This window comes from Protomyctophum parallelum (genome assembly GCF_964188405.1).
Source record: "Protomyctophum parallelum genome assembly, chromosome: 21".
Lineage (NCBI taxonomy): Eukaryota > Metazoa > Chordata > Actinopteri > Myctophiformes > Myctophidae > Protomyctophum > Protomyctophum parallelum.
Window position 1 is genome coordinate 26819554 of NC_139713.1, and position 72089 is coordinate 26891642.

Consider the following 72089-nt stretch of genomic DNA (forward strand, 5'->3'; position numbering starts at 1 on the left):
ATATTCCATAGCTTTGTTTGATTGGCACAGCAGAAGATTTGAACAGGAAACGGTCTTCACGTGTTTCCTGTTTTGTGAAATGAATAGCCAAAATAGCCGATCTGCAAGTTCACAGCATAAAGTTTTGTGAGCTGAAGTTCTTTGAGCTTGTTTTTTTAGGCCTGAACTGATAGTACCTCTGATAATAATCAAATTAGACCTCTGTTAATGCTACAGTATAATCTATTATTATTATTATGAATAATATCTAGGCTCAGGAAGAATTTGAAATCGTTCATCATCGTCCACCCATCATGGTTCATCAGGACCATCCTCGCCATCACCAGACCCTTCATCAGGTAACAATGACAATATGCTATAGATTCCGTAACGGGTCTCATGGTCGCAGCCTATGTATTTCCTGTAGGCGGAGACGACACATCTGCGGTTTCCCCCGCACCAAGGCTCTAGTGAATGGAAAAGTGACTGATGTTAGTCTGCCTCAAACGTTACTCTTTTACCTGCTTTTTACTAACACTAACATTACAAAGATGCCCAGAACATTGGGATGAACCTGTGTAGTTAATGGCTGCTCCAACAGTAGTGGCAACATAAAAATAAATAAGAAAAACGGAATGTCAAAATATCTTATCGCAGTGGCTGAGACCAGAGCCATTGAGTAATGGTTGAGACAAAGCAGTGAAAGGTCCTGAGAGATACATAACGTCAGTCTTACCCAATACCCAATCTTTCTGTTTTAGGAACACAAGGCTGCTGTACTTTACCTCATACTAAGCATTAAAGTATATGTGTGTGTGTGTGTGTGTGTGTGTGTGTGTGTGTGTGTGTGTGTGTGTGTGTGTGTGTGTGTGTGTGTGTGTGTGTGTGTGTGTGTGTGTGTGTGTGTCTGTGTGAGTGTGAGTGTGAGTGTGAGTGTGTGTGTGTGTGTGTGTGTGTGTGTGTGTGTGTGTGTGTGTGTGTGTGTGTGTGTGTGTGTGTGTGTGTGTACTTTATGTATCCGGTCACAGCACCAAGTTCAGCAATAAGATAAAATATGTAAACAGCCTGGACGAGCTGCAAGAACTCATCCCCATGGAGTTCATCCATATCCCAGAATGCATCATTAGGTGAGCAGCATCCACCCTACTATCATACCCCCCCCCCCTCCCCCAACTCCCATTGCCTGAGCCCCATATATACTGTCATAAATATGTATAAATGCACCACGTCTCTGTCTGTACGTGTGTACGGCTGTAATGCACGTAACTGGAGAACCGTTCGCCCCACCGACTTCAAATGACACGCGTTCCACACCCCCACAGGGAGTGCAGTGCCCGGTGTCGAGTCGGTCGGACCCACGGTTGTCCAGAACCGCCACAAAAGGCCTCTGCCCGGGCTCTGGACAACACCCCTGCCCATGCTCCATATATGGAGCTGGCCTGTTCTGACATCACAACACTCCATATTTGGGAATGCCTGACACAGAACTCTATATATAGGAATTAAGGAACACGGAGAGACAGATACAGAAATCTCCATATATGGGCATAAAAGGGACACAGACAGATAGGTGGAACGGGTACTCTGAAACGGGTACAATGGGTATTGCATAGCCGGGTGGGGAATGGATCTCCAACTTCCATCGTTACCGACTCTGTGCTCATATGGCATTGTTTTATAGTACAGCAATACTTGTTTTCTATGTACTGTAGTTAGATGTTTTCTATGTAGTACAGCACATAGTTGTTTTCTATGTACTGTAGTACTGTACATAGTTGTTTTCTATGTAGTACAGCACAGACTAGTCCTGTACTGCCCTACAAAGCCAAAGTGCAGTAACTATATTTTTGGAGACATTGAGGTCAAATCATCCTTCATGATCTTGTGGATGAACAATTACTGGTACCTCCTGAACAGATAAACAATTAGTGCGATGTCACTATATACTATACTATACCTGTCACTTGTATACCTATAGTTCACTGGCATTTGTGTCAGTTTGATTCTTTGCGTAGTTACTGCACTTTTGGCTTTATAGGGCAGAGTACATGTTATTTTTGTTTTTTTTTGTTTTTTATTGTACATAATTGTTTTCTCCCTGCACTTTGTAAGTCACGCTGGCCGAGAGCATGATCTGCTAAATGCCTAAGTAGTCAATTATATATTCTTCATGTTGTGTCAACTCTCGCTCCTATAGGCTGGATGAGGAGCTGAAGGAATCAGCGGAGACCTCAAAGTAAGAGTCCACTTTTTCTAGCCCTTCATTACTTCTGTATCTGGACTCCTGGAGACAACCTCCCCCTCCCTGCCCCAGTTTAATTCCTGTCCAGAGCTTCCATTTATCACCTACTGTAGCCCACTTTAAGATCACAGGGTTATTCTGTTGGATGGAGGCCAGCCGGATTTGGCTGCGTTGCCGTTACAGAGACAGGAGAGATAGCGTCTCTATTCTGGGGGGTGAACATTTTATTTGGTGAACATATCTACAAGCTTGCAACACGTCGCAGCCTTGTAGATATTATATATAAGATATTTAGACCTTGTTCAGACTGGTAGCCCAAATTCAGTCATCTGATTTCCTTTACAGATTGGAGTCGGATTGGTTTTATGCAGTCTGATTTATCTGAACAAGAAATGTGATTTAAATCTGATTAGCAAAAATCGGTTTAAAACTTTCCATATGTTTTCTTTTTTTAGGCCAAAAATCTGATTTGGGGTGCCAGTGTAAATGTAACATTTAATAGTGTAGAGAGAAAACAGAAGGGAACCTATTATAGAACCCTGAGGAACTATACGTATATAGAGGGTTTGGGGTGGTTAAAGGTGACCACGCACTGTACAATATCGGCCATCTTAGCGTCGTCTCAGACAACATTTCCACATCATTCAGACTGACGGGGTCAAGGGTACCGTTATAGCCTAGGCTACGATGGATGCGAGAGTGTTAAATAACCAACGCAACGTGTAAAAATAATAATACTTGTTTTTAACATGAAACATTTCATGCTAGAATGTGATAATATATGTTGTTTTAGTGGGCTAACATATTGTTATCTTTTGAAGATTTGACATGTTTCACGGTCAGAATCATGCAGTGTGGAATCATCGTAACATCTTAAATTCTTCTCTCACATTATATTTCATTAAAACCAAGTAACTACTCATTGCTAGGTGATGTTCTGGTGATAATATTACACTAAGATAAATATTTGTACCCTACAATTATTATCTTATATAAATCTTCATTGCTACTAGGGATGAAGATTTATACAGATGACATACTTCATCTTGTGTTGTTCGCTGCATATTTCTCTGCTTGTTTACATGCTCTGTTTGGTCAGATTATTCAGAATTGGTCGATCCCAAACTCTTCAAAAGTGAGTCATAATTTAACTGTCAGAATTCAATTGCAATGTAGTTTCAAGCTTCCAATTGAAAGTTTTGACAGATTTCTGGCTTGAATCTTACATGTGGCATGGCTTAAAATTCCTCTTTAGAAATATAATCACGTCTTTGTAGCTTGCTTCTGTAAATAGCCATTTGAAAGTATGTAGCAAAGTGGCATTACAGTGCTTGCTTAAAGTAAACTAACTTTTGACACTGTACACTAAATGGGCTCTTGAATCAATTGTCACTTGGTCAGTGGCAAAAATAAAGGTGTTTTCTAAGTTGGGTGAACTATGGAACTATTAAAGTTACTGTATCTCAGTCTAACTAATAGATTCTTCACTGACACCAACCCCCATCTTTGTTTTAAAGAATCAATAGTTTCCTGCTGGGACCAGAGCCAACAGCGGGCAAAAAGTACGTATTTTGACACACACACACACACACACACACACACACACACACACACACACACACACACACACACACACACACACACACACACACGGAAGAGAAATGGCTTTATCGTCCTAGCCTGTCATCCATATAATTTATAAACACCCCTTTTAATGTCTGTTTTGTTCTCTCGTCTTCCCTACAGACCAGACCAAGCCAGCGCCAGCAGCTCTTGAAGACCTAAAAGCAGTGGTGGAAGAAGTACTCTGATTTCTTTTACTTAGGTAAAACTAGCAATACCACCATGTAGAAATACTCTGTTACACGTAAACGTCCTGCATTTAAACTTTAACTTGAGTAAAATTTCAAAAGTGTTGGCAATCAAAATATACCAAATTCCAAATTTGTCAGTGTTTCAAAATGGCAGATCTACAAGCTCACAACGCTTAGAGTCGCTTGTAGATCAGCTATTTTTGAAAAGACATAAAATGGTGTATAAAATAGGGCTATATTGGTAAATGTAATAATAAAGTCTACGAAGTAACTTGTAACTACATTTTTCGAATACTTGTAGTGGGGATAAATACTGAAGTAAAGTAAAAGTACCTCAACATTGTACTTAAGAGTAAATGTCTACCACTGCCTAAAATAGTATAAATGTATGGTTCATCTCAATGCTCAACCTTGTTTCAGTACTTCATTGTTTTGTTTTTTGATGGGGATGGAAAGCTACTGTTAATGTTTCTTACTGTTTTTGCTGATGAGACACAGCCTGCGTAATTAGCACTAATAATTAGTTAGTTCTTATACCAGTGGTTCCCGACGCAAATAATTGGTAGAACAATAACATTGTAATGAAAATATACATATAGCATAAAAATAATGTTTAAAATAGTGATACCAATACATATAGGAAGTAGGAAAGTATACGTTCTTAGTTCCATTGCCGGAACACAATCGATTGTTTGATTGATTAAAATAAGCATGCTCTTTAAACGAACGGGTTAAGTGGTCAGATCATGGGTTGGCCGCGAACACTTTCCAGAAAAGGTTGGTTAAACCACTGGCTTAATTAGTATTAAGAATGAACTCTGATACTGTATGAATACTGCAGAGTCTGCTAACTCCAATCTATCAGATCTTATTTAGGTGAAGGTTAGTCTGAACTGAAGCTTGTCCACACATCTACTATGTCTCATCCTTTTTACTATAGAAATACGACACTCATGATTATCAAATTTTACTTAACGATGTCACTCAAATAATATTATTTAATTGTGTTTCTTCTGTCATTGAACACTGGAACATTATGAATACCAATTACAATTCTGTTTGGCTTTTAGGCTTCGTAAATAAAAGGTGCACAGGGCAGAGAATTATGACAAATAACTTACATAATTGAATAACTAACTAAAAATATATATAAATGAATAGTGGAAATGGCAATCTACGCGTTTTGAGCTTGCAGATCTGCTACTTCCACTATTTTTTTAATTGTTTGAGAATATATCAACGTCTTTCAACGTGGAAATGATTATGACGATTATGCAAAAAATAATTGCGATTATGTAACAGCCCTAGCCGTGGAGTACGGTACTGTATGCAAGTACATGCTTTCTACAAGCTCACGGGTTGTGAGCTTGTAGATCCTGTGCGTGACCCCTGTGCACAACCAAACATAACAGGCCCTTTAGAATCCAACGTATAGTATTGTATTTGTATGCATGAGTAGCGGTGCAAGCAGTAATATCACTCTAGTCTAGATACTGTACTGTAGGCAGCATTTGCGGTATTTCAAATGAAGCAGCTGTTGTACTGTATGATAAATCAGCAATGAAGTCAGAGATGATATAGCTCCAGTACTGGCATGGAAAAGCTGACCCTGAGACGATGCACCAGCTGCTGTTTCTTCAATCCCATCTCATCATTTGTAAAACTTGTTTTGAAGCATGAACACAGATCTACATGAACATTTTCCACATTGATTGAGTCAGTCTGAAACCAAGGTGGAATAGGTCATCACATATTATTACTGTTGTGCTCGAACGTTTGTGAACCTTTCAGAATGTTTCTTAATTTCTGTATAAATATGACCCAAAACATCAGAAGTCCTAAAAGTAGATAATAGAGATTTATTGAGTGAAATTATCCAATATTTAATTAATCTTATGTGAGGGGCAAATGTATGCAAACCTCTAGGATTAGCAGTTCATTTGAATTAAAGTGTTTTCAGTCTCATACATAAACAACCCAGGTGGTTAGACCAATAAGAGACTATACAGACAAATGAATGAGCTCAAATTTCAGAACTGATCGACCGTAAATGTTTAGTTGGGTCACACCCAGTGGTGGTAGAAGTGCTCACACAGTGTGAGCTTGTAGATCGGCTAATTTCAAATATAGCTCAAGTATATACAGGGCTACTAAAGTGGTTTATGTATATTTTGTAATAATAATAATCATAATCTACAAAGTAAATAGTAACTAAAGTAGTGAAATAGAAGTAAATATTGAAAATACTCCAGTAAACAAAAGAAATACCTCATAATTTGAAATGAAGTATAATGCTTGGGTAAATGCACTTTAGTTACTTTCTACCACTGGTCACACACAAATGAATGATTTGCACACTTTTGCCCCTCACATATCACATACGTTGCATACTTTATTCAATAAATAAACGACCAAGTATAATATATTTGTCTCATTTGTTCAATTAGTTTTTACTACTATCAACGCAGAACGTTTTAAGGGATTCACACATCTTTACGCACTACTGTACAGTATATGAGGGCTTGTTCTGTCAGATGCCTGTTCTGTACATGAAATACTGTGTGTGTGTGTGTGTGTGTGTGTGTGTGTGTGTGTGTGTGTGTGTGTGTGTGTGTGTGTGTGTGTGTGTGTGTGTGTGTGTACAGTATGTACAGTATGTGCATGCATGTGTGTTGTGTTATGTATGTGGTTTTGTCAGCCAGACTAGACTTCCAACTCCTCAGCTTCCCCTTGTGGGGGCTTCTCTGTAAAGCACAATGTCTACTGTATTATCTGTGCCTGTATTTGTGTATTTGTGTGTGTGTGTGTGTGTGTGTGTGTGTGTGTGTGTGTGTGTGTGTGTGTGCGTGTGTGTGTGTGCGTGTGTGTGTGTGTGTGTGTGTGTGTGTGTGCGTGTGTGCGTGTGTGTGTGTGCGTGTGTGCGTGTGTGCGTGCGTGCGTGCGTTTGTGTGTTTGTGCACATATTTCCCCTCAGAAAATGAATGGTCTTCTACAGAATTATAAGAACTGTCTACTACTGTGTATAGATGTGGAATGGAATTATGGTTCACTATCAAAGAAATAAATAACATTTCAGCTTTGAATATGGCTTTGTTTCAATCTTAACACATTTAATCTACTGGTAAACGAGGAGTGGCTCTGTTGTTTCTTGTAAAGTCATGGACTCACTATTCCAGTAGAACAATGTTATTACAATTTTATTTTGATAGAAGAAGCACATTCTCAAATGACATTACATCTCAAATCCATTTCAAATCTAAGGGGTTTCAAATGCCAACAAAAACTAATTGACATGGTTTTATAGAAAAGCCAGGCAATTTAAAGTGCAACTTCAACACCACAACAATATAAGATGCATAATATAACATAGGGGTTAGGCAAATGACAGGCAGAGAATTTTGGAAATGGTGGAAATGACAATTGTTGACAATTGTTTTTTTGTGTTAAGCCATGATGTTTAAGATTATATCAAAATGGAGACTTTCTCCAACATATCCAGTTTTTGTCAATGAATAATTTTAGTAAAATTCAGCTCATTATAAATAGCTTCTCATGTCACGTTTGATTCACCTCAAATTCAGTGGAGGATAAATAATCATGGAGGCCTCGAGGCAAGGCACAGAGCGAGAGATAAGAAATAGCACAGAGGAGGGATTGTGTGTGTGTGTGTGTGTGTGTGAGAGAGAGAAACAGAAATAGACAAGAGAAAACAGAAAGATAAACCTCACTTAAAAGGATTGTCACGCTTCACCGGAACGTATAGCTCTCGTCGTCGTACTCCAGCTCATCCTCGTTCTCCTCCTGTCCGTAACGAAACTTCCTGTACACAGTGCCGTCCTGGCCCATGTAAACAATGTCCTCATCTTCGTCGTCATCATCATCCTCAACCTTCCCCTTGCCCGCACGCTTTTCGGCGAGGTCAACTAACTGTGACTCCCGGTAGTGGCTGCTGCTGCCGGACGCACGTCCCCCGTGCGAGGACGAAGAGGAGGTGTAGCCACCGTGTCTGTCGCTGCCTCCGAACCTCCCGCCCGAGCCCAGCTTCTCGTAGCCGCGGGGTGTGATGTCTGGGGGCTCTCTCTTGGAGCGCGAGCGCTTGATGAAGACGACTACGGCCCCCAGACCCAGCACCAGCAGGATGGCACTGATGATGAAGATGGCCAGGTTACCCCTCGGTATCTCTTCCTCATTCATGAAAGCAAAGTTGGTGCTGAGGATGCACTCGCCTGGGGGATCAGAGATATAGACGTTTAGGCATTTAGCAAACGCTCTTAATCCAGAGCAATTTACAGTAAGCAACAACAACACATGGTAATACATCAAATACATAACAAAATAGTCATCAAGAATCATAACTAAGCTAAGAACCTAACATCCGTAGAATATCCACACAATGAAACTATAACTAGGCCTATTCATGGGGCGGCTGTGGCTCAGGAGGTAGAGCAGGTCATCCAATGATCTGGTCGGCGGTTCGAATCCCGGCTCCTCCGGTCCACATGTCGGAGGGCAAGACACTAAACCCCACATTAACTCCAATGAGTCGGTCAGTGCCTCACATGGTAGCTTGCCACTATTGGTGTGTGAATGTGGGAAGTGAGGACGCTGGTGTCGACTGTTCGCCGATTCGCCAATGTATGAATGCATTGAGATCTAAGGGTGGCAGCGGGGGCAGTGTCTTGAGTGTACAGGGTTTGATGAGGTCTGGCCATATATGGCCAGATCAACATAATGGAATGTCTGGGTCAACAGGTAAACTCCATATATGAAGATCTAAGGGTGGCAGCGGGAGCAGTGACTTGAGTGTACAGGGATTGATGAGGGCCCAGGTAGGGCCGGGCTTTCATTTTCGGGCCTGTTGAATGGACAGGTATCTGTCAAAAGGGAGACATCAGAGAGGAAGGACGGGTGGGGAAGGATCAACATATGGAATGTCAGAACAGGTCAGCTCCATAGCGAGATCTAAGGGTTTGAGGTCAGATGTAGAGTTGCTGGCTGGCTCCAAATATACAGATCTAGGTGATAATCCAGTCTTCTCCATGTATGGCTATCCAGGGTTTGATGAGGTCAGTGTCGTGATCTTGTATGGAGAAGGCCATATATGGAGACGTGATGTTACGAGGCGTGATGTCACGAGGCGATGAGGTCAGTGTCGTGATCTTCATATATGGAGACGTGATGTCACGAGGCTTGATGGACTGATAGCCATGGATGGACATATTTTGCAAGTATTCATCGTAACCTGCGGCCTACAGTCGCAATAAAATATTTTTTGTTTTAAATCATGGCCCCTAGATTGTAAAAGTCCATTAGACTGACTGTGACTGCAATGCAAATAGGTTGAAAGCGGTTACTTCTCTTCTGCTTCATCAGAAAGGATGATGAAAACAAAGGAAATGCCAGTGATGTAAAACATTGGCAATTGCAGACCATGACTCAAGTGCTTAGTAAAAAAAAAAAGAAAAAAGAAGAAGAAAGACTCAGTGGCTTAGTATTGAGGTGTGTGAGCATACCCCTGGTCTCAGTACAATTACAGCAGTCTTGTTGCTGTGCTGCATCCTCAGCATAAGACACAATCCTCTGCGCGGCTCCCTCCTCCTCCTCCCCCTCTTCCGCCGGGCCCTGGTGGTGGAGGCAGCACTGCAGACAGCGCCCCCCAGCTGCCAGGATGGCCTGGGCAGGACACATGGTGCAGTTAGCGGGGCCAGCTCCTCGACACTCCAGGCAGGAACCGTCACAGTCCTCACAGGCGTGTCCCGCACCCTGGTGAAGGGAAGGAGAACAGGCTGAGTCACTAAGTATGACTAAGTACGTAGTTGGAGTGGCTTATTGTCGGTATCAGGCGGGAACGTGTTTGGCTCCCCTTTTCAATGTGCTAGACCCCTGTGGAGATGGATTGCTGAGGTGGAGCGCAACACCTACCATCAGCTACCAATACTTAGCGGCGTACTGCACACTTACCCATGCTATGCTACTCACACGCTGAGTTGGCGCCGCCCACGGTCGAACCCTGTGAGTAGTGCTCTACCGACTGAGCTACCAGACACAGTCACTAACTGACAGAGCTGGACAGAATAATGCTGCAGTGGGCTGTATGTTTGCAACACTACAAAGAATGTATGTAATTTACACTCAATACCTCTGCATGTAGGCTACAGTATTCTGATGATATTCTGCGATAACGGCTTGAGCTTTTCTTCTGTGATGTTACGATGTCATTGCCGAATATGGCCATGAGCAACAGAATAGCTGTTGTCCCAGTTTTCCCGAAGGTGGCATGCCGTATATGCTTCTGGATCCAGTTCAGTTTCCCATATAGCTCCACATGACTGGCACTGGTTTAAATCTGACACTGTGCCACTGCCAACCAAGGTCAAAGTCTATATGGGGCCTTTTTTGTGGGTGGAAAACTAGCCCCAAGCCCCAGCCAGCAAGATCCAACATCAATAGCTTATTCATTTGAGAGAATTATTATGTCTGCCTAGAACATGCCCAGAAATGCCCCCCAAAAAGCTTATAGATCTGCTATTTTCACTATTTGTCCTATGAAGAAGTAGTCCTTAAGTGGTTAAGAAAATGTCACACATACACATGTGTGTGCGCGCGCGCGCGCGCACACACACACACACACACACACACACACACACACACACACACACACACACACACACACACACACACACACACACACAGTCAGTCACACACACACACTCACACTTTTTTATTTTTATGGAACTAAGAACATCATTACTGTGTTGTAGTTACCTTTGTCACAGGATACTGGCCTACATCGCACATGGACTCACACATGCCGTCTGAGAGTGTGTATCCCATGTGGCAGGAGTCACAACCTGGGGAGGCTGTTCATGCATAGAAACAACACAATTAGTTCATTAGATTGGTTGAACTGTACACACACACACACACACACACACACACACACACGCACGCACACACACACACACACACGTGCATGTGTGAGTGAGTGGGTGTTTTGGGGATAATACATCATTACCTAGTCAATTATATGACGCTATAAGTACCGGTATTACATCAGCTTTATATCTGCAGCCTTTGACTAAGCATGCAAACTCAATATTTGGGCAACTTGGACAGGTGTTTGCCAGCAAATAACACAACACGACTAATGCGAGTGTTTCCATGCTTGTGCATTTGTAACTGACGTAGGCTACATTATGTGAGCAATCGTTCTCAAAGGGTTCCCAGGTGTCCTTAAGGGGGTTCCAGGGGTCCCGAGCCAAATGGATCCTTACAGTTCTGTAACCCTGACAGTGTACCAATGGAACCAATGGATCCCTTTGAACACTCAGAGTTATGGGGGTTTGTGGCCCTGATGCATACCACTTTTGTATGCATCAGGGCATGATATTAAAACGTTTGAGAACCATTCGTCTACTGCTCTACTACATCATATCGGCAGTGCATACTGCATCAAGCTACCGCGGAGAAGACCTCGGCACCTTGGCATGTTTTGCAGCCGGCGTTGCAGGCCTCGCAGGTCCTGTGCCCGGTGTCGCGGTAGTATCCCAGCGGGCAGGTGGGCAGGCAGCGGCCCAGTCTCCTCAAGTAGAAGAGTCCCAGGACACAGTTCAGGCAGCTGTCCTCCGTGCCTCCGTTGCACTCACTGCAGCTGGGGTCACACCGCTCGCACGTCCACGAGGCCGTGTTCCCATAGTGACTGGTGGGGAACCAATGAACAGCCGTCAGGGAAGTGTTTTCGTGAGAAGCAGGTGTAAAGTTCGCTTGACGCGATAGATGTGTATATGGGCCTGATTCATACTGGGTTGCTCGTTTAATCACGAGACAACCTTACTGTTACGTCACAGATTTAGGGGTTTAAAGAAGTGGGTGGAATTCAATAATCTTTTGTTTTCAGAAAGGTTTTATACTTTACAAAAGATTGTAAAGTATAAAATCAGGCTTTTATTCGTAAGTGCTGTTTGAATAAATTGTGTCTTCTAGTAGTGTCTCGAAGTTATGGAGAGTGACACATGTTGACAAATTGGTTTCATTGGCATTCATTATCCGTTACGTAATCTCTCTGGGGTATTTAACGGCAAATTAATTTAACTCTAGCACCACAGCACAAATAAAATCAAGTCTAATTAGCATCTTACAGGCCATATAAAGGACTATTTAAATGTCAAATACGGTGCAGTGTCTTTGCATAATATTGTGTTGAAGTATACCATTCCCACTATTGTTAATTGCTGGAGGAAATTCTGAACAAAAGAACACCAAATTAAATCCAGGGTAGAACAGTATATTTTGGTTATATATTTATTTCAGTCATCATCATCATCCTTGGCTTTGAACCAATTCATCGTTGGACATACAAGGTTTCCACCCGACGGCGACAATATCAAACTGGAGCTCCTTGATTGAGGATCACGGCAATGCTTTATGTAATGGTATGAATGAATGAACAGAACAGTTACCTGGGTTGACAGATGTCCACACACTCTTTGCCCTCCCTGAACAGGTGCTCCTTACAGGTGAGACATTCATGGGTGTGTTTGCCCATGCAGGACAGACAGGATGGGTGGCACGGTTCACACCGCTGCCCTGCCTCGTCCTGGTAATAGCCTGCAGGGCAGTCATCCATGCAAGTTCCATCTGTAGGGAGCAAAAAATACATAGTGGAATTGGAAATGCATACAAATCATTCACAAAAGCAAACAACTCATGAATAATATTGCCCTCGAAGCGGAATGAACAATGGCTTTGTTCAGACGGCATGCAAATCTGAGTCGTTTCCACACGGTTGTTTTGCTAGAGATCTGATTGGATTTATGATGTATTTCAGACATCGTCCACCTGTCTGCATTGGTTGCTGTGGTGTCAACGAAATGACATCGGCAACGAAAGATATATTGAAAGTACTGATAAATGGGTTTATCCCCTGTCAGCGGGGAGTGTTGGCGGGAGGACTGAGGAGAAGGATGAAGGCTCTATGTCCTCCCAGTGGGGACTCCTCACTGGCAGGTGAGTCAGTAGGATGCAACAGCAGTGACAACACAGAAATGTGTGTGTGCGCGTGCGTGTGTGACTGACCAATAGCGACATACTATAGTTAGTATAGTATGTCAAATAGCATGATTTTCTCTTTCTTTTGTCGAAAACCATGAAAAACGAATTATGAAAATCATTCTCATTCTCATTTTTGAAACATGATACTGACATGATACTCACATGATGATACTGACCATGATGCAGGACATTCATTCTACTTAGTCTATGTTGAAGAAACATGACTGAATTATAGGTGTCATTTGGTAAAGGCCAATAAAGAACCAAGAATCAACTTACTGAGCAGTAAATGTTTCTGGTTGCAGCTCAAGCAGTGTATCTTGCCCGGCCCGGAGCATTGGTGGCAGTATTTGTGACACGGCTGGCATTCAGCGTCCAGCTCAGCGTAGTGGTGAGACGGGCACTTGTTGACCAGAGGTCTGCAGTGACCGTGGCCGTCCAGCGCCTGAGTTTCCCTGCAGCTGGTGCATGAAGCTGCCAGTGGCCCCGAGCAGGTGAGGCAGGATGCATCACATTCTGAAAATACATAAACCCCTGCTTTCACAGCAATGTCACGGAAATATACAATGCGTCATGCGTCATTATTCATAGAATAATCACTTTAGCATACAGTACAACAGACTCTATGCCTTTCCACGGCAAGGGAGACGCGTTCAGTACATCTGTTCTAGTACCTCGCAAGGCATAGATGCAGGGTTCAATGCGAGGGCATTTTCTTAACCACCTAAGCCCCTACGGTATTACTGAAAATAACTCACGTGTCACATATTTGTTTATACAAAAAATAGGGACGACAGGGATAATGTAGTTAACGTATATACACAACGCTTCACGGCTGAATGTTCGCCCCAGTATAGGCATACCTTAAAATGTCCAATTGATAAATGGAATTCTCCATCAATCAGTAATGAGGCAATTCTGACAACGGGTACAGGGATCAGACCATAGACTCTAACTGTAAAATAATAAACAATAGATATCAGGCCTCGCTGGCTGAGTACTAGAAGTGATGGTAAAATATAAAGGTTAGATATAAACAACCATAATAACAATATAGTAGAATGTATAATTCTTCTACAATTTCCTCCTCACTACACTTTAAAAACCATTAAACAAATAACAATATACCATCCAATGTAAAACGTAAAACCATTAAACATGCTACATACACTATGTCGTCCAATGTAAAGACCATAAAACAATGCCATATGCCACACTATGCCGTCCAACGTAAGAAGGGCCTGACATCCCTGAGACAGTCCGGTTTGATGAAACACTATACACAATAAAGATGCATTAAAGGTAGTATGTAGAATGAAGCGCACATGTGCTTATCATCAGGTGATTACCTTTACACTCTCCAGTCCTGCCATCCCTATACGTGTGGGAGGGGCAGTCTTGTAAACACGCCCCGTTGTGCAGAGTGGCGTGGGGGTCGGAGCAGGAGTCGCAGTCATCGTAGTCGGGTCCGTCACACAGTGTACAGTCGTTGTGACACGCCAGGCACATGCCCTGGTCCGTGTCCGCGAAGAAGCTCTCGGGACAGTCCAGCACGCAGAGACCCTCGTGGACGAAATGGTACTCTTCACACGCTGGAAGCGTTATTTAGTATTATGGCCAAATACAACGGATACATTGGGAAACATAAAGGGGATGCAAAAGGGAGAAAGAAAGATCCTGGCGTCATAAAAACATTCTTTAATATACTGTATATTGTAGTGTGTATATGTAAATAAATTGATCAAAGTAGCCGCACACTCATAGTTTGCTTGCAGTGCCCAAAAGACAATAAGAGGTTCAAATGACTGAGGTTGCTATACAACGAAAGAAAATATAAAAAGCTTAGTCCATTTTTCAAAGATGTTTGACCGAAGCAACACAAACCAGGTCAAGATGAAACTACTGGACATGATTAGGAACAGAACAAATAGTTCGAGATAGTGAAAGTTTAGAGACCAATACCAAGTCTTGCACGTCATTTCTTAAGTGATAACATGTCGTCTGACCTGTGCACTGTCCGAGGTCGTTGCACTGCTGGCAGGCTGCGGGGCAGTGCTGGCACTCTCTGTCCCTCAGCGTGTGACCTGCAGGACAGTCGTCCACACACTGGTGCTTGTGCAGCAGCAGAGGTTCCTCACAGCTCAGGCAATAGGTGGCGTTATTCTCACAGGACGCACAGCCTGAGGCACAGCTACGACACACCTGACCTACAGGATACCCCCTACACAAGCAACAAAATACACATAATACTGTAGCAGATATCCATGCTATTTTCTCAACGTTTTGAAAAAATCGAGAGCTGTGATTTGCGGGCCGTGAGGGCCCCCAAATACTGTAACTGGAAAAGCATCGGCTATTCAGTGTTGGCTATTAAAAAATAGCAGATAAGCTCACAGCGTGTCACTTCGTGCCACTTCATGCTATTTTGGAAAAGCTGGGGGTCCCTGGCACAAAACATTTTCAGATGGAATGACAAATACCGTACATATAATTTTGGGGGTCCTTGGTTTGTTTGAGAACTACTGATTTAGAAGGCATTTGTAGAATCGGCCTCAGGTCTAAATGGGTTAAAACCTTGATTTTTTTCCCTTTCATATCCAATAAATAAGAAGAACGTAATGTATACGACGTTGGTTCCATTGATCCAAGTCCGAACACAATCGATGTATTGATTGATTGAAACAAGCATGCTCTGAAAATGTAACGCAAAACGCTTTTAAAAGGTTGAGGAAATCAGCTAAAAAAAAGTACCTTATACATTGATGGACACACTGTCCGTCTTGCAGGAATAACGGAGCTCTCCGAATAGACTGACAGCGGGTGCAGCGCTGGGCATCCGCACACTGAGAACAGCCCTGTGGGCAGGACTCACATACGGCCGTCAGACGACTGGCAAATGAGCCTGTTGGACACTTTGTTACACACATCTGCTGCTCAGTCAGGAACCGTCCTGGGGGACACAGACAGGTAGCAATGATCATTATAAAACACCCAGATGTACAGCATAATGGGCAGCCATGGCTGAATGGGTAGAGACTAGGCCCCACCTGGGAAACAGAAGGTCCCAGAAGGTCAGAGATGTGTTGAGGTGTTACATGAGCAAGACACTTAACCCCTAACTACTAACTACTATCCCAAATTATTGTCTTAAGAATGCGACAAAAAGAAAGAAAGAAAAAGGCATTCATTCAAGTCAGGAAAAAAATGCCATTTTGGGGAACTATCCTTTTAAGAGCTCAATATGTATATGACACCTGAGCAGCAATTATCCAATCAATACGGTTATTATTATCATAGGCCTACATTAGAATGTGTTTTCATATTCCATGTGTTTTATTGTGTGAAGCACAATCCGGTGGTTATGAAAGACCTGAATACTACTTTACATCATGTATGTAAAGTAGTAAAGAATGACCCACGGCCACTGTATACTGCATGCAGTAAAGGCCCACCCTACACTGTATGCTGTGCAGATAGATGGTATATTTCTGAGAAATTCTATGAAGTCAAATAAAACAAAGTTATCAGGTGAGGGGTAGACAGACCTCTGACGCAGGCCTTACACTGGTTCTTCTCCTTCCCAGAACACGACTCACAGGATGGGTGGCATTCCTCACACTCCCCATCAACTGCAATGCAAAACGCAACAGCAAAAATGAAGACTATGGTTAGATTTGATGGGGGGTCTGAATGTCTCAAGGTGTCACAGTCACAGACTTTTGTCATTCATTGTACAGTCTAGGTCTTGTATTTCTATGTATTGTTCCCTGGTCTAGTTGTCATGGTTCTATCAATGCTTGTTTGCTCCAGCTGTGTCTCATTTTGTAATCAACCCTCATGTGTATATCAGTCTTGTTCCCCAGTCAGTCCTTGTTGAGTCATTATATCCTGTCACCTGTTTGAGTCTGTTTGAAGTTGTTCTTGTTCACCTGTTTTCTGTATTAAAACACCAATTCATGGTTTTGAACACTACCATGCCTGGCTGTCCTGCGTTTGGGTTCTTACCTCACCTACACGTGACAAAAGGGAAGACTAGGGAGACCACACCCAACCACTGCAGATGTGCAAGGTACAGTATATTTATTGTATTAACAATGTTAACCTACTCTCATATTGGTTAAAGTTTATTGGTTAATGTTTTATTCATTCATTACAATTATTTCCGGATTGCAGCTTGAATCTCTATCCAGCTAATTATTCCATCTCTGACGAGCGAAAGGGAGCAAGCAAAAGGCACAGTGAGCATATCCAATTGATTTTTTCCAGGTCTATATTTGGCTGATGTTACATCGTCTCCCTCTGCTTTGAGGATGCCAGTTGGTACAGTACTGTATGTAGTTCAGGTAACTTGGCAAATCAGACCAATTACCCAGGAGGATTTATTTTTCTGTGCCTGTGACACTCTGACAGTATCCCAAATCCCTGTTTCATTATGTATAGGCAGAGGTGTGGATTAGTGAAATGCTGAAGTGTTATTTGTCAAATTGTCTCTGCATCTGAAGAGTCATTTCAGAACAAGACTAGACAGTGGCATAAAGGTGTCCCTTTAAGCCCTATTTAAAAACCAGCTAAAATAGCTAATCTACAAGCTCACAGCGCACAGTAGCGCGGTGCAGAGCTCATTGATCAACCTTTTTTAGTGCTTAAAAAAAGCTAAATAAAACAATTTCACATTTTTGAAAATGCTCGTCTATTCATGAGTTTCAAATGTAGTCCTACACCTGCCATGTTGGGGACCAACAGGTGGTGCAAACAAATGAATTAGTTCTACGCCAATCAGACAGGTCGGGTGACAATGTCCATCCCCCTTGCCGCTGCTCACCACTGCGAACGGTCTTAATGGGACAGACGTCCTCGTCCTGGACGGGGACACACGCCCCGTCGTCCAGCTGCTTCCCCTCGCCACAGGTGACACAGTCCTCGGCCTCCGGCCCGTCGCACGTCGCACAGTCCGAGTGACACTCCTCACATTCCTGGGAGTCTTCGTCGCCATAGAAAGCCAGCGGACACTCGGTGACACACTTACCCTCTGGAACAAAGAGCATGCATGTTTTGCAGTCTGAGAACGACGTGTCGTTCACTATGAACATACAAATACACAGACTGCAAAAGCATGCCTGTGCTTCCTCAAGCCTCAACATAATATACCAGCAAAGACATGGGCATCGGCTCACATTATTTTAAATTTAAGTACCACAATGTGAAAACACCGTGTTGCAATTAATGGTCATGTGTCCAGAATTTACTTGAGTAAGTATTAAAATAATATTGCCATCACAGTACCATGGTTCCCATGATGCAGAATTACAATCCGAAATGGAGTTGCGAAATGTCGCAACTCCATTTCGGATTGTAATTAGTAATGTTTGTGTTCATCGCTGTAATGTTCCAGGTGGTAATGGTGGGGCTGATTTTAATTACTTTATGGGCTGCTGGGAAGCTTAACCTATAGGAATACATCGTAATAATTCAAGTACATTAACTTGACTATTGTAACCCAGGTTTATAATTGTATGTCTGTATTTGTATCTCTGTTTGTATGTATGGTCACGGTACCATCTGCATCAGTACACATGCATTTGTATGGTCACGGTACCATCTGCATCAGTACACATGCATTTGTATGGTCACGGTACCATCTGCATCAGTTCACAGCTCATCACACCGATCACTCAGTCACACCAGTTTGGAATCAGCAATCATCACCACACCCTAGTTGGCCTAGTATAAAGCACAGCACTTTTGTCTCAGTCAGTGAGGTGCACATCACTGACTGTGGCAGGTCTGTATCCCTTCTTCTAAAACAGTTTTACCATTTTACTCTTCATCATCAAACTTTATATTAACACTGATACTGATGATTGGTTTTAGACCTCCAAATACACACTGGTGAACCGAACTGATGAGCTGGATGAGCTGTAGAACTTGAACAAACTGTTTTGTTTGATTTGTTACTTTCATTTGATGGCAGTTTGAAAGTTAAAGGATTATTTGATTTGACATTTGTAAATGCTTGTTTGATTTGTATGCTTGTAGATCAGCTACTTTATTATTTATTATACTTTTTTATTATATATTATTATTATTATTAATTTGGCCTTTTTGTGTTCAGGCCAGGTTTTTCCTTTTATTCCATGAAACCCCATGAATGATGATGATGATGAACACAATGGCGAGCTAAGTCCCAGAACGAGAACCTGTTTTCTGTCCTACCTGGACGGTAGGACCTGATTCACTCAAACACACACTCTCTCTCCCCCCCCCCCCCCCCCATAACTAATACACTCTCAAACACTGCCTCACATTACCCCTCTGACCTTGAAATGACTGACTTTGGACAAACTATGAACTATGAACAAGTGACTGAGTCTACTTTTGGGTTGAATTACTCTGATTTATATCTGCATTGTTGTTTATTACTTGCGCAAGCAGAGCGTGCAAGTAATAATTTCGCCCAGTCTCTTTCGCCGTGACAGCCAACCCGCCATTTGATGTTTATGCAAAAAAACATCAAATCTGTGCCTGTTTTGCTGGGACCAGATTACACAAATGACCATATTTCTTACATCATCATTGAGAGCTAGTCATACGTATACTAATCAGTAAAAATAAAATAGCAAATTGTGCCTAATCTGCTGGGACCAGAGTACGTGGTGTGTATATGTATGACTAGCTCTCAATGATGACGTAAGAAATATGGTCATTTGTGTAATCTGGTCCCAGCAAAACGGGCACAGATTTGATGTTTTTTTGCATAAACATAAAATGGCGGGTTGGCTGTCACGGTTTTTGGCGCAAAGTAACCACAGTATACCGCTAATCAACTTGCAACTACATACTCTATATAGTATACGTATGTCTTACGGCATCATTTAGAGCTACTCATATGTATACTATATACATAACGAGTCAAAATAAAATAGCAAATTGTGCCTGATCTGCTGGGACCAGAGTACGTGGTGTGTATTTGTATGACTAGCTCTAAATGATGTATGTATAACATATTTTAATTCAGTTTATATACCTTTTTTTTCATCACATATCAATGATTTATTTTTCTTTAAAAAACTAAAAAGGGATCCAGAATATATCTACATCGATAAAACTGTATTTCTTATAGATAGAAACTTGAACCATACTTAATAATACTAGGTGTTTATATGCATAAAGTAGATAGGTAGCAAATAGTTACATCTAATAATTATACATTTCAAACGTTCCTTCACAGAGATACTGAGATTTGACAGTTTAAAGCGGTCGAAAGTACTTGCGCGCTCTGCTTGCGCACTAGTTGGCCATTTATGGCCTACTAGTGTGCAACAAGCAAGTATGCACTCGACAGAGTGCAGTTCTAGTTTTATATTGTTTTCTTCAATAATAATATCTTAAGCATAATTTACAGTGTCTTGGGTTCTTTATGATTTCAATGTGAATTCCTTCCACCATACGCCTACTTCTGACCAGTACTACTACCCTGTAGCAGTACTGGTCCAACCATATCCTACTGCTGACTATGTTAACCCATTTAGGACAGGAAGTTAGGAACGCATCTGTGTCAAGTTTATTATCTTTGCCCATGAAGCTTTCAGAAGGTTCCCCTTCCATGACCATGACCATCACCATTCTATAATCTCAGAATTTTTTGACATCTGAAAGAAATTCTAAATGTGAATTTAAGCACATGCTAATTTAGCTGAATTTACTTCAGACATTCTAGTGTTAATTAACTAATTCAGCAGCAGTAACATTAGCGTTTTCTCTCAGTCAGTTGATTTTTCAGATCCATATTAGTGAAACGGCCTGGATGATTTTATTTTTCAAACACAGTTCTTATAATGAGGCGATCTAAAATCCATTACAATGCAAATAAAAAAAACATTGTGGACTTGTAGCGCCCTCTACTGATATTGACGTCAGACTTCGGTGCTATGGTGCTGACTATATGGTACTGACTATGTTAATGATAGCTGCGGACTATGTTAATGATGCTTACTATCAACTATGGTTAGATACCAACTATGTTAATGACTAAGTACATTTTTATACCAATACTTCTAAGTGAATGTCGGTTTTACTTATATAGCCAACTTGTATTGCTACATTGCAGTATTGAATATTGATATGACGTGACGTGACGTGAGTACTTTTTCCACCACTGTTTGCACTCACCTGATAAGAAGTGGTCAGACTCACACCAGTAGCACTCGTGTCCGTCACAGCTGACACAGTTGTCATCACATGGAACACAGGTCATGTCCTCCTCCACGCTATAAGTCTTAGCCGGGCAGTGCTTGTAGCAGCCATCCTGAAAGCTAATAGCAACAATCGTATGGTGTAACCATGCCGGAAATAGCCGATCTACAAGCACACAGCGAGTCGAGGCTGTGTTCGGACTCGACTCGGTCATTATAATTAACCCTAGTCCCATATTTGTAGTTAGTTTGCCTATACAGATTAAGTGTAAAATCACGGCAGGGTGAGCTTAAAGTGTGATGAAAGCAATACAGTTGCAGCAGAATGAAATTGGGTGCCAATGTGCAAGCATTGACAGTCAACAGTATGCTTGGGATAATAGGGAGTTCAATTCCTGGCCGAGTCATACCAAAGACTATACAAAGGTACCCATTGCCTCCCTGCTTGGCACTCAGCATCAAGGTTTAGATTGGGGTCAAGTCAGTTAAGACATTCTAGTGTCACATCCAGGAGGTGCACTTGTACATCAAGCTGTCTCACGCTACAGAAACAGGAGATGGGCTCCCAAGGCTACTTACTTACTTACTTGCACATTGGCACAGCTAATTCTAACACACGCCCATTATTAATTGTATTAGCCCCGGCTGCGTTACTGACATCGTGGCCCTTCTATAATTCTGTCACGTCCTTCCTAGGACGTACTGTACCACGCCTTGACCGCCGTCCCTACCTTTGCCCCTCTGTTGCCTCCCTTCCCCTGGCTGATTGTGAGACTGTGTCCACCTGCGCTTCTAAACTGAAGAGACTTTGGTTAATGAGCATGGAGGTATATTAGGGACTCTGTGTTATTGGTTAGGTTGCTCGATTATAACACTGTTTCCCAAGAGTGAGAGTTTGTTATATATGCCCTGGGAGGGTTTTCTGAGTTTAAATAAAAGTGCTTGAGTGCAAGTCGTTGTTGCCTGGGTTATTCTGCATACGGGTCCAAATACTGAGGTGTTCCTGACATGTACAAGAAAACAAACTACAAAATCGGCTTATGAGTTTCATGCCCCTGTGCATGAATCCCCTATACACACAAAGCAATCATTTTGTCACTGCAGTAACAACCATTCACCCAAAAATAGCGATAACAGCAGCTGCAGTGAACAGAGAGGGTCAAACAACGCAGGAAGGCAAGAGCACACGCGGGCAAAGTGAGGGCACACAGTCTTACTTGTAAAAGCCCTCCTTGCAGGACAGGCAGTGCCTGGGGTTATCTGTTGAACACAGACAGACAAACTCAGCGCTCCCCTCCAGGCAGAACCACCACTAGCAGCCCTTCAACACCACCCACTTCCCTCCACACACATTTGCAGAGGAGGTTTGGTCTAGAAGAGAGGCCTTGTTTTCAGGTGTGAAATAGTATTAATATTTAACTGTCTGTGACTTACACAGCACACATTTCCTGCAGCCTTCCTCACAGGCCATGCAGTCATCATACTCGGGGTCTTCCACTTCACCTGACAGGAGAGAGAGAGAGAGAATGTAAGAGTAGATAAGCTAGGACAGGAAAGGACAGTGTGCTGCTTTGAGAATATTATATCTAAAATTACACTTACTTAAAGCTCCAATCCATAACTTTGAATTTGTATGGTGACCTAAGTGTATGGTAAAGAAAGCTACTACTATAACTAGCACATACAGTGACTGGAGGTGGTCTCCCCACTCTACACTTCGAGACATTTCGTTTCCGTTTCCCTTTACCTCATGCGAGCGGTAGAGATTTGGTCTCCCAAGCATCAGACCTGGGTATGAATCCCGGGTAGGAGGACATTAAACTAAAAAAGTAAAACCTACATAGCTTCTCTGCACAACTGCATTCCCAGCTTCTCAAAGGGGGCATATTTTACCCATTCCCTGTACCAGTTCATTTTCCCATAGCTTTGTTTGATACTGTATGTGATTACTGTTCAAATATGCTGCCAAGCCAATTAAACAAAGCTATGAGGAAAAAGGAACCGTAACAGGAAATGGTGGGCATGCCACCTTCAGGAAAATGAGACTATAGTTGTGCAATGTGCACAGATCCTATTTATGCTCCGATGTGCGACAGTGTTGCGTGACAATAGCGTAACTATTGCCACAAGCTACTGTTATAGTCACATATAGCTTATACTGTATGTCGTCTATTTTCATTGCACGACGCCATCATGCAATGGAATGTGTAACCCATTAAAACCGTTAAAGCATATGTCATTTTAGATTTTAACGTTGGCTAATCAAAAATAGCCAACGAAAACACATTTTTGAAAAATATTGAATCATTTTAAATTACGAAAAAAAAGTTTGAGAACTACTGGTTTAGAAACCATTTGGCTTAACTGGTGTTATTCCTCACCTTCGCCACACTCCAGCTTGGTGCACGCTCCACTAGAGAGGTAGTAGGATGAGTTACAGCGGAGACAGCGCTCCAGGCCGGTGCACAGCGTGCACTGCTCCGAACACAGCTCGCAGGTCATCTCAGTGGTGTGGTAGAGTGCTTCAGGACAAGCATCTACGCACTGGCCTTTATACAGGTAACGCTCCATCCCAAACTTATCTGAGGCAGAAAGAATAATGTTGATGAAACCATTGTAGAGCTTGAACCATGCCATGGGGTCAGATGCCGATCCCGGTTTTGGAGGATCCCCAAAACACAGATTACTGTTGTTTTCACCGATTTATATTATGTCAGCAAATCTTTAGAATCAATTGCATTTGATTAGTTTAAGTAAGTAAGCCATGCTGAGCCGTGTGGCCCATAGGGCAGGAGCCTATCTCCTGTTTCCGTATGGTAATGCAGCTCGATGTACAAGTAGGCTGGACATGACGCTATTGTCACAACAGGGACTTACCCCCAATCCAATTGAGGCTGAGTGTCAGACAGGGAGGCATTAGGTCCCATTTTGGGACCCACTGCCTTCTTTGGTATGACCTTCTTTGACCGCCCAGTCCCAGGGTGAATAATCTTTAATTGATATGCAAACTAATATTATAATTCTAATATAATAGATAAGAAACACACAAAGTTAAACTTTTGTGTTTGTTGGGCTCCCCTGTGTATTTTCTATCCCCACAAATACGCAATTTTGAACAATCAGGCTTTCTCATCATATAGGGGCTTTTATGGAAATTGCTCTCAGGAACAGCTCATCTGATTTGTTCATACGCATGATGTCATATCATCCTACTTTGTATAATTCCGCCTCCTCTTCAGTCTTCAGTTCCAAATGAGCATTTCCACTTTGTTTACAATGTCCGCCATTATTGATTTTACAAGTTGGCATGGAATGGAAACATGCTGATTTTTGGGGGAGCATGAATAAGACAACCATTAAATGTCCACAGGCTAGGCTGCCACATGACGTAATGTCTGAAAGACAATTGGCAAGATATATCAGGCTGGCTCTAATCCAATGATGGATGCCATCTCTCTACCTCTACCTAAACTGTATAATCCCTATTGCTACTGTAGCCTACATTTCTGCTGTTCTTCCTGTCTCTCTCTCCAACATGCACCTGCACCCATTACTACAAGTCGGTGGTTTTTTTTTTTCAAGCACCCCCAGTTTGATACGCAACAAGAGCTGGCTGAAATAGCAGCCGGACCTAATTAGAACCATGAATAATTGAGTTGGGTTGTAAGCAGGTTCCACATACTGTACCCATGGTGTCTTTGTTAGTTTAGTTGTCATTTACACCAGAAATTATACTGTATATATGGATGCATTTGTTCCTGATTTTATATCACGCATGCATGCACGACTGCAAGCACGCACGCATGACTGCACGCACGCACGCACGCACGTACGTACGTACGCATGCACGCACACAGGACACTCCAAGGACACGGCAATATGTTTTATCCCTTTGACAGATACAATTATGTTTATGTATAGATCTTGTCAATAAAGATGTCAGTCAATCGATCCTTAGGCCACAGACCCCATATTGATATAATTATTTATCTCTGGGAGCCGAATCTACACTGTCATTGATTGATTGATTTAAGTATTTATTAACAGAATTTTCAGAATTACAGTACATTTCAAGCACAACTCAATACAAAAACTGTTAACTGTGAGTGGACGACCCAATAAAGCACTACACTTGTTTACAAGAGGGTCCTTATTCAAGTCATCATAACTCGTAATTAACATCATAATTTGTCAAGCCCTCTATGTTAATAATTGAACTCTGAGAGTGTACAAATGGAACCAAATGGACCCGTAAACACTCACAGAGTTACAGACTCCACAGCAAATTAATCGCATGCGCCTCACCAGTATCACAGCTGGTGCAGCTGGCAGCAGCTGCATCCACGCAGGTGGCACAGGTGTGGTCACACAGGTGGCACTGACCACCTGACGGGTACTTCCCCTTGGCACACTCTGCCACACAGCGACCCTCGTCTAGAGCCCTAGAGAGCACGGAGAAAAACTAATTATTTGTTCGTGTGGGGGTGAGGGGGCATTTTCAAGCCTTTACTTGATAGCGACAGTGGGAGAGAGAGACAGGAAACGGCAGGAGGGAGAGAAATATATATTACAAAATGTATGTTTCGGGTGAATTATAAAAAGATTGCCGGATGATTCGTTAGTCGTTTGCTAACTTCCGGTTCACGATCCTGGGGTCATTTTCGCCTTAAAATAAGCACCCGACCGTGACAAAAGGGAGAACGGGATGCGAAATAATTCTGGCATTAAGTGAGTTTAGTACAGTACTGGATGGTGAATTGAATGTATTTAGTTACTTTCCGCCACTGCCTCTGAGCCAGGCGTCACAAACCCAGGCCCAACTCACCGTGAAAGAGCACAGCTGACGCAGTCCTGGGCGTGTGGCCCTGTGCACTTTGCACACGTCTTATCACACTGATGGCATCTCCCACTGCCGTCCTGATACTCTCCTGATGCACGGGAACAATACAGCAGCATGGTTTGAGCGCTAACTTAAAGCTGCAAGCCATCACTTTTACTAGTGACTAAAAGAGAGTATGTAAACCCATTAAAACGAGGAAAGCATGTGTGTTTTTAGAAAAGCCTTAGGACAGTTGTTTAGAACAGTGATTCTCAAAAATTGAAAAAAATATGAACTATTTCTTTTACACAATTTCTTTTATATTGATGTTATATTAATCAATTCAATCTGTTAGTGTTTTGGCCACAATGGGGCATTGCAATTGCAATTGCAATATCGTTACAGCCCACCAGTGGTTCCTAGACCACCCACAGGTTGAGAATCGCTGTATTTGGGGATTAACTATTAAGCCTACTAGTGGCAGCGTGCACAAGAAATATGGCGCTGAATGGTCCAGAGGTTTGCGAGATTAGCCATGGACAACTGACAAACGTGTATGCACGCGCACGCACACACACGCACGCACACACGCACGCACGCACACACACGCACACGCACACAGGGGTGAAACATAATCTTCCCCCTTGCCTTCAGTCTGGCAGAGATAAATATCAATAATATGGTCGCGCTAATCCCATCACAAACATCATCAATCTTTGTTTGTTTCTTTGTTTCTCCGATATACATTTCAATCCATATTCTAAACAGGAACAGCCGAACGTGTCTCTGTCGGGTTGTAACCTTGTATGTCCAAAACAGTTGCTTTTCAGGATTCAAATTCAAAAGTAGCAAAAGTAGCAAAGCGAGCTTGTGGATCTGCTACTTTTGATGCTTTTGTGTGACGCTGTAGTATGATCTAGTAATAAGTAGGGCATTCATTTATGAAACAAACACAAAAAGTTAAAAAAAAAAATTCTTTCAGGCTTTCTGCCTGACAGAGACAATATACTACTAAGCTACTTTTGTGTGACACTGTCATATAACTTAGTATAAAACAAGACGTCAATATTAGATACAAGGTTTCTACCCAACAGCGATGATGCACTGCACCACGTCGGAAACCGGAGCGTAAGTGTAGTTGTTGTGTTGTTAGGTGTTATCTGACCGTTTCCACACATAGTGGTGACCACACACACTCCCTCCTGGAGGGTGTGACCAGCAGAACAGCTGCTGCAGTTCCCTCTGCCCACTCCTACGCAGGTGACACAGCTGGTATCACATCTGAGGAGGAGAGCGCACACGCACACACACATGCACACACGCACGCCCGCACGAACGCACACACGCACGCGCGGACCACACACACACACACACGCACACGCACATGCACACACACAGACAGACGTGTATGTTTTAAATTGTACTACATACACATTTGTAACCCTATAAACCTAAATAATGTGTTAGAATCAGTTACGCGCCACTTTGACACGCTTTGAACTTGTAGATCGGACATTTTTGGTGTGCAATGCCAGCATACAACTAAGTCTAAATCAAGTATTACTCCATCCCTAAGCTATGCCTAAACCAAACTGCAGCTTTGTAAGCCTATCAATACAAAATGTATTGTAAGTAAGCCTTACCATAAAACAACAATTTCTCTTGTGAGGACGAGGATGAAAGTTGTCCTCACAAAATGTCTCTCAACTTCTACTACACTTGTGGGGGACGCACACGCGCACGCACAGAAGTCAACGATCCCACTATGGCTGTGGCCATCGACAGATAAACAGACCTGTACACAGACACACACCAGTGGGCTCACCTCCTACAAACCCGCTGTCCCTCCACTATCTCTGGGTTTGGCTCCATGGCGTAGAAACTGGCACTGCAGGACGGCACGCACCTCCACTCTTCCATCAAGTAGCCCTCTGCACACTGCTTACACGACTCCACGCCCTCCCCTGATCAGTGGTGGAATAAAGTACACACATGTTTTCCTTAAAGGTATATTCAGTGATTTCACTCAAAAAACCTTAGGTTTCGTTTTTGGCTGTGGGACCCAGCCTTTCGTCCAATCAGGATAGAGAGTCAAAAACGAAACCTAAGGTTTTTTGACCCCCAGGGGTTAACTGGGGACAGGGAGGAACTCCTTATATGGCCAGCACACTCTATAGTAGGGAGGATTATCACAACAAAACAAAAAAATTAGTGATATTTGAATTAAGTGAAATCACTGAATATACCTTTAAGTAAAAGTATCAATACCGCAATGCAGAAATACTTTGTTACAACTGTTACTTAAAATAACAAAAGTAGAAAGTACTCATTATGCAGAATGTCACATTTCACAAGTTTTAAAACGTAGAAAATGTATTAAAAAGTTTTTGAAAATAGATCTACAAGCTCACGTATTGTGAGCTTGTAGATCGGCTATTTTGAAACGGACGGAATTTATATAGGACTGAAGTGGGTAATGTATGTGCTGTAATAATAATAATCTAAATCATAGTACTGTAACTATACCAAAGTAACTATACCAAAGTGTTCATATTGTAGTGGAGTAAAAGTTCAATAGTTGTACCTGAGATGTAGAAGTAAAAGTATTAGAAATTGGAATTACTCAAGTAAAGTACACATTTTAGTACAGTACGTACGTAAGTGTCATGGCAGCTTGAATGTCTGTCTGTTCTAACTTTTTATTTCTATGTCCTTTAGGTTGGAGCTGCATTCTACCTGTGGGGAGGTGTGTCCTGGCGATTACCTGGCTGGTCCCCATCTGGCAATCACCTGGCTGGCTACTTATACCTGGCTGTGACAGCACGCAGTGCTCTCAGTGTTAGTTCCTCTTCGGCCAGTGCACACCTCTGTACGTTTGTACTAGGTCAGTTGTATTCTAAGACTTAAGAACATATTCTGCTCCTCTACTGGCCTGCTCCTAATTGTTGGTCTCCTTCCTCAGTACCTGCCTGCCAGCCTGACCACCTCTCCATGCAGCTCCAACTGAAGACCTAAGTATATTTTCTGCTTTGGAAACTGGGACTTTATATTTTTTGGACTTGAGTAAATTTTTGCCTTGAACATTTGGAAGGACTTCTGTGTTTTGGAGTATAAATACGCATCTGGGTTCCCTGTCTGCCTTGACAGTAAGTAAATCTACTACGTTGCCCCTGATCACACAATGCACAAAAGTACACATACATTGTTAACACAGTTAACTATGGAATTGTGCATTTCCCGTCAGTGTGTCGGGGTGAGAGAGCACGTGACATCACGTGACATCATCAGGGATGGAGCACGTGACATCATCACGTGATGTCACGTATGGAGCTGACCTGTTCTGACATTCCATGTGTTGATCCTTAACCGTCCATCCTTCCTCTTCGATGTCTCCCTTTAATTTGACTGATACCTGTCCATTTAAACTCTAGACGGGCCTGCCCCAAAGTTATTAGTTATATTAGTAATGTCACGAAACCTTTTCCCTTTTGTGTAACACAAAAAAACACCATGCAGGAAGGCTAGTTTCCCTTGTGGTCAATTGTACTCAATTCATCAGTAAGACATATACTGTATAACACAATGAAAACATCATGGCACGGTGGCAAGGTAACCACGCCGCGCACAACCCAAACCACCTCTACCATAGTGTCCTATTGCTTTAAATGAAAACTGCGGATTTGACAGTGTGTATACTGTAGCTGTCAGACCCTTTTCATTTGAGACGCTCCTGACCTCTTGACCTCTCTCACCTGCACAGGAAGCGCAGGCCTGGTGGCACGGCTGACAGGTGTCCAGCTTACTGTGGTAGAAGCCTGGAGCACAGCTCCGCACGCAGCGGTTCCCCTGCAGACTGCAGAGAGAGAGAGGGAGGGAGGGAGAGAGAGGGAGAGAGAGAGGGAGAGAGAGAGGTCACACGTCACTCTGTGACACACAGCCAGTCCTGGCTGTGACTCACTTCCATTAGACTGCAGGCTCAGGTTTCCACACCACTACGGTATAAATTAAAGATTGCTGTACTGTATTCATTAAATCTATTCAGTAAACTTGATCAGACGACCTGACATTATGAGGAATTACTTCATATGAATTACTAATTTATACTAACACTAATTCATGGTAATGGCGGTGCGGAGAAGCATTTAATTTATAGTTTCCCCTGGTGGGAGTGTAAAGTACAGTACAGTATTTCTTTGACTTTGTTACTGTGATGGTGAATACAGACTAGCCAACCACTTTCAACCCGGCGTACCTATTTTGGGCATGTAGTAAATAATCAAAATAATAATAAATCAAATTCAAAACATTTCCAAAAATGTGTAGCCTACATTTTCCAAATTTTAAGAAATAACCCATAGACAATTGTGAGCTGGTCACTATTAAACATACATCAAAGTACATATAGATCTTAATAACTTACACTCTGTACTGTATACATCTTGTCAAATAACGACAAACAGACAATCTACAATGTATCACAACACGTTATGTTATCTACAAAAGTATTTTGTGCAGAATGTTTGCGTATTTTTGCCTATTATATACCCAGAATAGGGATGCTAATGGTTAATTTAAAACCCTCTATACTTACTGCAGTATAGTTGACCGGGCTGCAGCTCTGTAATGTTTTGTTTAATCTCTATATGAAATGTTCTCGCCGACAAATGCGCTGTGAGCTTGTAGATGTGCTATGTAGGGTTATATAGGGTTCCAGTGGTTTATAAAGGTATCAGAGGTTTATCTGATGTTATTATGTGTGAGCATGGCAGAGTGTGCATGGAATCTTGATAGCTGGAGGAGCTATATTTACCAAGCGTTTAAGTACCAACACAGAATGGGTCTTTACCTTGTGCCTGTTCTGCATTCTGTGCAGATGCTGGGGGATGTGCACTTCAAGCAGTTTTCATTGCACTTCCTGCACGTATTCACATCTGTGGGGAAATCCGACAATACACACAGCGATTAATCTTTTTCACTCACACACACGGAGGCAGAGGCACACACGCAGGCATGCACGCACGCGCACGCACGCATAAAAACAAACAAAACACACACACACACACACACACTGCAGTTACATAAACAAACCATTCAATAGCGAGATCACGTTCGGCTGAATTCAAGGAGCCTCATATAATTAGTGAGCATAGGCATAAATACTGGATGGTAAAAATGATAAAGTAACTGATAACAAATTGAATCTTAGCAAACACTCTTATACAGTGTTAGATCAACATGTCGCTTTGCAAGCAGCTGGCAAAAACTGATTCAAGCGTAGCGTTAGTTCATTGCGGCACGGAGGGCAGATGGTTTATATGTGTGTACATGGTTCCCCCTCATTCATTCCCCCTAGTGATCTATACTGCTTCTTTAAATCCGCTGCCCTCTAGGCCACGCCCTCATTCGCACAGTGCAATTCAGGCGGCTACTTAAGCAGCCTCAGCTCACTTCTCTTTCTCTATGCTGAGCCGTCAAGCAGCTTGTGCGGCGCTGCGTGAAAATTTCCCCCACCTCTCCGGCCTCCTCCCTGTAGTTCTTATAGTCCAAGGGTTTATGGGATATTATTGTATTGTGTTGAATCATGTGTTGTGTTTCACTGTGTTGAATTATGTGTTGATGTGTCATTACTGTGTATTGTTCATGGATTATTGTATATTTGGCTCTGCTCTGGGGTGTTGTCGATATCAGAGCTGTCTTGGTGCACAGATAATCGGAGATATCAAATGTGATATCAGACCTGTGTCTCGGTACGCAGATCATCTGATATCACATGAGCAGAGCCACACCGCCATACTAACATGCAATAAATGGTCTATGGTCAATCTGAGCCGAAGTGTCTCAATGAACTAAAATAATCTAATAATCTAAAACAATCCATTGATGCATTCAAGGGCATTATCATAACCCTGCATTAAGACTTTGAGGCCGATTCTAAAAATGCCTTCTACATTTTTTAAATGTTCAAAAATAGCAGATGTACAAGCTCACAGCGCAGAAAGAAGTGACGTGCTTTGAGTTTGTATATGTTACTTTTGAATATAGCCAATGCTAAATCGAAAATGACACCAATGCTTTCCCAGTTTTAATGGGGCAAATGGGACCACCGAGTGGTAATACACTTGCATCTGTAGTTTTCATTTGGCTGCTACCGTGGCCAGGTCTCTCTTGCAAAAGAGATTTCTGGTAGACTTCCTGGCGAAAAATAAAACAAGATAACAGATCACGTCACACATTGAAATAGTAGAGGTATATCCAACCCAAAACAATAGGTATCCAACCATGGTCCAGGTAGTAGCCATCCCCACAGCTGGCCACACAGGTGCCGGTGGCCTCCATCAGGTGCTGTCCAGCCTGGCAGGACGTGCACTGGTCACTGCGGCTGCCCGTGCAGCTCTTACAGGACGAGTAGCACCTCTTGCACCGGCGGCGGTCGCCCCAGAACCCCACGGGACACTCGGACACACACGTCCTGCATGGAGAGAGAGAGTGGCAGGCAGTGATGGAAGAAGTACTCGCGTGTTTTACTTCTCTGTTAAAAGTAGGAATCCCGTATTCAAAATGTAGTTGAGCAAAATTACAAGCTACAAAGTAATTAATGAAGTTGTCATGGAGTAAAAATAAAATATTTGCGTCTGAGTTATAATGGTGTAGAAGTAAAAGTAATTGAACGTTGTAAATAATACATCAAATTGCCCATTTAAACCTGGAAGTTGGAACCCCTATACGTAACTACTATTAACTACTACCAACTATACCTTACAATCCGGGAAGCCCTTTTGGCGTTGTTGTTGTTGTAGTAGTATAGTAGGCAACATAGCAACATACATCTTTTGTAATTTTTGAATAAATATACAGTAGTATTTCCAGAAAACTTAGGTCAGGATTTAGAAGGCATTTTCAGAATCAGGCCTCAGGTATAAATGGTTACAGTATAGTAAATGTACTTAGTTACTTACAGTAGCATAGTGGTGGTAGCTTGCGGCAGAACAGATGCCCTGATGGGATTGTCCCGGTATCAAACCGGGTGTCTCAAATCCAATTAATCTGTTACTTTTCTGATTGATCGAATATTTTTTGGATAATTATTTTTGGAAACCTCTGCCCTACCTGATCAAACTACAACGATCGATCTGCTACTTTTGCATTTTTAATTTGAATCCTGAAAGGCGATTCACCCGACAGAGACAATACTGTATATGTCAATGAATCAATGAATTCTAATTGATTATTTATAATCAATTAAATAGATTAGTCAAATACTCAGATTAACCACATAAACCCTATTTTATACATTGTCACAGGCTACAACGAACGTGGTCATACAAAAAATATTTTTGGAGAAAAAGATACAGTATAAACCGATTATTTATATTTTCATATAAATCAATTAGTTGGATTAACTGTTGAAGACCTATAGGCCTACTACTTGTTTGTGGTGCCTACATACGTTTACCATGTTCTGTTTACGTGCACGAACATGCAGATTCAAGGAAGGGTCGTGGTTGAAATTCCATAAATTAAATACAATAAACCTTAACGACGGAGTGAAAATAACAGGTTTCATCGCATCGCGGTTGTCTATTTTCACTAGCTTGGGTCCCGGGGAAACTGCCCTATGGCAGTGAGAATGATATCAGTGGAACGCTGAACTACTGTCAATGAATCTTACTCCTTGTTGATGAAATCTGATTCGAAGTGCTCTTGAGAGACCAGAGCGCTTCCATAACAAAGTGTTCAGCCATGTGCATTGATCAATGAGCAGTCCCAGGTGTGTGCTTCTTCATGTACGTAATCATTATGGAGGATGGGTTAGTCTAAAGCAATGGTTCTCAAAGTGGTGTTGGGGGACCCCCAGGGGTCCTTGGGGGGCTCCAGGAGTGCCAGAAAAATGAGTAAATATATAGCATCAATATCGCTTTAACCACTTTAACCCCAGTTTATACTTCGGCTATTGGAAAATAACATTTGGGGGTCCTTGACATGAAAATGTTTGAAAGCTCCAGGTCTAAAGCATGCACAGTAGCATTATACTCAATATGCATGCAGACAGTATATTGATTCAAAATAACATTTATATTTTAGGGGCTTGTCATTACAGGCAAAATCTTTCAAAGACGTTCACACATTTTTCAAAATAGTTTATAATATGTACAAGCTCAAACAAAGGCTTTATAAACTAGTATTGTCTCTATTAAACATATAAATAAGTATAAAATAGGGCTTCAGTGGTTAATATATATAAAGTAAAAATCGTCATACATTCATTTGTAACATTATCTGCATGCTACACTGTGTGTGATATGATGGCTCTAACCTTGTGTTGTTCTTGAACTTGAGGAAAAAGTGTAGACACGTGACACACTGCTGGGCGCCGGGCCCCTCGCAGCCATCATCACTGCATTCCGGGTCACAGGGTCCTGGAAGGGCATACCACAGGCATTAGCAGCCAACCATCGTCATGGCAACAGCATCCAAAGTGAAGTTAACTGTTCCAAGAAGTACAATTAATCATTGTCTTTGTTCAGCCGTGATATGACCCGATCATGGTGATCATCACTGAGTGCTGCGTGGATTGAGCTGGAAGTTGGAAAGGTTAGCCAACAATAGGATATTTCAAACCTTTCAACATTTCAAACATTCCAAAACATCAAAAACGTTTTCCAAAAATATGAAAAACGTTAAACAATAAATAAAAAAATAGCAGGTCCGGCTATTATTTCCGCTATTCAGCGTACAACGAATATTATAGGGCTTAAACACCTACAGTATTCATACTCCAGTTTTCGGTGATGAGGTGACTTTACTCACCGCTGTATTCTTCCGTGAGGTAACTGCCGTCTGGTGTAGTCTCCACTGATCTGGCTTGTTCGTGACGCATGGAATATGGCTGCTCTGAAGTGCCATGAAGCACCAGGGTCCACCACTTCAGTCTCGACAACAATTTGCTGTCATTTCTGTCTGCAGAGGGAGTATCCCGGATCTCTAAAGTCCACTCGCCCCGCACCTCCTCTCCCCAGCAGTGTGTTGTCATGAACTCCCAGTCCTTGAAGCCCTCCGCAGAGTGGTCCAGAGGCCTAAACCAAGACACGGCAGCACTGTCACAATACACATTTTACCCTGAGGCCCATTAGCCCATAACGGTCCATTTGGTTGCTAACTAACCATATCAAGGCCCATTATTTATTCTGCAATTGAGCCACGGACCACCGTTTGATGATATTTAGCCTCTCAGACCCAAGACTTAGAATATTTTGTTGTCGTGCTGTATTGACATTGGTACCAGGCGAGATAAGATAACAGGCAAACATTGATCAAAATGAAACATTCTTCTATATTCTCTAATTGTGTAGACTTCTTGTAAATTAAGTAATGCAGATGTTTAACAATAATGTAAAGATCTAAAGGGTTCATTTGATTACCAACTCTCCATCATTTAGCTGGGGACCACCTGGAACACCCTCAAGGACCACTGGCGGTCCCCGGACCACTAGTTGAAAACCACTGCTGTAGTATCGTACCTGTTAGCGAGCAGCTGAGATGCGGTGCCCGAGGGCGACGTGAGTGTGATGGAAAGGTCGCCACGGTGGCGGTGGGTGATGGTGGCGCGGACGATGACATGCTCCACATACGCCACGTGCTGCAGGGTGTTGGCAGAGCAGCCTGTGCTCGTATGCACTGACCTCACCACAGAGCCTGGGTGAATGGACCTGGCATCAAGCACATGCAAACACAGAGGAGGGAGGGGGAGAAGAGAACACCATGAGAGACCGCAAAATAGAGTCAGATGTATTATTTGTCGTACGCCGGCGCTGTCCGCGCGACAAGCTCACAGTCATATGGGTCCTTGTTAGAGCCTACCGTGTGTCACTGTCCGTTTGTTAATGATTTCATTCCTCAAAACCCTTTTTTTCCCCCTTTTTCTACTTGTATTTTATTTCCTTGTTTCATGGTGAATAATTGTAGTATTTTATTTCCTTGTTTTATTGTGAATAATTGTAAATGTATGTGTATGAGTGTATAATATATTATGTGAAAGTATGAAACAGCTGAGGTTGTGTGAAAAAAAAGCAGTTGTAAGAAATATGTATGCTTATAATTCTGTGACGTACGTTGCCTAAACTGAAATAAAATGTTGTTTTATATCTTATTCCATTACAGAGACAACACCTACTGTATATTGAAAGCTGATGCCTCTCAAAACACACCTCAAAATCACGGCATACTGGCAAAATGCTAGTCTAAATCTGATGTTGCCATTCTCACTCAGATTTCATAATTCAGGTCCATTGTGCCATAAGCTTATCCTCCCACCAAGTCCAATAAATATGATTATGTAGGCCTATGCATAATATACATGTATATAATGGCACTGAGAGCCCCCCAGTGCCACAGGGCAGCCTGTGCCCTATAGACAATATCAAGGACCTTGCACAAAGACCACACAGCTATGTCAACTTGATCATTGACAAACCAGCTGGATTGGAAGTGACTGTTCATATATTGTTCAAAAGGCCTTTTTAGTAATTAACACAATGATTCAAAGAGTATACTGTATATGTTTATATTTGTATCTCTCCTGTACGTCTCTCCTCTGCAGTGCTGGCACTCCTCTCTAGATCGGAGGTAGTACTGTGAAGGCGGAGGGGTGTTTGTTCCTGTCTGTAATATGTTTGGTCTTTATGTTAGGCCCTGTAAATGAATTGGGCCTGTGAAATATAGTTGAGTGTGTGTGTGTATATTCTTCCACATTACTATACTTTAGAGTCTAAAGTATAGTAATGTGGAAGATTACTCATAGGCCTTAGTTAGCCGTGTGTTTGAGTTAATTAATTACCACTTACTGATTAGGGGATGGTTTGCCCCACCTGTTTAAGAGCAGGATTGCTGCAGGTGAAGGGAGTTCAGTATGATTTGAGGCTACATCAGGGAGAGCTGTGAGACAGGGCCTCATTGAAGGAGAAAAAGCCTGTAACAGTTCCTGTTTGTTTTCTTGAGTATGGTTTTCAAGTGTTCAATTGTTTCTGGAACGTTTACTTTTGGCCAGCATTATTTATTTTTGTACTTGTGCCAGCTTGCACTGTCTAAGGCACTTTTGAAGGTAAATAAAATGCCTAAAATATACTTGTGGACCTGTCTACTTCCTGGAGCCTCTGGCCAGCATTATCAGTGTGTATAAACTTAAAATAAAAGTTCTGTTTGTTTTTTATATCTTACTGTTTATCACAGTTTCTATGCTGCTGTAATGTCGAATTTGTAAAAATATTGAACCTTGAAGCTAATTGAAAAAATTATGAAATCTATTTTAGAATAGAATCTTAATTACAATTTTGACATTTAGCAGAAGCTATTAATCCAGATATTTACAGTAAGCAAGGACAACAAAGGGTAATGCATCAAAAACATCGAGTATTTCCAATTTTGAATACTTTTACTTATACTCCACTATAGCTCAGAGGCAAATATTGTGCTTTTGCGCTAGTCTACTATACATTTAAAAAATAACATCTTGATGCCAACACTTTTGTCCTTTTACTCAAATATTTTTTTACTTTAACAGAGCGACCTTGTTAATATTCTTTACTTAAAGAGCCACTTCACCCCTTTCGCAACCAGATCTTATTTTATCTTATTTTCTTGGGGATCTGTGATGTCATGGACACTACTCTCACTGCTAGATTACCACAATGACCATAATGCTTTGCTGCACTCACCCCACCTGGAGAGGGAGGGAGAGGGCTGTCTTACTGAGACATGTAGTCCAGGTATGAAGTGAGACCAGTGTCCATGACATCACTGGCACATTGAAATACTAAAATATCTAAAAACACGTTTTACACACAAAAACTCCAGGAAAGTATTTCTTTGCAAAGATCTGGTTGCAAAAGGGGTGACATGGCCCTTTAAGTGAAAAATGTGAGTGCTTCTTCCATCACTAGCATGTGGAAGAGTTCTGGTGCAGAAATGTGACGGGTTACAACACCTGCTCTGTTGGACGGGGGCCTCCTCACACACGCGCTGGAGCGGGAGCTGTTTCCATCGCTCTGCTTCCTTCACCATCCCCTCTGCATCCAACAGGCCGAAGCCATACAGGTGACTCACTGACACACACACAATTTGCAATTTAGGCATTTAGCACATGCTCTTATATCCAGAGATATTTAGTAAGCAAGAAAAACACAATTAAGGTTAGGGTTAGAAAAGCAAATTGCATTATACTGTAGCAGTTTTCAATCAGTAATCTGGTATAGAGCGTCAACTATCAATAATCTTCTCGTGATAATTTTATCAATTCCTTTTGTGATTAAGAATAAATAATGATGCAGATTTTTGGGGGCTATTAAAAAAAATATCAACGAATCAGTGCAAAACTATTTTATACTTTGTCATACAGCAGCGGTTTCACACAAAGTATAGCAAAAGTAGCCAATATACTAGCTTGTAGACCTACAATGTTTTTGGCTTTTTTTTATAGTTTTTTATTTAACAGTTCTATTAAAATGGATTATTGGTTTATGTATTTTTATGACGGATTAAATCGATTAGTTCAGTAATGAAATGTTGCACCCCTAATCTGGTACTATATTACCCGTGTATCCAGCTCCGTTAACCTGCCAGTCGGGAGCGCTGAGGTGAGCCGTCTGTGACGTTCTCACAATAATGTGCTGCACATCCCTCCATGTTAGCACCGGGCTGAGACAGGGTCAAACAGACAAAGACAAACGGATTGATCATACTTATTGATCGCTAATGTGGTTATGTATTGATTTGCTGCGTGGGGGGAAGCTGGTTACTTGGCATCCAAGGCGAGAGCGATGATCCCTGCAGCTATGGGGGAGGACACTGAGGTTCCAGAATGGTCCTTGTTACAGCCCTGTTTCAGATCCAATGTAACCTGGTAAAACGAGATCTGAATTAGTTTTATTGTCACATCACAGGTTTATAGGTGGAAATCAGTCCAACTCCTTCATCTAACAAATATTTTAGTAATGTCCTCAAAAGTTGAGGATGGAATTGGCGCATTTCGGGGCGCAGAAAAATGACACGAAAAGGGTAATGGTGGTTTTATGGTGTTATTTAGCACACAACTGCAAATTCCGGTAGAACACTGTTGTAAGGAGATGTATAGAGCAGCTGCATGTCTCTCAGTTCAGTGACATTCTGTGATTATTAGAGCAGCAGCGGGAGTATACAGCAGCTGCATGTCTCTCAGACTAGTGCAGTGACATTCTGTGATTATTTAGGAGTATACAGCAGCTGCATGTCTCTCAGTGCAGTGACATTCTGTGATTATTTTGCCATAATCATATTAAAACATGTATCATTTTCGGCCAAATTCAACGAGACGTAGTGTTGGGGGGTGAAGCAGCGAGGTCAGGAGGTAGCAGTGTGTGCACGGCCCAAAACGTTTGGGGACTGCTGGACTAGTGTAATAGACCCAATAGATAGATACTGTAACTGTAGACAAACCTTCACATTTGGAATGTTTATTAGGGGACCAAGCATGCAGTGCATACTGAATAGGCACCCTTTTGTATGTTTATTATTATTCCTTTTTGAGGGGCGATATCCCTCTTATGTCAAGCTTTTGGTGTGTCCACAAACTTAACAAACTATTGACAACTAGAACTGCACTCTGTCGAGTGCCTACTTGCTTGTTGCACACAAGTAGGACATAAATGGCCTACTAGTGCGCAAGCAGAGCGTGCTGTAGACCGCTACAAGCTTTCAAATCTCAGCCTCTCTGTGAAAGAACGTTTGCAATATTTATTTAATTATTAGGTTTAGCTATTTGCTACATAGGCCTACCTTGCTTTTGGAGGAAAAAAAGTAGTATTTTGAAGTATGGTAATGATTACTTATGCCTGTTATGGCAGTGGTGTCAGATTACATACATGTATACATGTATGTCATCGTTACGTCACCATCGATAACCAATTATAACCTGGCATTGGTACATATATTCATCACGTCATATGCTCATATGTCTATATATATGTCTATATATGTCATTTCTGAGTTGATTAGTGGTGTAATGTGGTTACTCGGGTGGCTTGATGCGTATGTCCCTTGAATCCACCCGACACTGAAACATATCATTATTCATTACGTCATATCATATGCTGCTAAGGGACATACGCATCGTAGCACCTGACTGATAACATTACTTGCACGCTCTGCTTGTGCAGGTAATGAATGGAGAATTATACGTCATAGTGTCTGAGCAAATAGGCATAGTGTTTATTTTACGTCATGATGATGTACGATGATAAGAGTGCCCCTCACTTCACACGGGTGTGATTTATTTATTTATTTTTTACAAAACTTGGCAATATGGTAGAGGGCGCCATAGCACGCATTTGAAAAATAGCTCACAAGCTGTTTGATCTACAGCAATGAGACTTCATTACACATCTCTCCACAAGAGGAACAACTTTGCCACTTTGACCGTTCACCTCTGATCTTTAATTAAATTTCATTAAATTTCATTTAATAAAATGTAATGAGTATTCGCGGAATCAGAAATACTTACAGAAACTAAAAACTAAAGAAACACAAGAGTCAATGAAATCATTAAAAAATTAAAAAAATACATAACTTAACCCACACGCGGAATGCACAGGCATTTTAGCCTTAGTCTAAATGTACTGTATAGCGTGAACAGCTCATTAAGGGGCCTCAATGATGCCGTTTGTAGATACATCCAGCCGTTGCAACTTAGAAGTGCTTTAAAAGTCCTCACTCCTGCAGTGACAAACATCTACTACTGTAGCACTGCCCCCTCTGGGTTTTTAAGGAGTATTCTAATTGCATCATTATGCAACTGTAACATAGCGGGGACAGAGAATAACATTAAGAGATAATAACCCAAAGGGCGTGCAAATAAGGCAAATGTATAGATAAGATCGATGTCATGTTGTACACTATACACAGGGCTGGACTGAGACAAAAATTTGGCCCGGACATTTGTGCGGAATATATTGGCCCACCACAACCAGCACACAGATACTGTACTTTTCGGGTCGTGGCCTGTACAAATACTTGAAATACAAGCCCTTCACACCACCACATTTACAGTACAACATAAATGATACACAACCAACAGACAACTAATTTAACATTTGGCCCAGACCGGCCCACCAGAGGGTCGGCCCACCGGGCATATGCCTGGTAAATCCTGTGGCTGTGGCCAGTCCACCCCTGACTATAGAGCATTATGTCAAGGAGGGGGCTGCTGTATGGATGTGTGCCGTAATGGTCAGCTGATATGTGAATGAGGAATAGCTAGGCTGATTTAATCAGCTAATGTGCCCCTATATTCACCATTAATATTTCTTGATGTGAATTAAAGGCCTTAATGTGTCTTAATCTCTCTCCCTCTGGGTCTGTGTCCAGTGCGTCGGGTCATGTGGTTGATAGAGGTGTCTGGTTAAAACTGCACCCATAGCCCAGTGTTTCCCAAACAATGGGAACGCGGAACTATTTTTATGGGTCATGAGTAAATATCCCGCCTACAAAAAAATCGTACCCGAAAAGAACAATAGTGGCCTGTCTGGAAACAATCTCTATTTCACCTAGCTATGCACTCCAACAAAAGCATGTGTAAATAATTGACGCCACAATCTGATTGGCCTCCACCCAGACTAGCTGCTGAGTGTCACCACTTCCTGTATCCTATGTTACTTCAAATTAAAAGCTCTCCAGCATTGCATACACGCTCCAGGCTCCAGCCATTATGCTAGGTTTGGTTGTAGTCTTGTTTTTGTCCTTGTTATGACCCCCTGTCTTGGGTAGGGGGTAGGTATAGTCCTATAAACGTGAATATCGGCGACTGACTGACAGTGGTGTAATTAGGCTATTAGACGTCTAAAATACGTCTAAATGGCCATCTAAAAATGGTTTCAACAGATATATGGTATAGACGTTTTAAAGAAACTGCTAAAATATAGACAGTCTGTGGTTTAAAAAACAACTAATCAATGTCTAAGCTTTAGACCAGTTATAGCCCGGTTTTAGACGGATAAGTAAGTAGCCTTGCCGAGCCATGAGGCCCATAGGGCAGGAGCCTATCTCCTGTAGCGTGAGGCAGCTTGATGTACAAGTACATCCCCTGGACATGACGCTAGTATGTCACAGGGACTTACCCCCAATCCAACCCTTGAGGCTGAGTGTCAAGCAGGGAGGCACTGGGTCCCATTTTTAGAGTCTTTGGTATGACCCGGTCGGGGATTGAACCCCGACCTCCCAGTCTCGGGGCGGACACTCTAACCACAAGGCCACTGAGCTGTTTTTTAGACGGATAGCCGACTTTAATAGCCGTGGGACCCATGGGGGTCACTCAGTCTTGTTACATGTGGCCAGCAAAAGGTATTTCAGCTCCCACAATGCTCAGACCATGGTGGCCAGATGCTCCAAAGTTAGTTGAGCAATCTTAAAGTGATTAAGCCAAGTGTGGGTCCTTCCCTCCCAGAACTGCTGAGCACTATAGATATTAGGATGTTATGTTGGAAAATGTAAATTTTCCCCCAGTGCTTCAAAAATTTTGACAGGAACATGGCAATAAGCTTCTCCAGGGTAATTCCTATGCTCATTCCTTTTGCATAAAACTAACGGTGGGCACAATAACCAATGACAATTTAGGCTATATATATATAATACACATTAGTCTGTAATGGATGCCGGCAAAACTGCATATTTACAGTTTGCATCCACTGTTTTAGAGCCAAATAAGTAATTGGTGTCATGTTTTATATCCGGACAGATTTATCGATTTTAATGCAATTAATTTAATTGGGACTCGGGAGGCAATAGGGTCACACAAAGCAATTTTAATGTCATCATACTATTTTAAAGGGCTTAGGCTGATTTTTGTGTTTGTTTTCTTGTACAGGTTAAAAACTACAGAAGGGTAGCAGGCTAGTAAGCATAAGCAACGCAGCTGCAGCTAATCAAATGAATAATGGATGTGATAGATTTAGGGGTTATAGTAGCCATGCAGTATGTGCCAGTGTGCTGCCATAGACAGTAGCCTATAGTCAATATTATTGTCAATGCTTGCACATGCATGGGCATACCTAAATCTAACAAGGTTCAGCTACGTTGTACCTTATTGATACATCTTGTGTACAGTACTGTACATTATATTGGTTTGGCCTCCTTCAGACAATGCAGCAGCATAATGACAACAGCAGAATAAAAAAAGATTTAAAGAAAAGAAACAGAGTGCAAAAATAGTAAAAAAGGGTTGCGAGACATGGCCAAAGCATTTCTGGGGGTCCTCAGCCAAAAACGTTGAGAACTCCTGACTTAGGTCATGGTGTACTATTAGGTCATCCTCAGGCATGTTTGTGGTTTTTGTTTTAAACATTGCAACAGTACCAGAAAGCCTAAAAACTAAATGATTGACAGTTAGTAATCAAATAGACATTTACAAGTCTGAAACTCTCAGAGTTGTGGGAGATAATGCGTACCAAAATGGGGATCCTTTGTCTTTGAAAGTAAAATGTTTGAGGATCTTGGACTATTAGCTTGTCAAATAGCCTCCACATATACTCACCATTCTGGAGCTCTGCATCTCCCCGCCGCTGTAAGCCGCAGCCAGGGTGGAGGAGCACAGCTCCTGGTAGTCTGGTCTGCGTCCGCTCTGGGTGCTGCTGCTGATAGATATGGTGTAGATGCTGTTGGTGTAGCCGTCACAGGAGCAGTGGTCGCCCCGGCGCCCTCCGTTCCCTGATGCCCAGACGAAGATAGAGCCCCTACCGTGCCTGCCCTGCAGTGGGGGGGGGGGGGGGGGAGTACTCACATTTTTGAGAGGTGCTAGCCCCTTCTATGACCAGCTTTGTGTGTTTGTGTGTACCCCATAGCGATGATTTGATTGGCTGAGCACCCCATAGCGATGATTTGATTGGCTGAGCAATGGCTGAGCAATGGCTGAGCAATCTACATATTGAGGACAGTGTGGACGCAATTGTGATTGGCCGGAATGTGATGATGTATGATGATGTATGATGATAAGACGGGTGTGATTTTTTTATTTAAGTAAAAGTATCAATACTGCAGTAAAAGTAAAAGTCCACAATTCAAAATTGGCTTGAGTAAAAGTATTGGTATCAAAATGTACCAAAAGAAAAAAGTACTTATTATGCCAAAGTAAAAAGTATAAAATTACATTGGGTCAAAATGTATGCTTTGTAATAATAATAAAAATCTGAAAGTAAAGTTTTAATAGTACATTTGCCTCTGAGAGTGGAGTAGAAGTAGTACTGGAAATAGATTTTTTTTTTACTTAAGTACAGTACTTAAGTAAATATACTTCCACCACTGATGCACTGAGATTAGTGTGAAAGCAGTGAGGCAGACAGGAGAGATTAATTTATTAATGTTATTTACATATTGATAAGGAGCTAAAGATAAACTCTTGGAATAAATATACTGCTGGAGGTGAGAGGCACTATTGGGAAATTGGGAACACCCACACGCACGCACGCCGTTCCCATCTTTAGAATAGGCGACATATACTGTTAGGTAGAAAGTAGAAATCATCTAAATGTTTCGACTTTGTCGTACCAGAGTGTTGCACATAAGTAGCAAAAACTGTCGATATACAAGTGTGAGCTCGTAGATCTGCTTTCGTTATTTTAAAACATTTTGAAAGTGAAATTGGGGTTAAGTCTGTCTGTGGGTTTTAGAAAAATTCCAAGAGCTTAATAACTACACTGGACTCGTTACATGGGTTCTTTTTTTATTTCCATTTGCTGAAAAGTTAAGGTTTTGGACATACAATGGTTCTGCTCTACTACTCTGGCAGACCGGCACTCTGGCCCTTTCTCTCTCCTCTTCAACTCACTTTTTGTGCTCCATTCTTTAAGGCGAGGCGAGCCAGCGGTCCCGGTCCGTCTAAAGTGCTGCCATCGTCCTCTGGCCCCCAGCTCGAGACGTAGATATGGACGTGCTGGGGCCTGAAGCTCAGTGCCTGGGCCTCCACAATGTCTGTCACATCTCCATCCAGCATCCGGATACCTGCAAATACGTTTTGTATATTATTCTATATGTGTCCAAAATGTCCCTGAGCAAGACAGATGGTATAAATACAATACTCTCTCTCTCTCTCTCTCTCTCTCTCTCTCTCTAGGGAGTATATATTCACATACAATTATATACATTATGGATTCCAGCTTGTGTCATCATGTACTCACCACCTATTCTGGCGTGAAAGGAAACTCCCACAGTGCACTGGGAGTTGTTAGCAGCAGCCGCAATGATTCCAGCACATTCAGTACCATGGCTTTTCCCACAAAACACACAAGGTCATATTATTATAACTGTATGTACATGAGTTCATAATATCATTACTGTATCGTTGCTGCCAGGTAGAAACCTTGCATCTACATTCTCAATATTTCAAGCTTTTATCCCTAAATGAATGCCCTACTTCATCATACAAGACTGAAAATTAGCAGATCTACAAGTTCATAACACATCACGATGCAGTGCGTTGTGACTGTGAGCTTGTGATTTTCACCATTTTAAAAAGGGGTTTCTTAAATAATAAAAAAGGAACGGTTTAGGATATACAAGGTTTCCACCCGGCAGCAACAATATACCGGTACATGAGATCATAATACATTACTATATAGCCTACATATAGAGTAATGTTGTCTGTACATGAGGTCATATTATTATTATACACACGAGGAGCACGCAGGCTATTTGCCTGGCATCAGCAGTGATGGATGAGACATATTTACACAGTGTGTTGCATGTTTATACAGTATATGGAATAACAGAAGCATGCATCAAGTGAAGTTGCTACAAGCAAAATAATATTAAAGGTACTGTGGGAAATAAGAGTTACAGTACATGTTGTTGATGTCTCGCAGAAAGCTAGTATTTCCATATTTCATCTTTTATGATTTTTCTTTTTTTTCTTTTTATATATTTTTTCATCTGCTATTTTCGTTTTGGCATCTTGAGACTTTACAAGCTGGTTTCCACGTGACAGCAATGCTGATTATTGTGAATGAAATGAGAAGTACTCAACTAGTTAGCACTGCTGGCATCGCTGGGAGAAGGGTCTTGGTCTTTTCCATTCACATCATAGCTGGCCAGCGGGTCCTGGAATAGATGGGCGGTCCAAAGCAGCATGTAAACAAAATGCCAATGGCCATCAAATAAATCAAGCGTTCTTCTCCAGGCAGCTAGACAGTAAAGTGGATCAGACAGTTTATGTCCATTTCAATACTCCCAGTTGACCTTTATAAACATCGAGCCCAAATAAAAGCGCTGTTGGTAATATCAATGCTCTGCTATTGTTGCTGTCAGGCAGAAACCTCCCATCTCCATATTTATTTATTAATTTTCTTGGTAATGTAATACCCTACATCATATTATAGTGTCGCACAAAAGTAGCAAAAATAGCCACGCTTGGAGCTTGTACTCTAGATCTGCTATTTTTGGCTGCTATTTAAATCCTAAAAAGTAACAGTTTTGGACATGTGGGGTTTCCACCCAAACAGCAGTGCTATGCACTCGGTATATACACACTATGAAAGTAGCTCTGCCAAAATGTGCTTCTGATTAATGTCTTCTTCTATAGAGAATGTCCCGTCCCAAGGGCACTTACGTAATTCGCCTTGAGTTCTGGATGCGCTCTGTCGAGGCCATCATCCAGGACAGAGACCACCACTCCCTTCCCAGTGTGTCCTCTCATCCAGGCCCCCTCGATGTTCATGTGAGAGTGGCAGCCCCCCGACTCGTCACTGCAGTGCTGAGGAGGACAACGTCAGTTAGGAGGAAAATAGTGAGTTTATTTTTTCTTTTCTTTTTTTACTTGAACCCATTTAAAGACCTGAGGTAAATATACAAAGTAACCAAAGTTGTCAAATAATTGAAGCCTATACTGGAGTACAAAGTACACTATTTGACTCTGAGATGTATAAAAATGTACATACAGTAGCCTACTTAACTAACGTAAAGGCTCATTGCACATAGAGCATTTGAGCAAATTTCCACCATATCGATAATGAGTCACTGGAACAGTGAAACAACAACAACGTTGTAAACGTTTTGTTGTACTCAAGATATAAATTATTTGTCCAGTATATAGCTGCGGATAAATAATTACCGTAATATATGATTAGGTGAAAATGCAACGCACAATGTACCACAGGTTGTTCCACTCAGGATCATTGAAGTACAGTGTGTGTGTGTGGTTGGAGTGCAGCTGGGTGGCAGGAGGGAGTTTGGTCTTGATGTCGATGGAATAGATGTGACTGGCTCTGGAGTTCCTCTTCACTCTCCTAAGGACTGCCTGCTGCTGAAGCCACTCCACCTGCAAGATGACGCGCCGCCTGACTTTAATTTGTCATACGATTTTGTCGCCCCGGAAATAGCCGCTATACAACGCATTTGGTGGGCTTGTATATCGGCTATTTTGGGTTGGGACATGATTTGGCCACATAAGCGGCAAGCCTGATTAAAAATTTGTGGTACAACGGTGTTGCATGCCAGAAATATCTGAGTTCACAGTGTCATGTAGGCTTAAATACGACAGAGAAGTACAACATATTATTCTCACACCTTTTGCGTAAAACAGTGAATTTATTATTTTATTTAACTAAATATATTTATTTATGTTTTGTGATAATAATCTAATTCTGCAAAGTAACTGTAGGCCTAATTTAGCCGTCAAACAATTTTATTGGGGTAACTTCTTTTTTTTTTTTTTACAATTTTTGTCCCTGAGATATAGGCTAGTGGAGTAAAAATACTGAAAATGTAAAATGCTGAAGAAAATAGAAATATCTCAAAATTGTACTAAGTAGCCTATACTTTACAGACTGGTGTCAAAGCGATGACACATGGTCAGCTTATGCCCCAACTCCTGACTTTATACAGCATGTTGTTAAACATTATTAACATACGGTACACTACACATTGTAGTATTGTGGGACAGATCAATTAATTACAATTTACAATGACAAATTTGTGTTCTTGTATCTTTGGGAGGGGGAGGGGGAGGGGGAGTGTGTGTGTGTGTGTGTGTGTGTGTGTGTGTGTGTGTGTGTGTGTGTGTGTGTGTGTGTGTGTGTGTGTGTGTGTGTGTGTGTGTGTGTGTGTGTGTGTGTGTGCGTGCGTGCGCACAGGGTAATTGCTGTCATACAGCTGATTAATAATCCAGCAGAGTCTCACATGCACCTCCAGTGGTGTCTCATTACCTTGGTCTCCTTGATGATGCCATCGGTGGCGTTCTCGTTAGGAGCAGGCGACCGCTTCGCCGTCTCACCGTGGCTGAAGCTGTAATAGTTCTTCAAGTCTCCGATCTGACAAGACAAACATCAAAACTTTCCTAAAATGAATTTGCCTTCAAAGTTTATTTTCCCCCACTGCCGTCTGCCGGTTTGACAAACTCTTAAATTATGAAGCCATTCCTTTTTATCTTTCATTAAGGTACGTACGTAACCTTACACCGGTGATAGATTTTCAGACGAGGGCAACCTGAGCCTGGCCTGGACAGCTCACCACGCAGACTCCTAGTGTGTGTGTGTGTGTGTGTGTGTGTGTGTGTGTGTGTGTGTGTGTGTGTGTGTGTGTGTGTGTGGCGCGCGTCCGTGCGTGTGTGCGTTCAGGCGTCTGAGCGTGGAGTGGCTATTATATTTTAGCGCCTGCAGCTTAATTATAATATAATGCCATGATGTTAGCAGGACTCTTGATGGAGAGCTTAATCCCAACAGTATATAGAAATTATTCTGCAACAATGAATTAGCTCATGATGAAACAGCCTAGAGTTGAGGATGACAAAATTGTTTATTGGGGCTAAAAAGGTGCAAAGCATGGCATCCTTCAGTAAATACAACTATAATTAATCATAGTCCACATCCTTAGTCAGTAAATAACCGTCATTAATCATAGTCACATCCTACTGTAATTCATACCGATAGTTGTTGTTTATGTTTGTTTTTCAAGTGGGACTCCAGCATGACATAATTGTTTTGTTTTATAAAAAGGCTGTCTTTATTGTTTTAGCAATCCCCTATAAGGGAAGTGTGACTTGACTGGGGGAGAGACATGACATTATGGTCAGAGTCTCAGGGACAAAATATCCAATCTGGACATATTACTAATTAAAACTCAGTTTAAACACACTCCATTTATACTTTAAAGCACATTGCAATACAATGTTTTGTGAGCTTGTAGATCTGTTGTTTTTTAAAGAACTCTTGACAAATCTCCACAATATAGGCTACAGAAAAAGAAGGGTTCATTATAATTTGACAGTGAACCAGATTAATTATCCCAAAATGTTGTGATGAGTGTGATGCGTCTCAGCAAAAGGCATGTTAGAGCTGTGTCTCAACGTACCTGACCCATATTTGTAAATCCATATTTTTCTGCTATCCTGTTTGCAGACTCCTGGTCCCCGGATATTCTTATCGCCCAGTCATTTGTGTACGTCATTGTTTGACAGAAGTGGAATAGAGCACCAAACCAAAGCCCAATGTAGATCACCATTCCTGCTGAGCTGCATACAAACTCCTCGTTGCTGTCAACCTGCACAGGGGTGCTCTTCTTTGTCTTTTCGTTTGTACGTTATTTCTTACAGCGATGAACCTGAAGTCTGATCTCAGAGTATGTAGCCATATAGGCCTATATGTTCCATCCACACATGCTTTGAACAACTGCTCTACAAAGCAGTCGTTTTCCAACTGAAGCATCAAAGACTCAGCTTCATTAAGAATGCCTACGAATAGGCCACCTATCACATTACTACTTCAATATGGGCTCCAGAGCTCAGCTAGAATATCCTTTGTAAGAATCCAACCTGTTCGTCTTCAGCGATACAGGTCGAGAGGGCACCTAAACACCTCAATGATACATTTACAAAATGCTAAATAAAATAATCATTATCATCATCATCATCATTATCAAACTACTGCTGCGTTCACAATCATGCAAAGCTACAGTCTACCATTCATTGTCATTCTGAGCCAGCCTGTGTATCCCATATATGGAGTTCTGTGCCAGGCCAGTCTATGACATCAGTACCATGACATCATATTGATGACATCAGCGTAACAAACTTGAGCCACGTGAGACACCAAGTGTGAGCTAAAGCGATCGAAAAATCCTGGCATTAAGAGTGGGCGTAATATCATGAAACATAGCCGCAGCCCGCATTGCACCAGTGCTGATCACGCAGAATGAACATGACTTAATTGAAGGCATTTCATTACACACCAATACCTCCCATTCAGCTCCCCCTGTTTTTCTGTAGCATTAAATCTTTTGTTTGTGACGATTGTGACACATCAGACTGTATATTCTGATAGGCAGCATGCTGCCCAAACAAAATCATCATGGAGGAAGTCATTTTCACAGCTGTTCTCCTCTACTCCAGTGGTTCTCAGCGTGTGGTCCGAGGACCGACTCTGAGACTATCATTTTGTACAGTCTCAGACTAAAACTAACACTGAGGGCCCTTGAAATTATGTTTGACATTCGTCAGAGCAGAGTCTTCCCTGCCGAATGGCCCACTGCAACCTCTAAACACTATACCTATATAGGCTAAGAAGTTTAGGGATAAGGTGTATACGAAAATTGGACCCTTAGATTTATTCACCAAAAGTAACAACACTGTTCCCCCCAGAATAAGGATGCCAGGGTTCAAGTAGCTAATGGCCCAGTGGCCCTGTGTGCACCCGTCCCCAGGTCTTTAACCACCAGGCCCTGCTGAGTGATTGAACAGTAACACCAGTGTGATTAATCACTCACTGTAGCTGTAAGGTGGGAGAGAGACAGGTGAGAACAGGAAACACAATTCTACAGCTGTAACACCAACATTCGATGACTGAAATTAATTCGGACACTGTTACACGACTCACCCGCATTTTACTTTGCCTCCAAGATCCGATCCTGGTCACAGCACAGATGTAACACCCAGGTTTCTACCCTGGGTCTTCTGTGTGTGAAACCAAACATTTGACCCCTCATCCAAGAGGCAGTCTCACCTTGGTCAGGGGAGATTACGGTCCTTACACACCTGGGGGCTGGGGCTTTTTTCATGCGCTTTAATTCACCTGAAGATAAATTATTTATATTTAAGGGACTAAGCCCAAAGGGACTTCTTGGACCCTTATTTTATTTGTCTGTTTTTTTTCTTCTCCTTCTTGTGTGCTCTGTTGTTATTATTATTATTATTATTATTATTATGTCTGTCCGACTGTCTTTATCTATCTTTGCAACTGTGAATGAATGCAATGTATGTTGTAGTTGTTTTTAATGTTTTGTGTTTTGTAATATGTTTAGTGGGACCCCAGTAAGACTAGCTTACTGCCATGGCATCAGCTATGGGGATCCTTTTCAAATAAGCAAATAAACAAATGGTACAATATGAAGTGCACTGCTATGGCCTATAGTAAATCAGTGTTACATACATAATTGAAAAAATCTTGGAGACTTGGCATTCAGTAATTGCATGGGTCAATTATGATCAAAAGAAGAACATTATAATGATGTGTAAAAAGGGGGGGGAGAGGGCCATAAATAAAAATTAAGTCTGACACATTTGTCCATGTATACGGACATACGGACTCTCTCTCTCTCTCTCTCTCTCTCTCTCTCTCTCTCTCTCTCTCTCTCTCTCTCTCTCTCTCTCTCTCTCTCTCTCTCTCTCTCTCTCTCTCTCTCTCTCTCTTCCTTCATTGTCGCGCCCGGTCCCTTTACGCCAGGCCTGTCGCACTACATAATTATGTTTACGTTTACGCACGCGCGCGCACACACACACACACACACACACACACACACACACACACACACCTACGCACTGTGTTTGTTACAAGCTCCGTTTAAGTAAAAAGATTTAAACTACTCGTGATGTAACATTTCTTGACATGGACGTCCAGAAATGTCGTCAGTTTTACCCTTGGCTATAATGTTTTACCAGGATGGTGAAACAGAAGTCCTCCATTCTAACTCAAGTGAGTTTCTTCTGCAGGTGTTTGAGCTATAATTAGCTGCTTAGCATTTCACTTTGATGCTCCTTGGTAAAGCAGCAATAAGTTAGTTTAGGATGAAGCATTGAATTTGACGTTGTTTTGTGTGATGTGATATGAAGTTAATAGTCAGAATATGTTGTATTATTGAGCTCTGTTTGATTGTGATGCTGAGATCATGAGATGCAGGCCTAGGCCCGATGATGAATTCCTGTTCTGTTCTTTAGCTACATAGAAGTGTCTATTTGTATGTCTCTAAATGTTTTGATGAATTGAACAATGTGGACCCTGTTGTAAACAAGTGTAATGCTTAATTGGGTCGTCCACTCACAGTTAACAGTCTTTGTATTGAGTTTGTGCTTGAAATGTACTGTCATTCTACAAACTGTTAATAAATATTTCAATCAATTCAATCAATCAATCAGACTCAGTAGTGTAAAGTAACTTGAGTACATTTGATTTTTGTGGAGTATTTCTGGCTATTTGGACACGTGATTCTAGGCCTCTAGAAATGTTTAAGATGTGGGGTGGGGGGGGGGGAGATTTGAATTAAATATTTTGCAAAACAGTCATGGAAGGGGGGACCTTCTGAGAGCTTCATGGGCAAAGATAATACAAATCTCAAATTGGGCCTCACAAGACCTCACAGACACCTAGCCCCTCTCGGAACCCTTCATAAAGCTTTTCTGAAATTTTGATGAGTTTTATGTAGGGTCCCTGTTCATGACTATATTTTCGTATGGGAATTCTGGAACGCGGATGATAAACATGCTCTCTAAGATCCTATCTGCGGCGTGTGACAGCCTTTTTTTGCTTGAGTTATTCTGAATTCGGGAACTTTAAGTACCTATACATCCCGCTGCGAATATCTCCTGTGGCGCGGAAGCCGTTAAGTATTTTTAATTTGAATTGTTTGACCGATTTGGTCGCTTTATTTCTTCTTGTTTGTTTACCGTTTATTGTACCGCCTCCCGGTGTGCGGTTGGCTTGTGTCGGCTACGTCCCTGCCTCTGATCTGCTCTGTCATAGCTATAGCGCCACTAGCTAGCCAGATAGGCGGTACAATGAGGTGTCAATAAACAAGGAAAGAAGAGAAGAATCAAAGCGACCAAATCGGTCAAACAAAGATTAAAAATACTTAACGGCTTCCGCGCCACAGGAGATATTCGCAGCGGCATGTATAGGTACTTATACTTCACATATTCAGAAACCCTCACACGAAAAAATGTCGTCAAAGAGCGCAGACAGGCGTTATCCATGTTGTTTATGTTTTATGAATGTCCGCGTACCAGGTGGCATGGTACTGATGCAACAGGACCCAATGCACTGGGTCTAACAAATGTCAGAAACTTCAGTAGCATTGGGTTCTGCTTGGAGGGCTAACCATAGACTGTAAAAAATATGGACAAAGCGTTCCCCGGGTCTAACATGAACGTAAAATGAAGCCTGTAATAATATGCTAATTCCTGATGTAAGTCGCCATCTTTGGTACCAGCTGGCCATTGGCTGGCTCCGTTTTGTATACCAGCTGGTCATTGGCTGCCCAGACAACGAGGCGGGACTTCCCCCCTTCTTCTCCGTTGGTTTTTATTTTGACTCGAGTGGGAGGGGAATCCCGATCATAGACTGTAATGGTAGCCACGCCCCTCAGAACATACGCGATGGTTTTTTTTCTTTATGGTCATTTTTTTAATTAATGGGACCATAATTTTCCAAAAAGAATATTATGACATTAGAAATGAGACTTTAAACTAGTGACTGGAAGAAGAAAGTATTCATGACCATGTTTATTAAGGTAATACAGTCTAGGTGAAGTTGGGCCAAAATACATGGGCCTCTATGGAGCTATGGGGCTTTTTGGGTCCGGTCCAGCGCCACAACAGGCCATTATATGAACTACCGATTTCAAATGAGGCTTCACGAAATATCTGGCTGACTGCCCCCCTGGGGCTAACAGACACCCAAGTGTGGAGAAATGTCACCCAATTATGCCAGATTTTGGTCCCAAAATAATTTCTTTCTAACCCTTCAAAAACACATTGTTTACGTGTTTTGTTTATTTTTGTACACTTTTATTTTGTTTTTAAAGGAAAATGATGCCTCATATGGTACCCTTGTCCTGGAATCATCCTTGAAACAACAGCTGAGAGGTACAGATTTGGCTCCCTGCCTCTCTCCATCTTCCTGGTTTGGAGTCATCCTTGGAACGACAGCGGTGAGTGAGCGTGCTGTGTAGGCCCTTCTAACGCATGCTATCTTACAAACACACATCATTAGGCCCGTCACGATTATGACTTAAAAAAAACAATTAATTAATTGTTTCTTGAATGAATAAAAATTTAACAATTTAATTGCATGGTACTAACGTCATGAATAAAACTTTTCTGACTTTTTTAAGGCTTTGTAAACAAAAGCTGCACAGATGACGAATAACTTGCATAATTCAATAACTTCATATGAAAAAATACTTGAGTAAAAGTAGCAGATCTACGATCTCAAAACGATTTTGAGCTTGATAATTCCACCATTTTTCAACATGGAAATGATTATGACTAACGATTATAACTATTCCAAAAGTATTGCGATTATCACAAATACTTAGGTGATTATGTAATAATTGTGACAGGCCTAAGGTGTGTGTGTTGGTGGGACGGGGTTCAGAATCTGTAATTGATTGGCCCGACGTTGAAATTGGCCCTACGTTGAATCTGCGAGCTGGACGATGTTGAATCTATGAGCTAGTGCACATGTGTACATGGTCGGCCCATAATGGGCAGGCAGGTCCTGCAGGTCTTACCAAAGTTCTTGCTGTGGGCCACAATGGAGCGGAGATGAACCCAGCAAACCCTAGTATGACCCGACCGTGGTCCAGTGCGCCCCAGCGACTCTGCCTCCCGTATCTCAGGGGAAGCAACGTTTTTGGTTTCAGGTGGTTGACGTTGAATCTCTTGTAGTTTTCTTGTCAGGTAGCCAATGTTTAATCTCTTGTAGTTTTCTTGTCAGGTAGCCAATGTTTAATCTCTTGTAGTTTTCTTGTCAGGTAGCCAATGTTTAATCTCTTGTAGTTTTCTTGTCAGGTAGCCAATGTTGAATCTCTTGTAGTTTTCTTGTCAGGTAGCCAATGTTGAATCTCTTGTAGTTTTCTTGTCAGGTAGCCAATGTTGAATCTCTTGTAGTTTTCTTTTAACGTTGCCAACTGTTGAATCTCTTGTAAAATGGTAAATGGTAAATGGTGCATTTATATAGCGCCTTTATCCAAGGCGCTTTACAGAGATTGTGCATTACATTCACCCATTCACACACACATTCATACACCGATGGCAGCGGAAACCATGCAAGGCACCAACTAGCACATTGGGAGCAATTAGGGGTTCAGTGTCTTGCTCAAGGACACTTCGACAGTAACTCTGGGGGAGCCCGGGTTCGAACTGGCAACCTTACGGTTACCATCCAGGCACTCTACCCCTGAGCCACCGCCGCCCCTCTTGTAGTTTTCTTGTCAGGTAGCCAATGTTGAATCTCTTGTAGTTTTCTTTTAACGTTGCCAACTGTTGAATCTCTTCTAGTGGCATAAATTAACAGATATGAATTAATGCAGGTCCATAGTATACCGTATTATTTACCGTACTATAGCTATTAAAACATTGTAGTGTTGTGGCTGTTAATGGACTGTGTGTTTATGTGTGTGTGTGTTTCATTCAATGAAACAATTTACGAATTTCATTTCTTCAAGACAATCTACGAATTTCATTTCATTCCTTCAAGTCAATCGACGATTTTCATTCGTCTGTCTGTCTGTCTGTCTGTCTGTCTGTCTGTCTGTCTGTCTGTCTGTCTGTCTGTCGTACGAATAGCTGCAATATAGCTGGGTGACCTAAAGTGGCACTGTTGAGCAGCCTAAAAGGGCTTATTGCTTGTCCCGTATATATTTATTTTGTGTAATGAGAACAAAACATGATTATTACATGGCGATAAAGCAACACACATTGTCTTTCCGTAACGAGGTTGATTGTCCACAGCATATGAACTCATCCATCGCCAAATGGCAGGAGCGATAGTTCAGCTACCGCCACCATAGACTTGTTTTAGAACGAGTTGTAAGATTTGCGGTAATTCACGATTATAATTTTTTTCAATTAATGTCCCTTTAAAAATAAGGGCCATAATACGTCCTTGGCAGCTGGGGATTTCATGAAAAAGAAGTTAAATAAGTCCTTGGCAGTGGTTGAGTGAATGATGCCTCAACTACAGTATATGGTCAATCTAGTTTTGATGAGAAATACTCACCAGTGACAATCATAGTTTACTTCGAGTCCTCATGCCCCCAATGTCTCCTGACCTTTGGTAGGGCTACTCTGTGATCTCCCCCCCAGCACCGCCACCGGGACACCCGATCCGGGGCACGGCACTAATGTAACACCCAGGAATTGAACCTGGGTCTCCCACGGGGGAAACCAAACATACAGTACCGCTCAGCCAAAAGGAGACATCAATTATTTCTTGATGAAACTCAAGATAACAAGACAGCGTGGGGTCTAATAACAGCGTGGCTTCTTTGTGGATCTCGGACGTCATATGACCAATCTGTGTCATCAGTCATCAATGACATCAGTGCTACTGTGATGTCGGTCATCTCCATATTTAGGCAATGTTTCAGCCCAATCCGACCTTCATTTACTTTCAGTATAAACTTTAAGTTCTAAGAATTAAAACCATGGCCTATATTGGCAGCATTTGCCCGACAGATGCCCGACAGACGCATGCACTCTCTCTCCCAGACGAGTTGACTCAAAATACTGTCAATGGGCGTGCAGCTGTGACATACTACCCCTGGGCCTGGCCCATAGAGTATTAAAAGGATAGAGAGCGATAACCCCCCCCCCCCCCCTGCTATTCATTTCAGTGGCGTTTTGAAGCACACGGAAGAACCGTCTACTTCTGTGCAAAGTGCAAACGGGCGCTCAATGTTAAACCCCAGCTGCACGGGTCATAACTCCATGGGTCCGCCTGCAGTACCACCTCTTACCAGTGCTTCAACGTTGGAGAGCTGCACTGGGGGCTTGGCCTCGCCCCGTGCCAGGCCCCCTCTGGAACGACAAAGACAGCATCTGCTCGGAGTCCACTCATGGCAGTGGATTTTAAGTTGGCCTATGACTCATGGGCCTTTATTGGGCCCAGCTGTTCCCTATTCTGGGGTTGCATCCTTTCAAAGGCTGCATTGGAGGACTTGATTGCATCACAGTAAGGTGACCAGGGCAGCTGTACGGAGAGTCCGTGCTGCTGGAAGAGCTCCCCCACGGCTGCATGGATCTTCTCTGATTGGTCAGTACTGACGGGGCAGGTTCTCTGATGGGTCAGTACTGACGGGGCAGGTTCTCTGATTGGTCAGTACTGACGGGGCAGGTTCTCTGATTGGTCAGTACTGACGGGGAAGGTTCTCTGATTGGTCAGTACTGACGGGGCAGGTGGATCTTCTCTGATGGGTCAGTACTGACGGGGAAGGTGGATCTTCTCTGATTGGTCAGTACTGATGGGGCAGGTGAAGAGCTCCCCCACGGCTGCACGGATCTTCTCTGATTGGTCAGTACTGACGGGGAAGGTTCTCTGATTGGTCAGTACTGACGGGGCAGGTGAAGAGCTCCCCCACGGCTGCATGGATCTTCTCTGATTGGTCAGTAGTACTGACGGGGCAGGTTCTCTGATTGGTCAGTAGTACTGACGGGGCAGGTGAAGAGCTCCCCCACGGCTGCATGGATCTTCTCTGATTGGTCAGTACTGACTGGGCAGGTGGATCTTCTCTGATGGGTCAGGACTGACGGGGCAGGTGCTGGCAGTTCACTGACTGTTCATGGCATCTACTTTGGCTGTTTGTTCCCGTCGGTTGTTGGATAGCTGGTTGGGCTGGGGCAACAATATCTTGGCGGACTGTTGTTTGTGGGCGCCAGATGTTCCCGAGGGGCGATGCTTACTTTGGCTCTTTTGCTTTTGCACTAATAAAGAACAATTGTCATTTTGCCCATATGGATGTGTGCCCACAGAACATCCACTGCTCCCTGACATTCTAGTATAGACCATTTTCCAGGCCGATGATGCACTCATACTGGATATCCGCCAGCCCAAACTTAAGGTGCAGCATTTTATCGTCCAATAATTTGGACGATAACACTGCAGCTGTGCTTCCAAGCTCCTGTCACAGTCTGAATCCGCGTTACCATGGGTGACACTCCCGGAGAGCACCATAGATATGGTACATATAGTGGCCATCGGACAGAATTCCTCTACGGACCCTGGTGAGAGAAGATCCTGTGTCGATATACTGTATGCCTGAACTTGTTGTTTTGCAGCTTGCAGTCAAGATAGATATCGGCCTATCTGACTGGTCAATATTCAGTGGGAGGGGAGGAGAGATGGGACTACAGTTCAATCACTGTGTTATTTAATGCTTTCTGTGAGGTGGAGAGGGACTCGGCGACACTCTCTCTCCCTTACTTATCTCCTGCCTCAACCCACTCTGCTTGTCTTTACATGAGCTGGAACAGTCCCTGAAGTATTGGCCAGAAACGTATTGCCTCTTGTAGGGCACTATAGAAACCTTCATTGGCTGAACACAGATATGCTCTTGGAGTTGATCAGGACAGAGCGCTTGAAGCGCTTGTCCTTCCAATGCCAACACAAGGTGGGCAGCCGCTTCGTTGTCAGACCAGCCTATGAGTTGAGATGCTATTTCAACCTGGATGTTAATAGACACTGTTGGTGCGAGCCACCAGCGTAGCAGGGGAGTCATGGGTGTCGCCGGGGACCGGGGACACTGAAAAAGCAACTCGTCAGTAAAACAGGAGGGTGAGGTCTGGGAAAATCCAGTAAAAGCTGTGGTAGGGAAATACTCATACTACAGTCTCCTTGGCACTGGGCAGTGGAACTTGGGTGGATCTTGAGGATGTATTTTTTTTAATGCAGAGCTGTCAAGACCGTCAAGACCAGAAAGTAGTTTTTTGCCACTCAGTAGGCGTTCCTGCATAACTTCTGGGTTTGATGATGATGTCACGCGCACACCCTCTATAGCTTGCAGTGGAGCCTTCTGGCCAGAACAGTTTTGACCTGTGGGTGCATTCCAAAAAAGTACAATTTATGCAAGGAGGTTGTACAATTGTACCAAAATACTGTGTACTGTTTGGAGAGCAGAAAAAGCTCTTTCTGTAGTGGCTTTGTGACAAGAGCTGATGTTTGCCTGACTGCAGCGCAAACAGTCCAACAAACAATTGCTGGGATGACGGGGTCCTTCAAAATCCTTTTAGCTGTGCTCTCTCGGGCACCTCCTGGTGTGCCGCGGGGCCCCGCAAGTGGTGCACAACAGGCAATATTGTACACTACTCTGTTTGGGGCAGTGGGTGGGTGGGGTTAGGGTGGTTTGAGACATAATTATTTCAGAAAAACAAAATCTTTCTGAAACGCAACTGTATTTAGTATATATATGATATGTTAGAACTGACAAAACATGTTGGTGATGATATTGTTTGGGTCTATTCAGACTGTCGCATAAGGCAGGCAGCAATGTCTTATAATATCTTAGCAAAATAGGATTCCTCTTTTCTTTCCCCCATCACTGTGTTTTCTGATTGGAGTCAAAATGATGCATGACTTCATTTGCATGATTTGTAGATTGGACATATAATTAGAAAGCGCTGTTCTCTGCACCAGTAACAATCATCCTTCTCTTCATTATGGTTTAGTCCCCTTTGTTCATTTATTTAGCATTCGCTAAATAAGCCCTGCTTCTCAAAGTGGAGACCCCTAGGGGTCCTTGAGGAGGTTCCAAGTAGCCTGGTTAACCACAAACATTTAATTTCAAATTAAGGGTTTTCAAGGGGGAGTGGTTAACCAGGCTTGGTTTCAAGGGGGTCCCCAGCTAAATTATTTATTGTTCGGAACCAAATGGACCCTTGCAGGTCTGTAACTCTATTTGTACCATAATGGGTGTGTACACACACACGCACGCACGCACTCTCAGAGTTAAATTAACATACAATGCAGTAAAGAAAAATATCAAAATGGGGTGGGCTAATGGAAATCAAACTGTGGGATCCTTGAAATAAAACATGAAAAAATAAATGTTGAGGAGGATCATGGGTTTATGCAGTGAGCCAATTCGGTTTACAATATTTTCTTTGCCTCACAACATGGATTATTACTGTACAGACGTTGTTCTTGGCGAGCACTGGTGTCATAATTATGTCGCTAGAGAGATCAGCTTCATATTTATGAGGTTATAATAATTGTGATGCATACCGGAGGATATCTGCTAATTAACTGGAATTATACTGTAGCTATACCTCTCTTTTTTTGTTGCATTAAGCCTCTGTGGTCTGCTGATTCGCTGCTCTGGGAAAGAAAGCCGACTCAGTATACTTTATCAATTTTGAGGTAAAGGAGCACCTGGTAATATAGCACATTTCTCATTATTACACATATTAAACTGTGACAAAATAAAAGGATACCCTGTACGATGTGATACCTATGGAATTATGTAAAATCTCACACATTACAGTTGTGACATTTTCAAGTCAGTTTTCTGTAAATGTACAATGGGCTGTGCATGGGTGGGGGTGATGCAATTCTTACAATTAGCTGGCTAACTTCTTGCTTTGTGAAGCCCCCCGATCTACAAGCTCACATTGTGTTGCAATGTGAGCTTGTAGATCAACTATTTTCACTGAGCAAGCTCGTCGAACAAGTATACAGTATACTGTATCATGCTCAAGTGCATGAATGAATGCATGTTAAATGCCCAATTATTTCTCTTGGATTGAACTTGTAAATGAAAGGTTCAATATGCACACTCTTTATCATATAGTGCTCTTTGGAGGAGAAAATAAACTGGATGAAAGCTGAACAGAACAAAGAAAAAGCACCTCTCGGCAAAGCAGTCAAACGACTTTGAAGTTATCCAACAGGTCCTCGAGAGACCGACTTTGATGTTCATACGTTTTCTCTCAAACAGCGTTAAATTCCCATGAAAAGAATTGTCAAAAAATGTTCTTGGGCATGCACCTTGTGTGGAAACGGTCATGAACCTTCTTACTGTTTTGCAAGCTGTCAATGTACACAGATACAGCTATGGGTTTCCTGCGTGCACCCCTGGGGCAGGGTGTCTAAATGTTCCATTCTAAAGTTTTACTTTGGTTTGTTTGGACTATTTGCTGATTTGTATTTGTATTCCGACAGTTTGAAAACACAGAACCTGATTAGCTATTTAGAGGGTCCTTGACTTGAAAAGGTTTGAGGCTTTGAGCACCACTGCATATTTATACGTTTTTCAGAAAACTGTTAGCATTTAGAAGACATTCTTTCTTAACGGGTTAAGAGGCTTCTGGGTTTGTTTTCATACCGGTAGGGCTCGGTTTTGCTACAGCTCAGACCGAGGCATAAACATTTACCTGTGTGTGTGTGTGTGTGTGTGTGTGTAAGATGTTAAAAGTATTTAGGACGTCCGTTGAGCCGATTCTACTCTATGGCAGCGAGACATGGACACTTTCAAAGAAACAAGAGAATCGGTTGGATGGCACTTACACCCGCCTTCTAATGAGAGCGCAAAATCTGTCTTGGAAGAGCCACCCATCGACTGATCTAATATACGGCAACCTTCCCCGTGTTTCTTCACTAGTCCGATCCAGAAGAACACAGTTTGCCGGCCACTGCTACAGAGCTGACAATCAAGTTATATGTCCCTTCTTCTCTGGAGTCCTGCCTCAAAGCAGACCAGAGGTAGAAAACTGTCGTTCCCTGATGTCATCGCTAGGGACACATGCATCAGTAAGCAGGAACTGGGGATGGCAATGAAGGACCGGGAAGTCTGGCGTGGCATTGTGAAATCCATGATCTCGACCGCGGTCGTAAATTTTGATGATGACTGTAATGTATCATTGCTTACTGGGGGGAGGGGATTGTTTACCCATAGCACTGTTCAGTAAATTATAAAAATCCATCCAGTAGCACTAGCACGTTCCATGCAAGCCTTTTCTGGTTCAGGGCTCACCACGTTCGCGGCCCAACCATCTGACTGATCAGTGGAACTAACGTAGTATACATTAAGTTCCTATTTCTCTGTATCACATTGAATACCAACCTATTTTAGAGGGGTACACCGGTTTAAAAATGCCATTAACAATGAACAGTGAGTTTAATGTTTGTTTTGTCCGTCACTGAGCAAATCGACACATGTCAGAGGAAAACCTCGGCCAATAAGGGACCACGATTCTTATAAACTGCTATTTTGTTATGTTAAATTGATGTCATATGTCATACAGTATGCGATGTTGGTAAAGCGCCCCTCACCTCACACGGGTGTATTTTATTTATTAATACATTCATCTTACAGTGTTGTGTTGTGCCAATTATTTGGGGGCCCACTTGCAATATCCCAGTGGGCCCCATGGGAATGGCTGCAGTTTCGTCACGCTGCAATTTGGGCCGGTGGCTTTATACAGTAAGCTGCTTGTTTTACACATACTGTACTCAATTTGACCAGTGATGTCAGTCATGTCTGTCTGATTGACTGTAACATCCTCCTTTGTTGTGAGTGTGTTAAAGTGAAACATCGCCACATAATAAAGTGAACTCGCTATAGCAGCCATAAGCTCAATGACTCGTGCAGCATTGCTGTATAGCTTGGCTGTTTGCTCCCCCAGTATGCAGGGACAGTTGTATTTGCTTTCATATGCCTATTATGCAAGCTTGTTGATGCCTCCAGACACAGTTATTTTCTGCCTCTCCCTTCATTTCCAGTGGGCGCCCGCCAGTGATGTTGCAATGAATTGCGTGAACCAACTTCTGACCCTTGATGTTTCTTGCACGGGGGCTTAAAATAGGCCCAGTGTTCCTCCATGGCCCTTTTTGCATAATTTATACTTTGTCGTGTGATGGTGTCAGGCGCCGGAGACAGCCAATCTGCAAGCTCTGCTACGAGCTGAACTTGTAGATTACCCATTTTCAATTGCCTGATACCAAATCGCAAGGAAAAAACTGTCTTTTGTATTCCCTCGCTGCTCTTCGGCCTTGACGGGGATAAGTCTGGATAACCAGTGACGACCTCAAGACCATCCACCTGCTATACTACAGCAGCAGCTACTGTATGTCGCTTGACGGCGGTGTTGTTTGCAGAACATCTGTTATTTTTGGTGAGCGTCACGATAATGCGACAAAACCTATATGAGGCTTTACTGTGACAAAACTGCTGCCTCGCTTCCTCTCAATCTGAAGCTTTCCTCTCTTTTGTGTTCCAGCCCCCTTTCAATAGTGCTGCACCGCTGCTGACTAAATACTTACCTGCCTCGGCCCAACCTCCATCTCTCTCCTCCTTTCTCCTCGTCCCCTCTCTCGCACGCGCGCACACACACGCACACCTGGCGGACCAGGAAAATCCTCCTCGCCGTCTATTTACTACTTGTGAGGGACATCTGTCCCTCACAAGTGTAGTAATGCACGCACGCAACCATGCACACTCTTTTCTCCCTGGGTTCTTTGTAGCGCACTGCAGGCTCAGATCCTCCGTGCTCTGCTCTCTGGGTAAACGTGCTCCAGTCTGTCGTCAGGATTACAGGCCGTGCTGTAGCGGATTAATGACTGACAACTCTACACTCCTCACAGCAGCACGGAGGGAATATGTACCTCGTTGTGTAGGAGAAGAAAGAACTGTGGGAGAGATAATGCACTGTATTGGTGAGAGAACAATTATGTTAGCTGTGGCTGTGTGAAGTGTTAATACCTGCTCCAATTTCCGATGTAGGCTGCTTTTAATGGCGTGGCTAGCCATCTATAAGAGGGTCGGCCGGTGTGTTTGTCCGGAAGTCAATAGGGCTTGAAACTTGTCATGAGTAGGCCCATAGGTCAGGAGCCTATCTTTCTGTAGCATGAGGTGGCTTGATGTACAAGTACCCGCTGGACATGACTCTAGTATGTCACATTTGGTACAAAGTACACCCCCTGGAAATTACTCTAGTATGGCACATGTGGTACAAAGTACACCCCCTGGAAATGACGCTAGTACAGTATGTCACATGATGTACAAGTACACCCCCTAACACCCCCTAGAATTACACTTTCACATGAGCTACCAAGTACACCCCCTGGACATGATGCTAGTATGTCGTAGGGACTTAACCCTCAATCCAACCCTTGCTTGAGTGCCAAGCAGGGAGGCATCAGGTCCCATCTGTATAGTCTCCCAAAGCTCAGGGCAGACTCTAATCATAAGGCCACTGAGCTGAGCAACCCAACATCATGATGACATGATGACGTCCTCTGACTCCTCCGGTGACGTTCAGGACTAGGCCAGATCCCAGCCCTTATGGGAATGATCTTTTCCAGGACGTCTTCACCAGTTGAAATAATATAGCTTATTCTGGGCCAGATCTGACTAGTTATGAATGATATGACTTAAGTTGATCTGGCCTCGATCGGACTCTCTCTGATTCATCCAGGGACATCCGTCTTAGTGGGCAGAATTTATGTTGGTTGAAATCAGGTGATATTCTGGGCCAGATCTGACTGGTCTTGGTCTAATTCGCCCAGGTCCTGACCGTGCTTGCTGGGAGCTTTCACGCCTTATGCTTAACCTGGAAAAAGCAACAAAAATGATGGAGCTTACGCAAAAACGGATTTCACCCACATCTTTAAACCTGTAAGCAAATAAAGACAGTCATTCTAGATAATAGATCAGTGGTTCTCAAAGTGGGGTCTGAGGACCCTCAGGGGTCCTTGGGTGGGTTCCAGGGGGTCCCCAGCAAAATGTGTTAGCATCACTATCATTGTATCCCCTTATCGATATTTTATATACGTTTTATCCCTGGCACCATCAATATATTTGTGGGTCCTGTACTTGTAAAGGTTTGAGATCCACCATGACATCATAGAATTGATGACTTCACAGGCTGGCCACGTGAGGTCTGAGATCCACATAATGAGTACACATGGCCACACACACACCTGTGTTTTCCCCACATTTGCACCTCATTGGAGTGTGAGGTGCAGTTCATTTTGAGAGCCCTGAGACCTCTGGTGAGCTGTATTTGGTATGCACGCACGAAGCGAAAGAGAAAAGTTGGCAGCCACAGTACGGCTGCCCAAATGCTCAGCCAAGTGCACTATCTCTGGACACTCAGGCCAGGGGCACTTTTCTGAAAACGTGTACAGAGAGAGATCACCCTCCGGAACATTTGAGAGTGTGTATGTACTGTTCAGCCCGATGAGACAGCCTGGAACATCAATACTCCAATAACTGTTCCGCAAACCAACAAAACAATCAGCTGCCTTCCTCCCCGATGCTTTGTTCTTAGTGCAGTGGTTGTGTAAATGGAAATAAAAGACATGGTGGGCCAACAACGACACTCTTCTCACTCTGAGCCTCAAATCCTCTAAAGCACTGATTTTCCACCAGGGAGTCGGGGTCGCTTACAAGGCTGTAACTGAGTGTACAAATGGTGCCATTTGTACACTCAGATTTAAGTAAGCACTGAGGATTTCCCTTTCTTTTTAAGTGTAGTTTGTGGTCATAGAGTAAAAGTATTGGCATCAAAATGTACTTAAAGTACAAAAAGCAGAAAGTACTCACTATGCATATTGCATAATGTCCCATTTCATGTACACAAATATTTAGAAAATAGTCAATGTATAGCCAAAGTGTTGTCTGAGATTTAGTGGAGTAGAAGTAAAAGTATTGGAAATACGCAAGTAAAACTGTACAGTACTGAAGTAAATGTACTTAGTTACTTTCTGTGTCTGAGCAGCAGCCGTATGAGAGCCAAGATGCTCTGCATGCATGCCCTCCTTGTGTCACTTTGCATAATCTAAACACACGCATGCATGCACACACACACACACACACACACACACACACACACACACACACACACACACACACACACACACACACACACACACACACACACACACACACACGACAGGCTCTGATATCGGTCGTGGCTTCCCTGTGGAAGTGGAACAGCATGTGACCGGTCTATGACGTCAGTACTGTTGTCTTTGTGTCTTGTTAAGACATATTTTTCAAGAAGGGGGCCCTGTCCAAAATAGCAGCGATACAAAAAGCTGCTGCAACAACATAAAACAAACAAGCAACAAGTTATATCTCAACGTTTCAGCACAAATCCAACGTGTGTGTGTGTGTGTGTGTGTGTGTGTGTGTGTGTGTGGTGTCACACACTTTATAATATAGACTTTTTAAGACATCTCTTAAAGCACGTTTCCTAGTGTAAATGACTCATTATTATTATTATTTTTTTAAAGATATGTTTTTGCGGCTTACGCCTTTATTGATTTTTTAAGGGATAGAAAGTAGGCTGACAGGAAACGGGAGAGAGATGGGGGGATGACATGCGGTAAAGGCCGTGTCGGGTCCGGGAGTCGAACCCGCGGCACACCGCGACTGGATCACCAGTCCGGTGCCCAGACCGTTACGCTACGGCCTGGGCCAAATGACTCATTATTAACCTTATAAATTCAGAGAACCGCCTGAAGCCGCAATGACAGAATGACACAAAGCTAAAGCAGTTGTGGTAAAATAATTTTATAGAGCAGTAATCCATATCTGAAATAAAGCATCCAAGCAGAATAGCTCTGACATATACAGAACTAAACTCTCTTATGTCTCATTTATTATAATATATTTTATTATATAATCTCTCAGCTCATGTGTGTGTGCGCGTGCGTCTGTGTGTGTGTGTGTGTGTGTGTGTGTACTGTACATATGTGCAGTAGTAGCATTTTATCAATTATATTAAAAGTTTTGAATATGGGTCATATTTGTTTTCTTTTTAAATATATCTTGTGACATATAAAAGCTGGTGTTCTGACCCTCATTCGTCCATTAGTGAAGATGAATTCTCTCAATCTCTCTCTCTGTATCTTTGTCTTCATACTCCGTGTATGCTCGGTTCCTGATGATCTGTTATATTGTCTCTTGTCGTCAGGCAGAAACCTTGTATCTTCATGTTTGAACTTTCTGTAAATGAATGCCCCACTTCATCATACTACAGTGTCACTGAATAGTAGCAAAAATAGCCAATCTACAGCTTGTAGTTCAGGTTTTTCCTTTTTTAACTGAAAGAACGTGTTTAATTGTGTCTGTGGGTTGTATAAATATTGAACCAATAAAAAAAGCATTCACAAGAGATAAATAATAACTTAATTGAAATGAATCCATTTGGAATAGCTTTTTTTCTTTCTTTTCTATTTTCTGCAACATAACAGTGTTGGACACACAAGGTTTCCACCCCACAGCGATATATATATATATATATATGCAGCTACCTCTCTTCAGAGTACCCCCCCACACACACACGCACACACACACACTATATTCTCTTCATCCTTTCCTAATTGCATCCTAACTCGGTAGTGATATTGCAGACTAAACTTCTTGGGTTTTATTTGACTTCAGCACTTTTTCTGTTTCACCTCCCTGCACCAATATCAAACCTGTTTCACCTCCCTGCACCAATATCAAACCTGTAGTTGCTGAAGATGCACTTTCAGCACAGTAACAACACCTGTGAGTCCCGTCATCAAACATCATCAACCAAACAGTCATGTCGTCGCTGTCGGGCACAAACCTTGTATCGCCCATATTTCATCTTCTTTAGATTATTTTATGCTTATTATTTTATACTGCCAAAAAAGATTGCAGACGTAGAAACCTCACGTTGCGTTGTGTGCTTGTAGATCTGCTATACTTGCTATCCTTGGCAGGGAGTGGCGGGAGATGTATATAATGTGTTTCTTTTTACATTTTTCAACATTTTCTACTACAGTATATGACACACCAATGAAATCAAGAGCTTGTGAATGAATTAGAAGTATCGGTTTTGGACATACAAGGTTTCCACCCGACACAGACGATATGTTAACCACCCGATCCGTATTCTGGGGAAAAACCTTAGCAGAAAATAGCAGATCTACAAGCTTACAATGCGCCACAACTAGCCGCCTTGTGAGATTGTAGTTCGGCGATTTTCAGATATTTAGATATTTATTGTGAAAACAGAAAAGTTACTAGTAGAGCCCTGTGGGACTCCGCGCAACAACATATTGGGTTTAAGTGGAAACCCATTAGACCTGTTTAATATACACCGTTGCCATTTTAGATGTTGCTATACATATATAGCAACATCATTAAATGTTTTTTTTTCTTATAAAAATGTCACATATTTATTTTCTTCAAAAAACTGTTTTAGAATCGGCCTCGGGTCTAAATGGGTTAATTGGTTACCTTCTTGAAACTCTAAGGTGTTTCACCACCCATGGTTTGTCATGTATGCTCGCCATCCCATTGTCCACTGTGTCCACTCACTGTCCCAATGTCTTATGATCCAAACGGCCACGTCTGTCCTTTGTCAGAGGAAGTACAGCATACATACAGCATCAAAGTGTCCTTTCCTTGCCGCCTCCTCCTCGCTCCTCCTTCTCCAGCAGCACTCAGAGGAACCAGAAGCATTTCTTGCGGTTCTTCTTGGCGGCTGCGGTGGTGTCGGCATGGGGGGGCCGTGGCGGCTGAGGAGAGTCCTGGCGGTGGGGCGTGGCGGGCTGCTGGGGACTGGCGGCCCGTGGCGAGCCCTCCGGAGGGTCGCCCACCTTCCACGTACGCACCACTTGTCCCTCCTGCAGACGGAAGTCATGCTCCACACTGGAGGAGAGCCATACAAAGGGAGAGAGAGAGTTTCAGAGAGTGTAGAGGGGCCAGGAGGTTTCTGATTGATTTAAAGGGGGGGTAATACGTGATGTTTTTGTAACAAAACTATATTCAAATCTAAATCAAATTTGAGTGTTGGGCCAGTAACGGTCTCCAACCTCCAACCTCAGCCTAAATATATATTCACAGTCACACACAGACACACACTTACACCTGCTTTATGTTGTACAAACAGAAATACTACAGATGCCAGGTTGAAAGTGCTTAATTAGGTGTTTGAATACTGACGATTCAACTCCCAGGGGGATCCCATCCAATCCTACAGTTGAAAGACGGCAAAGGAGAAAATGTGTGAAGCTGCCTACTGTACACATAGTCGGTCACATGACAACATGGCTGGAGGGCCTCAGCACATACAAGAGGTGTGTGTGAACACCCCTCCTATAAACCACGTAGGTAAGCATTAAAGAATAATATTCGATAGATATAGGGGACCCTAATAAGGACGATATTTATTGACCGAATAACTTCTGTCAGCAGTTCTATGCAGAGTATAAAATTGTGCTTTCCCTCACGAACTCTTTCTGCCCTCCTCTCCCGCCCACCCACCCACCCACCCATCCACCCACCCATCGTCTCTTCTCTCAATTTTTTGTTTCTTTGCTGCTGTTCTTGCTGATTATGCAGTGGCCTAGTTAGGCGGCGTTTCTCATCACAAGCACAGATGCTGGAGTTTTGAAGAGCGGAGAACTCCCTCGGTCCGGGAGAGCACTGTGTTGCGTAAGGAGGAAGGAATGAACTAAGCAGAAGGACCCAGAATTTGTCAGGCTAATAAAACAACGATGCAATGTTATGAAGAGAAGGATTATCCCTCATGTCCTCAACCCCCCACATTGCCTATCTCTCACCCTGCTGTTCTAAGACCTGAGGCCGATTCTACAAATGTCTTCTAAATCCTTACGGTTTTCTGAAAAACGCATGTTGCTATATCAGTGGTTCTCAAACCTTTTCATGTCAAGGACCACACAAAACTACCGTATATGTATTTGGCCGTGAACTGAACCCTCATCTCAAAATACGTTGTTCCAGGGACCCCCAGAAGCAAAAATTTGAGAGATCTACAAGCTCATAGTGGTTAATTAGGCTGAAATTTGCACGAAGTGACGCACTATGAGCTTGTATATCTGCTGAATAGCTATACACGGATGCTTTCTTGGTTTCAATGGCTTCATTTCAAAGACCCCCAGTTTGACATGCATTACACCATACGATACGATTCTTATCTCGGGGAGGGAGGGAGGGAGAGGGGGGGGGGGGGGGGAGGTCATCAATAAAATCTATCTATACTGTAAAATCTTTAAGCATGCACTCACACATTCGCATGTAGCATATGTTTGCCCTATACACACCCATTCATGGGAGGGGGAGCGAGGGAAAGGGGGAGAGGGGGGAAACTTGTGTGTGTGTGTGTGTGTGTGTGTGTGTGTGTGTGTGTGTGTGTGTGTGTGTGTGTGTGTGTGTGTGTGTGTGTGTGTGTGTGTGTGTGTGTGTGTGTGTGGAGCGGACGCATGCTGCACGCAAGCCTCAGTGTTCATTTGGGTAGGAACGCACCGAAAGCAGATGATATACGTACATTGCTGCACAGTAAATGGTAAAAAGTGAGTGGGTACTGCAAAAAGTACTCAAACTGATTTATTCTCTCCGATTCTATAGTATTCTATATAGCTTGTTGAATGGGGGAATAAAGCTACTTCAAAATGGAAACCTCTTTGGCTTGAAATGGAAAGTGAGTGTTTCGGTGGCAGCTCGAAATAAACCTCCACAGCGGCATATCTTTTTTTACGAGGAGTGATGGAATCGGTCTGTAAAGGTTGTACCTTTCTGAAATGGAAATAGTAAAAGTGCTCCAGTCCCACATGTTCTCAGCTACCTACAGATCAGACCCCCTCCCAGCGAGACTCTTTTCGTGTTCTATAGTAGCTACAATATGTACCCCCCCCTTGTGAATGTGCAAAACGAATCTCCCCAGTCTATACAGCGCTGCGTGATCAAGGTGAACAGGCACTGGAGGCAGCTGTCCGCCCTCAACGCTAATTATCTGCACGCTGTTTGCCACAAACAGCGGCAAGCAGAACGCTGTGAAGCTCCTCTGCCATCCCCCCCCGCCTACTGCACTCCTCTCCTTTCTACCGCAAAACGTATTTCATGGGGTCTGGATTTATTTCCAGTTTCACATAAGGTTCTCAGAACCTAATCTTGGGCCCTGCTCAGGCGGTGGTACTAACACTGAGATCTAGGAACCCAGAATGGAACTAACGTTCGTTATAATTGAAACGTAAACTAAATATAATCACAGAACTTGCAGGTTCTGAATAACTAACCAATAGCCTTGCAACTGTCTTTTGGTTCATTATCTTTGAATTTATTATCAAATAACTAGGTAACTACTGTCATCAATCGTTTTAGCATACTGTAACTATAACTAATGATAGAAGGCCGGGATGAGAGAAGTCTACCAGATAAATTCATTTTTTTCTTCCTAATAACTACAGGACATTAGCTAGCTAGCTATAGGTACGCTCTAGGTCGTCCTCAGACGAGCCTTCCATCGTCGCTTCCAGTCATCCCGGTTCTCCATACATCTGGCCAGCTCGTTGGTGCTTTGCGCTCCTGCATCTTTCTTGAGTACATCCACAATTATGTTAGTATGGGACGTCCTCGTGACCGGTGCCCGTGTGTTGGTTCCCACAGCACCAGTTTGCTGCCTGGGAGCTCTTGGTGTCTTTGGCAGTGTCCTGCGAGTCTCATTCTCCTGGCTGCTATTTTGTCGCTCACCCTGAATATTCCGGCAAACAGATTATCGTTAACATGTGTACTCTTGCTGATGTTGAGCACTACACGTAACATTCTGGTGTAGCACCCGTCTAGAGCCTTCTGCAGAGTTGGCTTCAGGGTCCAGCATTCACTGTTCTATCGTCACGTAGAAGACCCTGAGTTTGAATTGTCGGGGGATGTTGGAGTTCCATACACTGGCCATGCCATTCAGGGCCCTCCATGCAATTGCCTTCCTCAGTTTTAGAGTCTTGCTCTGTTGAGTTGACCCATGAGCCCAAGTACTTGAAGTCATTGACTTCCTCCAGAGCAGTGCCTACTGTTGTTGTGAGAGGTGGATATTCTGTTCGAAATGGATGTTATAGGTGATCACCTCAGTTTTCTTGGCATTCAGCCGAAGGCCAACCTTGGCACACTCAGACTCCACTCTGTTCAAGAGCTCCTGTGCTTGCTCCATGTGGTTGGAGAGCAGG

The 72089-nt window shown here is 42.6% G+C and overlaps 2 protein-coding genes across 2 annotated transcripts in view; one reads left to right on the forward strand and one right to left on the reverse strand.

Moving 5' to 3' along the window:
• The window catches only part of prune2 (prune homolog 2 with BCH domain), an 11568-nt gene extending 7420 nt beyond the window's left edge, over nucleotides 1–4148 (forward strand). Inside the window, exons 7-11 of the mRNA XM_083794176.1 lie at nucleotides 252–338; nucleotides 1008–1106; nucleotides 2177–2215; nucleotides 3739–3783; nucleotides 3968–4148. Of these exons, the coding sequence (XP_083650302.1) occupies nucleotides 252–338; nucleotides 1008–1106; nucleotides 2177–2215; nucleotides 3739–3783; nucleotides 3968–3998 (301 nt within the window). The 3' untranslated portion in view covers nucleotides 3999–4148. The remainder of the gene's footprint in view (nucleotides 1–251; nucleotides 339–1007; nucleotides 1107–2176; nucleotides 2216–3738; nucleotides 3784–3967) is intronic.
• A 3634-nt stretch (nucleotides 4149–7782) lies between these two features.
• pcsk5a (proprotein convertase subtilisin/kexin type 5a) lies at nucleotides 7783–57740 on the reverse strand (the record flags this gene model as incomplete). Its single annotated transcript, XM_083793331.1, has 37 exons — nucleotides 7783–8261; nucleotides 9549–9798; nucleotides 10801–10895; nucleotides 11517–11734; nucleotides 12495–12672; nucleotides 13366–13602; nucleotides 14436–14678; nucleotides 15093–15293; nucleotides 15902–16036; nucleotides 16632–16715; nucleotides 17909–18115; nucleotides 21256–21398; nucleotides 22496–22538; nucleotides 22713–22781; nucleotides 23660–23860; nucleotides 25584–25720; nucleotides 26104–26206; nucleotides 27263–27378; nucleotides 27923–28061; nucleotides 29850–29950; nucleotides 30944–31028; nucleotides 32376–32566; nucleotides 34412–34514; nucleotides 34906–35171; nucleotides 35616–35804; nucleotides 38078–38195; nucleotides 38684–38787; nucleotides 38889–38989; nucleotides 43652–43864; nucleotides 44942–45114; nucleotides 45291–45379; nucleotides 46136–46209; nucleotides 46718–46861; nucleotides 47252–47425; nucleotides 48312–48416; nucleotides 57112–57172; nucleotides 57577–57740. The coding sequence occupies 37 exons, from the start codon at nucleotides 57738–57740 to the stop codon at nucleotides 7783–7785; spliced, it is 5733 nt and encodes a 1910-aa protein (XP_083649457.1).
• Nucleotides 57741–72089: the final 14349 nt, after the last annotated feature.